This window comes from Ursus arctos, unplaced genomic scaffold (assembly GCF_023065955.2).
Source record: "Ursus arctos isolate Adak ecotype North America unplaced genomic scaffold, UrsArc2.0 scaffold_17, whole genome shotgun sequence".
Taxonomy (NCBI): domain Eukaryota; kingdom Metazoa; phylum Chordata; class Mammalia; order Carnivora; family Ursidae; genus Ursus; species Ursus arctos.
In genome coordinates, this window is record NW_026622841.1 from 19,978,156 (window position 1) to 20,032,893 (window position 54,738).

Genomic DNA, 54,738 nt, shown 5'->3' on the forward strand with positions numbered 1-54,738 from the left:
TACTCTGGTCTAGGCAAACCAGGAAACTCTGCCATCCAGTGGGCTGCAGCTACCCCTTCTTCAGGGAGGTCTGAACCCAAATCTTAGGCCCCCTACTTCCAAGAGGTACCCAAGTGCCTCTTCCTTCAGTACTCTCTCTCAGTTCTGGGTTACCATATAGAATTCACATATCTCTTTTCTTAGGCCACAGTTTAAAACTTTTTTATGTTAAACTTCCCTTGTTATAATCACTACATGTTTTCTGTTTCTAGATTGGATCCAGACTAGTTTCCCATCAAGCCAGGCTCAAAGAAGTGATACAATGAAAGCCAGTCACTGAAAGTTTTCCTAGACGTAGTCCTAAATCTGTAAAATAATTTGTATATCTGATGAAATGCAAAATATATGAAAACTAAAAAATCTTAGCTTCAAGGGCTCAAAAGGTTAGAAGGTTTATAGGTGTCATCCAAAATACGTACACATGTTGATCCTATCTGATAAATAGTGGCAGCAATGTCAAAAAACAAATAGGTTTAATTTACTTCATTTTAAGGATTTGCAGAACATCACATAAATAAAAATATGGTTTCTCCTTTCTTGAGCCTACAATCTTAGAGAGAACTAGGCTTACAATCATCAGTCATTTTAAGTTTACATGTTGTTCCTGGTTATACAATGTAATGTAAGAGGTGTTATACAATGTAATGTAAGAGATGCTATCATAAAGGAGATAAAAATCAATCCTGTAACTTTTGAAACATTTTCTCCCCTGGAGATACAATGTGGTAAAGAGACACTATTCAATATAAGAACAAGAAATATAATAGCTAAATGAGTGATGGGTAGGGAAAAAGGAAAGCCAACCGATCAAGTCTGGAAAAATGTTAGAATATGTGGAAAAGAAAGTACAACATTCGGTCAGAACTTTAAAAAAATGGTAGAGTAAGCTTTACATAACCAGTATGAAAGAAAACTGTTTCAAGTATAGGAAATAATATGCACAAAGGTGAGAATATACATAGAAAGTCTGGGAGAATGAGTAAAGCAATTTAAACACAGTAAATTTCTGAAATAAATTAGTAATGCTATAATGGTGGTGTTACAACAGGGTCTTACAAAGACCAGTCAGCCTGTCTTCAATGCAAGGGCTGAAAGTCAGGGGAAGGAATTTTTAAGGTTGAAATAGGTATTAGAAGGCCAGGCTCCTCTTAGTTAAGGTAAGGTAAAAGTTGTTATATTTGTTACATTGTTAGAAAAGTTGCTATATTGTGAGAAAAGCTGTTATATAAGTCTGGTCTAGAGTAAGGACAATGCAGAACTGGGAGGGTAAAAAGCAGATATTTTTGTTCAAAAAAGGAAAATGATCTTAGTCACAGCTGAAAATAAAGAAGAAAGAAAACAGAGAAATAGGAAAGGAATCATTTCAAATGTTGTGGGGAAAAAATGTAACAATATAACCTGAATTGTTATAACCCGAATATACGTTCGGGTTTAGGCCTAGGTTGTCCCAACCATTATGTGATAGGCACTACAACACAACAGGACACATAACCATGTATAAAACATCCAATCAATACATGGAATAGAATGATACAGTCTTTCACATTTGAAGAAACTTCAGTTGCTCAGAAATTATCAACTTTATTAGCCTTTTGCTTCTTTTCACGATACTTGCCTTTTGGCAAGTTCAAGTCTCCGTAGCACTTCCACCAAACAGGTTTTGAAACACAGTTAACATTGGAAAAGGAAAGATGAAACAAAAATTCAAATCCATGAGTGATTCTATGTATTCAAAACATAGGGGGGGGGATCTTGTCATGATTTATCTTTAAAAAATATTTTGGTAGAACTCTATGTAATTTAATAAGATGTTATCCTAAACATTAAATGTAACACCAAAAAAAAAAAAAATCCACATTTATAAACTTCAAGAAATAACAAAACTAGAAAGACATATAACCCAAACAAACCCAAGACAGTGTTCCTCGATTTGGTCAGAAATCTCTATGAAGCTGAAATGTGCTAACACAGAAATACTGAAAGTAAAATTCCTACTAGTAATGAAGAACATACAGTTTTGAGTCTTCATATACTCATCACACCTTTATCCTTTGATCTCAAAAAAAAATTTGGAAGTAGGTTTGTTAAATTTTTTTCATACTCAACTAAAAATCTGAAATGCCTTTTCAAAATTCCTTTTCTACCTATACTTTTAAATATACCTAAAAGAAAGGGGTTGATAAACATGTATATTCTCACTGCAATTTTTAAAACCTATAATTGTTCCCATTGTCTTCTTTTAATTTCCAACTCAGCAATCTCAATACTGTTGTCACCCTTTTCCCCCTGGAAAACTCACAATAAAAAATCCTGAAATATTTAACATGTAATTATATCAATTCTTTAGAGAATTTCATGAACATTTATAGTTGACTCTCCTATACTTTTTTTTAAAGTTGGAATTATTTTAATAAAGCTAATTCCCTTTTTAGGTAAATGATTAAGCTTCCATATTTGACACAAGAGGAAAAATACTTCTTTAGTAAGTATAATCAAGTTTCTTAAAATATTAGTTATAATATAAAAATTTAGAAGGTTTATCTTACTTAGCATTGGAGATATTTTCTTGCAAATGACAGCACTAACCAAATCAGTGCTGTTCAGCCATTATAGTACAATCCCTTTTAGAAATGCTTTTTAGGCATACTAAATACTAAGTCTGATCAATGTATATGCAATTAGAAGTTTATTATCTGATGTATTCATCTTCTCCGCTTCCTTCCAAAGAATTTAACGGTGGATTTGGCTAAGCCTGGACATGATCAACCCAGATCCACCTCATGTACACCCACTTAAAATCTGCATTTTTAACAGCCAGCCATAACTTTCATCATCAAAGTAATGCCTTGTTTGACTATATGCAAACTATATGTTTTGAAGAAGACAATAATCAGAAAATAGAATGTCCGTAGTAGAAATACCTCCACAGAGTAAACAAAACACACTTAATGGCAAGTCACTCTCAAACTGGGCAAAAACAACTGTATGGTGGTAACTCTGACTCACTGGCCAAGAAAAAAATGACAGGGTTCACACTATAGTTTTTGACACGTAAGATCTACAACAAAGGTCTTATGTAGTGCTTTAAACTTGAGGGGAAAAAATTCTTCGACACAATGTACTTAGAAATTTTTTTTGACAGTAAAGCTACCTAATGAAGATGCTGCAATTTGTACTGTTTGTATACATACACTCATATTCTTTCATTTCATCAGGCTTTTAAAATATGCTTTATGATTTAATTCCTAGTTTTGTTGGTAAAGATGCTTTCTTGCTTATTAGAAGTTTACTTGGTAGAAAATGCAAAATCACAGAGCTCTGCCGAGTTCCAGCTAGAGACAAACTTTACAGATTGCTTTAAAGAAAGTTCAGCTCTTACAAAATAGCTTTATAATACACAGTTGCTTCTGGATTTTCCACATTCATTTTAAGTTTACTTAACAAATTGCATAAAGCAATTGGTCACTGATCTCATAATTTTTTCTGGTTTGAGTTAACCTCAAAACTAAAATCTGGGAAATAATATCAAAATATTAAATTCTCAAATATACTCCCAAAAAATGTTTTGTAAACTGTCAAGAGATATCAAGATTATCTTACACAGATTCAAAATCAAAGCATTAATTAAATGAGTTTTTCTCTCGGATTTCACAACATAAAACATTCCTTTTAGCACTGTATCATCCCATTATTAAATTAATGCTATTTGCAAATACAACATATCTTAAATATTTAAAAAATTAAAAGTAACATACTTATATATGGATAAGATATACCATAACCATTTTGATATTCCTTTAGCCTATTTAAAAGTAGATGATACTTGTATCAAAAAGTCTAAAGAGATTTTGGATAGAAACCAGGAAGAGTTTCTTAATAATCCAGAACCAGATGATAAAATGATGAGGACGCTCAAGAAGATTAAGTCCATGTAATAAGCTTCAATAACAGACATCATCCATCTTTGAATATTGGACATTTGCTGGCCTGAAGACCAAAGTCAGATTGTAGGACACAATGTGGGTCCTTCCAGTTCACATTCTGGTATTTTGGCATAAAATGAGGATAGGTCACAAAACCTATGCACATTTTCAAGTTTGTTTTTTAAAAAAATATATAAAACTTGAACGAATCACAGAATAATGTATGGCTTATAATTTCTTTGTCAGTTTAAGCAATAGGAAAAAAAATACATCTTTGTTCTGTGATGACTATTTATTGGTTGGACTGTTTTATTTTCCTCTTCACATTTTCGGTGACTGTTTCCCACTGGTATCATCAACCAGGTCTCTCAGGCGAGATAAATGGTGCAAAGCCCTTCATTAAAAAGTATAAAACACATTATAAACCAATATTAAGGACTGAACAGACAATGCAGAAAAAAATGGTGATTACATTGTTTATTAACTTCAAAATTAGTATGAGAAATGAATTTATAGAATAAGTATCAAACATTAAGAATTTTTCTTTATAAAACCTTGAGATCTGAATAACTGAGGGCTAAAATCATTCATTTAAATTTTACAAACATTTACTTTAAAAAATATATTTTTGACATTCAAGGTTTTTTTTTTCAAGTTTGCCAAGTTTAATAATAATAGGTTTTATTTGTATCACACTTAACAAACATTTTGTTCATGTCATTTTCACAATAGTTCTGTGAAATTATACCTTTTCTTTCGGAATACTGTTTATATCATTTAAGAAAGAAAGTACATTCATTAAGATGTATATTCAGGATAACTAAAACTTTAAAAATTGCACTGAAGGATCTGTTACAGTTGAGGAAAACTCATTTTTATTAAGCTAAGGGGAAATAAATGACAATTATGTGGTATTACACCAACAAACCTGGTTTTTTTTTTCTCTAAAATAAAGCTAAGATTATAGGTCAGGTCTCAGTGAAGAAAACTTAAATCATCCCTCAAACAAACCAAGAAAACAGAGGCCCTTAACTTCCCAGTCTTCCTCTAAAAATATTCTTCCTTTTTCCTTTTCTCTATTATTCATTCAGATCCTTAAAGACCACCCAGAAATTGTCAGTTAATCAACCATTTTTCAGATCTCTGATAAATAAGAGACCAACAAAAACAAATGTAACAATTATGATGTGCTGTAATCTGTTAGTAATTTCTAAGTTGAGTTGAAAGGTGGTGACTATAAAACCCTATTTTTACGGTCTCTAACACAGGCTTGGTAAATGTATATTAAATAAAATACATCTTCCACTTGATCCAGGATATGGAAATGGAAGAAACTAGCACTGTTAATTACTGCATTATATCTATTTCCCTATACTCTACTTCTTGGACACTTTTACTCAAACGTAATAAGAATCTGGATTTTGCCATCCTTTTGGCAACTTCAGTTAATTTTTGAGATTCTCATCTTTATTAACTGACAATAAATCACCTAAAGTTATTATGCAATCAGAGGTAAAATTAATTAGACACTATCATTTCTACATCCCATAGTAATATCTCTTTACCTAAAAAAATTATTTTCTTCCTAGAGACACACATTTATGAGATAGAAGATAATCTGTGAATATACTTCAGACTTAGATCTACCTTTTTCTTTTCAGGCTTATTATTTAGCAACCTACGATTCAAAAGAAAGAGGGGCACTTGGCTGGCTCAGTCAGTGGAGCCTGAGACTCTTGATCTTGGGGTTGTGAGTTCAAGCCCCACTCTGGGTGTAGAGATTGCTTAAAAATAAAATCTTAAGGGGCGCCTGGGTGGCTCAGTTGTTAAGCATCTGCCTTTGGCTCAGGGCGTGATCCCAGGGTCCTGAGATCAAGCCCCACATCGGGCTCCCCGCTCCACTGGGAGCCTGCTTCTTCCTCTCCCACTCCCCCTGCTTATGTTCCCTCTCTTGCTGGCTCTCTCTCTGTCAGATAAATAAATAAAATCTTTAAAAATAAATAAATAAAATCTTAAAAAAAGGAAGGGCAGGGGGGAGGAGGGGAAGAAAGGAGGGGGTTGGGGCGGAGGAAGGTGGGAGGGAGGAAGGAGGAGAGGGACGGAGGAAAGGGGAAGAAGGGAGGAAGGAAGGGGTAAGCAGCTAGAGTCTTCTCTCACTGTTTACAACTCTGAGGGCCACAGATCCCCTGGATTTAGAGAGTGTATGAAACTGGATGGGGGAAAAAATCCTCATCTTTATTTTTTCACTAAATGCTCTCTGTAAATTAGCATTTCCTTCCATTATGAATTTAAGCAACAGACCAAAATCTGTGACCTCATATGCCACAGAAATCAGAGATATTTTCTATCACATTGTAGTCATTGCAGGTATCTCAAAATAGCTTTTATATTTACCACTACTTAAAAATTACAATTTATATATAATAGTTACAAAATTACATTAATTATTAACCCCATTGCTAAAACATATATATTCTAAATCTTTCCGCCTACAGTCCAAAAGTTATGACATAACTGGCCAACTGTTAGACAACTCTGAGCCTTGTTGTTCATCCACCGAACAGTGAAGTCTCACTGGTGCCCCAGGCATTGATGCTTTCAATATTCCCTTTCTCTGTTTGCTGATCAACATGTGAAAGGTAAATAAAAGACCACAGCATGGTTTAACACTTTTACTCAAGTTATGTAAAACGTCTTCATACTAATATGTTTTTACAAAATGAATTTTAACTTACCTGTATTTTAAATGTCTTATTCAAATGCATTAACAAAAAAGCACATATTACTAATTAGAAATTCATTCTAGTATTTTCATAATTATAACTCAATATAACTGGCTTCCTTTCTAGTCATATTTTATGTCTTTAAAAAACAATGTTAGGGAGAAAGGAGAACGATGGGAAGGAAAGGGAGGGGTGTAGTATGACGGGAATGAAAAAAAAAAAGCTATGCAGAAATGTGAAATCAGCTACACAATCAGCTAGCAGTTCCTTTCATTCAACCTGTATCTGCCCTGCTAAGAATAAGACAATCTACTTAGAGAAGAGGCTATCAAAAGTGATTTGCTATTATGTGTAGGGACAAGCACTGAATAAAATTATAGAAGGAAATTATTCTTGAGTTTCTTCTCTAAAAAAGTGAAAAAGCAAGCTAATAGGGAATATATCAATTTAAGAGTTACGTTACATACAACACTGAATAGTCACTCACCTTAAAAATTAAAATAAAAAAAAACTCATGTCTTATTGTGAGAAAGTATCTATCAATGAGCATTGAATAGAAATCAACCCAAAGAAACTCATTAACGGACTGTATATAAAGGCAATTTAATTATACTTTATCTTACTGATATCTTGTATCTGGTTTCCTATTAGTACTGCTATACTGGTTGCTCGTAAATACTGTTTGCTGGCCTATATTCAGCCTAGTGTCCAGCAACAACTGAACAAACTGCCAACCACTCCGTAGGTCTTAGTAGAGTACATTAGAATAAAAGAAAATCTTTGCTCTAGGATCATGTTTTGCAAATCTGAGAGATAATTCTATTTCTAGTATAGAATGAAGACCAGAAAATTGAGCAAGAAAAGAGAACTGAGAAAAAGGATTTCTAGCTATCATTAAGTATTCACGGCATGGCCTTTAGTACTGAGAACTATAAAATCTTACACATTCATTTCCAAATTATATATAAAACAACATATTCCAGAGCCAATAAAATAATTTTTGGATGACTGATGATTTTGCAATCATCTCCTACTGCTCACCTTTATAGCATATGTGCAATATACTATTGCTCATTCTTCACAGCCAACCTGGGCAGAGGAGCTGGTGGCTTACATCACATGTAAGATTCTAGAAAAGGCCCCTGCTCAAAAACTACAATTTTTTCATTTGCTAAGATGACAAATTTCTCTTATGACAAGCCTAAAAATAGGTTTTTATTGAGTTCTTAATATGTACATGCATAAGACAAAGCTAAGAATTGCAGGGATACAAAACAATTACAATTTAGATTCCTCCTAAAAGTAAAATCCCTCTGAAAAAAATAACATTTTAAGCTACTCAATCATTTATACTTCAGGTCCAATGGGTCTTCCTAGAGAGCAGTTATTTCTAATGGAAGAACATAATAAAACTGAGTGTCCAACAGAGTAAACAGAACCCATACTAAGAGCTTGACATTTCCTAAGGCTAATGAAAAATATTTTAAAACTGGTTAGCAATCAAACTGTTAAAAGCAAAAACTGTTATTTGAGGGGTGGGGAGAGACATAATAGGACTTTTCATCCTAGGAAAGGTCATTAAAGCACCAAAGGTACAATCTGCAACTTTTGTCGAAGCTGAGTCTGTTCATTTTGAATTATGAAAAGATGACTATAAACCTAACCTGAACAATTTGAATTTCAAATTGTCCTTAAAATAATCTACAGATTAAAAATAACGAAAACATGTACTAACATACTTCTAAAAGTTTAAACTTGCTTCATAACAGTACAAATGCCTTACTGATAATACCTTTGAAATGTTAAGTAAAAGCCAAATTAAGACTGCCCCAGTTAATCTACCAGAATCAACAGCTAAAAGCTATTTAACAAAACATGAATCTTACTCTCTGAAAATGGCATTCTATATGTAGGCAAGATTATTGATTGTCTAAGCTAGAAAAAAGTTACTAGTATTAAAATTCTTTTAGCTAATAGTAAAAGTACCTACAATTAATATCAATTTTTGTGGTCATTTAATTACTTATGGCCCACTGTTCATCTTCACCAAGAAAAACATCTTCCAGGCTATGTACTTTAACTCAGAAAACACATATAAGTCTGTGACACAAGCTCAATATAAATATTTTTGAGAAGGGCGCCTGGGTGACTCAGTCGGTTAAACGTCTGCCTTTGGCTTAGATCATGATCCCAGGGTCCTGGGATCGAGGCCCAAGTTGGGCTTCCTGTTCAGCAGGGCGTCTGCTTCTCCCTCTCCCTCTGACCCTCCCCCCCTGCTTGTGCTCGCTCGTGTTTTCTCCTGCTCTCTTTCTCAAATAAATAAATAAAATCTTTTTTAAAAAACTGTTTAAATAAAAAAATTAATGTTTTTAAGAGACACGGAGAGCTTGAGGTCATCTACTAAATATAAATTTTAAAGCAGAATGAGGGCTTTATCCTAGATAATCAATTGAGGCCCTGCACTAGCATAAATGGATAATGTACCACTATCATTAATAAGGGGAGTGTTAGGAACACGTGCTATAGAATCAGACTATCTGGTTTGAATCCCATGCTACCTCTTACTAGCTATGTGACCTTGGACAAGTTACTTTATTACTTGACCTTTATTACCTGATCTGAATTGTGAAAATAATGATAGTACTTAACCTCATAGGGTTGTAAAGATCACACGAATTACATTCAAAAGCACTAAGAACACTGACACTTGCTAAGTGTTATTCACTGACTCCTACTAGATAGGAACACTATACCCAAGTTCTATGGCAAGCTATAAAGAAAGAGGCATTATTTCTACCCAGAAATAATGGGTAAAAAACCATATATATATGTATTTTTAAACTATGGAAACAAAAAATTATGTGTGTGTGTATACACACACATACACATACATATCATGGCATTAGAGTCCTAAGTTTACATGTCTAGTGTTTCACTTTTCCACCACTTCCTTAGAAAACCAAATCCTCAGCAAATTCTGAAAGGACAAAAGGTAGACAATATTTGTTTAGCCCCACTTATAGCCAAGTGAGATGATATTACTAAAGTAAAAAATTTCAATCTTAGCACGTCCTAAAGTTCAGTATTCCATCTTCTGAGGGTACTTCATATTCACACAATCAAACCCATAAATAAAGACCATTCCCTTTGCCAACAGCATGACCATGGGAAACATTTGTATTCATCTCCACATTTTACTTAAAATAATGTAACTAAGGAAAAAGTAGATTAACATCTTTATGTCATTTAGAGCTACTTTTATATCTAGGACATTACGTCCACTTTAGGTTTCTGTGGAGATATGTCAAATAATGATACATTTATGATTATTATATTTATTCTAGAAGGAATCATAAAAACACATTTCATGAACAAGTTGTTCTTTCATGATATCCATACCAATACTATCTCAAATTGTTGCTATTAGTTGGAAATGAAAAGAGAATCTCTTTAAGGCACTCAAATCCATTATACTTAGGTGTCTAAGGTTATCTCATTAGGTCCTAAGAACATTTTAATAGAAAATAGTACAAGTTTAAGAGAAAACTTCAGCATTAAACAATGTTCCATAAAGCTTAAATATACCAAGTATATCTATTCTTAGAACTACTTAATTCCTCCTACAATCTTCTGATTTCCAAGGAATGGCTAAAACGGATTTGTATCCATAATATATTCAGAAATTAGTAGAGAATACTTACTTTTGAAGTGACCTAGTAATAGGAACCATACTCTCTTTCAACTGTAATTTAGAGAAACTGTCTTCTGAAACCTATTAAAATACCAAATATAACAAGATATTGAAAATATTATGTAACTATAAACATAAATACTATATAATACGTGAATAATACGAACAAAAAACATTGTCTGCATTTCCAAGGAAATAATTCTAGCAAATAATTTTCAGTGAAACATTACATACTTTCTCTTTATTCTAGGGGTGCCTGGGTGGCTCAGTCGGTTAAGTATCCACCTTCGGCTCAGGTCATGATCCGAGGGTCCTGGGATCAAGCCCCATGTCTGGCTCCCTGTCAGTGGGGAGCCTGCTTCTCCCTCTCCCACTGCCCCCCTCCCTGCTTGTGCTCTCTCTGTCAAATAAATAAATAAAATCTTTTTAAAAAATAAATATTTTCTCTTTATTCTAAAAATATAACTACTATTTAGATTCATCTTTCAAGTATGCTTCTAAATGTATGTCCAATGAAAATAAAACCTTGACTTGAAATTATAACCATAAGAACAAGGTTATGTCTCAATGATGTTTAAAAAAGAATGGAATATACTCTATATGTTAATGTAATAATCATTAAAATGTACAGACAAAAATTAAGTAATACAATTCAGGGTGTGACAGTTCCCAAGAGCTGATCCATTCATTTGTAATTAAAACTGAATTTCATAAAGTTCTACTGAATAAGAATAACAAAACAATGACAACAAAAATATTTATTAAGTATTTACCAGCTATTTTTTATCAGGTGCCAAGTACTATATAATAAGTACTTCACATAGTTTGTCTCAATTTATCTTCTCAACCTCATTTTACAGAACAGGAAGCTGAAACTAAAGAGGTTAAGTGATTTGTACAAATATTGCACTTGCTAGTTAAGTGGCAGAATTAGAATTCACAATCAGATTTGGGAGAATATAAATCTCTGTAAACATTATACTACTGTGAAGAAAAGTCAATCCCTACAGAACAGCAGCCCAAAGCACAAAGAGATTTCCAAGTTCCTAGGAAATAACACAAAAACACAATGGTTTTAAAATAAAATTTTACATCAACTGTAAGAAGAGCCAAACTCATGGTAACAAAACAAAATTCCAGAAGACAAAGGTTATGTGGAGAAGTCTAAGGTTGAAAAGGGTTTCCAAGCCTCCCCAAATATAAATACAAAAAGTTGGATTATACAGATAATTTTGTAGGGCGTTAAAAAACAAGTCTTAAAATCCTTCCATACTACAATTGTAATGTTGTTAAATCTAAATAAGATGTTGTATTTACAGCCAACCATGAACTAAAAAGAACAATCCATTCAGGGGTACACACAACTACAGAAATTTAATAGTATTAAATTTGAGTAAGTTAATCTCTGAAAAAAAATAGCACAACTTTACAGCATGTGCTATGTGGCATGCTTATTAACATAAAATTATAGTGGTTAAGCTAAAAAAGATCTAGGAAGAAATCAAATCTTCACAGATCTCAATTCACATTCGCAGATCTCAATTGATAGATTAAGTCTGCTTACTTGCTTAATGTCCTCTTTCAGTTCTTCTGTTTTATTCTGATTAAAACTTTCTTGTACTGCTTGAAGATTAAATAACATTTGTTTCAGGGCTTCAACAGGACCATGATGTTTCCCTCCAGAAAGGGTACAGCTCTGAGATTAAAACAGATGAATGATTAACCAAGCAATTCAGGAAGGAAAAAGTTATATTTTGCATTATTTTCCCCCAATATAAAATTAGTGCAAAAATTCAAACAAGACAATAATATGTTTTGAAAAAATCAAAATTATAACTCAACACCTCCCCTTCCCCAGTCCCTAGATGAAGTTACTTACAGACAACCATTTTTAAAGTTTGGCAATATTCTTTCTAGTCTCTGCTCTTTTCAAATGAACAGTACACCTTCACATTTGCAATGCATTCATTTATACATTTAAAATCATAGATTTTTAGAACTGAAAGATCTTCAGAGATCAGGTAGGCCAACATGCTCTTTTTGGGTATGTAAATGAAGCTGTTTATCAGCGGAACAAGGACTAGAATTTCAAATATAGAATTCTCCAAACACTTTTAAGTATTTTTTCTCACAGAGAATGCTAGCTTTTCACCTATTCATTGGCCACACATTCCTTGCTACCTAAAGAACACTCTTACCTCAATTATCACTGATCTTACCTGTGTCCAAGGAGGGCAACAATACTATATAATGTGGTCAGGATTCTTTTAAGAGACTCTAGAAGGGATATTTTTAAACTTCTTTTTAAAAGTCTTCTTACCAAACTATTATTTTTACATCTTCCATATTACATAATCTTCAATATTATGTTATACATATTTCACCAAAATTTTAAAAATAAAGAAAAATAAACAGGGCTTAAGGATCCAATTAGCCTTGGGGAATCTGGGTGGCCCAGTTGGTTGAGCGTCCAACTCTTGGTTTTGGCTCAGGTCATGATCTCTGGGTCATGGGATCGAGCCCTGTGTTGGGGAGTCTGCTTGGGATTCTCTTCCTTCCCTCTCTCTCTGCCCCTCCATCCCTCCCTCTCTCTCTCAAATAAAAATAAATAAATATTTTTTTTTTAAAAAAAAAGGATCCAATTAGCTTTATACTCCTCATTCTGACTTGTGGACAGCACCTGAAGCATTATCTCTAAATTACCTCCATCCAGCACTGACTTAGAAGAATTTCTGGCTGCCTGATGCCAACCATAAAGGCTACAAAAGCCTGCCTCTAGAGTGAATTTTTCATGCAAACTAGTGATCAGAGTTCAAAAAAAAAAAAAAACAACAACGAAACAGGTTATATGAACTGTTTGTGCCATTCGCTAATAAATATTTAATAAATTTTGGTATGTTTGATAGAATTTGTCCTGAGACTCATCATTAACACCTGGTAGTGAATGTCTTGGAGTATATCTTTTTGTATAGCTTTCTCAGAACTATAGTAATGTTTCACATATTCAATAAACAAATAATTTAAACCAAATGGAATGTGCTTTAAACTCAATATGTACAATAAAAGTGAACCACCTAACAGTATTACAATTGAACAACATGACCACAATGAAAGCGGTTGGGAAGAAAATAATTAACCAAGGTAACTTTGGAAAGCAGTGCTTTGACTGGATATTGTGAGGCTAAGATAAAAAGAACTATACATAAATAATGTGATCTAGTTAGTAAATTTGTTTCTTACAAGTATGTGGATTAACAATTGTCAAAGTATGTGTATGCTAAGAATACATGAATAGTTAAGGGATTATGGATAATAGATGGGATTCTCACCAGTGGAAAGAAGTTACAAATAAGGAACACGAAAGGCCAAAACAAATCCTATAGAACTACAGTCAGAGATATCAGTACAAACTCATGATTTTATACATACATATAAAATATACAGATAAAGAAATAAAGACGTGCATGTGTGGATTTGTAAACATACATGTTTCCTAGATCTGCCTGCTGAGGAAGTCTAGAATGAATAACATTCTAGTAGCAACAAGCACGACTAGTGCCCAGATCTTAGTTTCTAAATGCCATTTTTCCAAAAAAACAAAACAAAACAAAACAAAAAAACAAAACAAAACAAAACCATGGACCCACAGAGAAGTGCTCAAAAAAAGGATGAGGGGGCGCCTGGGTGGCACAGCGGTTAATTTGGCTCAGGGCGTGATCCCAGAGTTACAGGATCGAGCCCCACATCAGGCTCTTCGTGTATGAGCGTGCTTCTTCCTCTCCCACTCCCCCGGCTTGTGTTCCCTCTCTCGCTGGCTGTCTCTATCTCTGTCAAATAAATAAATAAAATCTTAAAAAAAAAAAAAAAAAAAAAGGATGAGAACATGTCAAAAGGACACAGGGGCCAACCTGAAGGAACTCATTATGGCCAAAACTGGAACAATTTGAGCAACAAAATAACAATATTGTGTTAAAAACATAGAATAAATATCTATTTATGAGTACCTATCGCTATAAATAATTTAATTAATATATGGGGAGGAGAAGGAACAGTTCTTCATTCTACAAGAATTTAAAAGAAAATCCACCAATGGATGCTAAAATTAGTGAGTGACATTTTGAGACTATTTGCACAGTGTCAAAGTATATCCCCATATTTATTAATTACAAGGGGAAACTGTAATTTTACTAAAGAGAGAGCCAGTAAACTCCAAGTGTTCAAGGTTAACATCACAAGTATTAACATATTATAATTTCACATATTATTAACATATTGCTTAACATATTGCTATGGACTGAATGTTTGTGTCCCCCTAAAATTCTTATGTTGAAGCCTAATCCCAATGTAATGGTATCTGGAGAAAGGACTTTTGTGAGGTAATTAAGTCACAAGGGTAGAGCCCTCATCAATGGGATTAGTGCCCTTATAAGAGACACAAGAGAGCTTTCTTCCTCCCTGTTATCTGCCATGAGAGATCACAGGTAGAAGATGGCCACCTGCAAACTAGGAAGCAGGACCTCACCAGACATCTTGATCTTGGACTTCTCAGCCTCCAGAACTGTGAGAAATAAATGTTTGTTGCTTAAGCCACCAGGTCTATGGCATACTTATTACAGGAGCCCAACTAAGACACATATCAGTAAATCAATGTTATTAATATATCGTGAACCCTCTGGTATGATGCACTAAGAAGGGCATAGTATGATTTCTGCTGCATTCTTGCCAAAAGCATAACCTCATTCTAATCATGAGAAAACTTTAGACAAACCCAAATTGAGGAACTATCTACAAACTAATCAACCAACCAGTACTCTTTAAAAGTATCAAGGTCATGACAGACAAGGACAGACGAGGAATTTCGCAGACTGAAGTAGATTAAAGAGACATGAAACTAACTACAACGTTGGACCCTGGAACAGGACATTGGTAGAAAACTAGTGAAATCAGAGTAAGGTCTGTAGTTTAGGTAAAGGAATTGTACCTATCTTAATTCCTTGTTTGTGATCATTATAGTATGATATGTGAGATGATAACATTAGGGAAGCTGAAAGAAGGGTGTTAAGAACTTTCTGTACATCTAAAATTATTAAAAACAAAACAAAAACAACCTGGTAGTGAGATTATGTGTGTATTGGCAGGGGAAAAGGGACCAGCTGGTTAGTATTTAACATTCACCCATCTCAAACTTAAAAGAACTTCTGCAAATTTTTTCCTCTACCAGTGCTCTTTACCTAAGTAAATGCCACCACCCAATCTTTTAGCTGCTTGACTCCAACATCTTGGATTCATTATTCGAATTCTGTCTCCATCCTACTAGGTCTACCTTCAAAATACATGCCAAGTCTACCCAATTCTGACTACCTCCTAATGTACCCACCCCAAGCCAATCTTATCCAGAAAGACTACAAAAGTTTCCTAACTGGGTTCCCTGCTCCTTCACCAGCCCCTTCTAAGTCTGTGCTCCATACAGCTGCCATTTTATATTTTAAAATGTAGATCTGATCATTTCATTCCTCCACTCAAAACCCTCCAGTGATTTCTCATCTCATCTAAATAAACCATAAAATCTTCACTCCATCACTTATAAGACCCTACATGATCTGGTTCATGGTTACCACTCCCATGTTACCTCTTACCATCCCTTCCCTTGTTCATTCTGATCTTGCTATCTTACTGGACTCTAATATTCCTTGAACATGCCAAATACAATTCTGCCTTGGGGTTTCTGCACTTACTATTACCTCTACATGTAAAATTATTTCCCCATGTGTATTTGGCTTATTCACTCATTTTAGATTTTTGCTCAAATATCACCTCATTAGAGAGATCATTCCTGACTACCCTAGCTAAAATTGTACCGTTTTTCTATCCCAAATAATTTTTCTTCATAACACTTACAGCGCTCCCTTATATAAAATCACACATTATATTTTTCTTTAGTTTGTCTAATTGGAATAAAAAATCCAGGGGCGCCTGGGTGGCACAGCGGTTAAGCGTCTGCCTTCGGCTCAGGGCGTGATCCCGGCGTGATGGGATCGAGCCCCACATCAGGCTCCTCCACTATGAGCCTGCTTCTTCCTCTCCCACTCCCCCTGCTTGTGTTCCCTCTCTTGCTGGCTGTCTCTATCTCTGTCCAATAAATAAATAAAATCTTTAAAAAAAAAAAAAATCCAAGACACAAGGATTTCCTCCTTCTTATTCACTACTAGGGATACAGTTTCTAAAAAAAGTGCTTAGTACTCAAATATTTGCCAAATAAATATTTGATAATAATGCTTCACTTATACAGTATCTGCAATAGTATCTTACACAAAGTTCTAAGGTCAAACATATTCTGACAGCCTCTGGTAAATTTCACAGAAGGAGTTCATTTTATTACATTTTTCAGCTAATTTTTGAGTGTTTAACCTCTCAAATCTTTCATATTTTTAGACCCCAAAAGTATGATTTCAATATTTAACAGCCATGGCTACATTTCTACTATGTCAAATGATACATAATTTCTTATGTGCACATATACACATTTATACTTTATTTTAGGGTTACTTGCAAGATGCACATATGTTGATTTTGCAAAATTGGATAATTTTCCTATTTTAAATTATAGAGATTTATCATATTCTCTTAGAAACACAACTCCCAATAATCAAAAATATAACCTACTCTATAATGATACGGTTTATATATTGCCCCAAAAAAACAAAACAAAAAACCATGATAATTTAAGTTCTCTGTAGAGTTTAATCCCAGGTCCCTCTACTTTAGAATACTAAAACAAAATTATTAATAATTCTAGGAGCGATGGTTTTATGCACTTGTGTTGAAAAAGAGGCAATTTGGGCGCCTGGGTGGCTCAGATGGTTAAGTGTCTGCCTTCAGCTCAGGTCATCATCTCCAAGTCCTGGGATCAACCCCCACATGGGGCTCCCAGCTCAGCAGGGAGTCTGCTTCTCCCTCTCCCTCTGCCTCTCCCCCTGCCTGTACTCTCTCTGTCTCTCAAATAAATAAATCTTCAAAAAAAAAAAAAAAAAAGAAGTAAAAAAAAGAAAAAGAAGGAATTTGAATCATTTCGTTTTTTAACATCTTAGAAATTAAAATCTGTATATTAGTCATAAATCCTCCTTTAATAAGATAAAAAGATTTAACTTCACCCACCTGATTATCATTATTTAAAAAATCTTCAAGGAACCCTTTAGCACACTTTGCTTTTGAAGTTTGTTGAGGACTATCATCAGAGTTAACAGGAACAGGAGATTTGCTAAATAGGATTTAAGGATAGAAGATAGTAAGTAAGTTCCCAATTTAAAAAATTAGACAGTGTATAACTGAGTAGTTATCATTTAAACAGAAATAGTCACCAAGAAACAACCATTACAGATATGATTCATATTGATTTTGCTTGGTAATTCCCTCATCTTCTCTCTAAACTGACACCAGAATCTAACCCTCCCTATCTCCTTATTTCTCCTTTAAAGCTTTAAGGAAAAACTATGAAGAAGGTAAAAACACTAGTCTTTAACTAAATAAATAAGCCTTCAACTATAGGCTATACTCCAAAATCTTGTTTGTTTGAAATAAGCAGTACATTTTTCCAAATAAACACAGTTACCCAATGATAGTAAAAAATATATGAGTTTCTACTGGAATGGCAGTAACATGCTCTTCCATGTCAAAGCAATAGGACTTGCCCTCCAGAACTAACATTAACAAAGAAGACAGATTACAGTGGGAAAAAGATCAATTTTGAAATTAAAATTCCAGAGTTCAAATCCCAATCCCACTCACTATGTGATTCTATGTAAATTATTTATCTAAACTTTAGTTTTACACTTGTAGTCCTACTTATCTCACAAAAGTATTGCATAAATTAACTATATGTACCTGGAACATGTAATAGATGCTCAATAAATATTAGTTTATTTCTTGATGTTTCAAGGGATAGTAGACCAAAGGGCAACCCCAGCAAAAGTCAGAATTTTCCCAACACAAATTCTATCAGCCACAGAGAATAAATAAACTCATTCTCTCTCTTATTCATATATCAATATAAAATACGTTTCTGGGGAGACTGGGTGGCTCAGGCAGTTAAACGTCTGCCTTTGGCTCAGGTCATGATCCCAGGGTCCTGAGATGGAGTGGGCTCCTTGCTCAGCAGGGAGCCTGCTTCTCTCTCTGCTTCCCGCTCCCTCTGCTTGTGTATGTGTGTTCTCTCTCTCTCTCTCTGACAAATAAATAAATAAATAACCTTTAATAAAAAATAAAAAATAAAAAAATAAAATGTGTTTCCAACTCAAGTGCTTAGATACCTAAGAATCTTTCTCTAACATTTAAACGTCACAATTCTAATTTTTTCTTAATAATTAACAGTACTTCATTATTGACTCATTTGATTTGTAGCTTACTATGAGCCTTTCTTGCTCCCAAGTAGTCTTTTTGCCTATTCTTTATGAAAGGAGTTTGCACATCCTTTCACTACCATCAAAAAGCATTTACCAGATCACTGAAGATGAGTGTGGGGTACATAGGGATTCATTATACTATTCTTCTACTTTTGTATTTCTTTGAAATTTTCCATTATAAAAATGTTAAATAAACAAACAAAAAAAGTAATTATCTGATTGTGGTTCTGTTCTACCTTCTAGTATACTACCCTTGGCACTTCTTAATTTTTGTTTTGATGATATATTGACAGTAAGTTGTCAACATCACACTAAGGTCAGGTCTATTCCTTCTCCTCACAATCCATCATTCATTTTATGTACAAACATACCCATCACAATATGAATTCAATCTTCCAGAAGTCAAATTCTATACACAAGGTACTGGACCAAACCAATGATCGTAATAATAATCATACAAGCGTAAATTATATTATCTAATTACATAACACACCCATTTTGGTTCAAAGTGAAAGCAAAGTTATGGTACTTTACAAAGACCAACTGACAAGAAAATAATAAATTAGAAAATAAGTTTAAGAATTAAGTGAGCTAGTTATTAACCCAAGTTTTAAAAAAATAAAGATACTATTGAACCAACAATTGAGAAATGAAGCTAAATATAGAAAAACAAAATATCCTGGATAATCATCACCACTATTAACAATTACAAGAGAGCTCATCCTAAGTCAGAAATTGTCCTAAGTACCTTTTATATATTTTCTAATCAAACGAATTCTCACAGCAACACCAAGTAGAAAAACAACTTATATAAGGTCTTATACAAGGTAGAAGTAACTTGTACAATGTAGAATTTATACAAAGCTGTAGTAACTTGTAAAAAGCAGAAGTATAACTCATACAAGGTGTCAGCAAAGAAGTCAGAGAGCTGGGATTCCAAACCAGAATTATACTCAAGCGTCCACATTCAAAAAACTAAGATGTTCAACTGAGAAGTGATAAAAAATGGATACAGGAATTAACCGACTCGGTCTATAACAGACCACAACAGAATGAAAGTTTAGACAACAGGATATAAATTATCAGAGCCTACGGCAGGATACAGGGTTACCAAGAATGCATTTCTGATGAGTTCAGATGTAATAATATCACTAAGGAAAAAAGCTTTCCTACCTAAGCTCAATTCTTACTTCACACTCACATTCGTAGGAATTAGGTAAGCAGTTTAAATCATTCTGAGAAGCTATGTCACAGGAAGATTAAGCACACAAATGAAAATAATCTTAGAAACCACAAAAATTTATACCACAGACCATACCAAAAAGTGCACCACTGTTTAAGGAAAATAACTAAGAAAAAGTAAGATATAAATGAAAAGAAATGGATAATTGCATAGTTCCATATATAGAGAGAATATAGGAGAAAAAACTTAAAAAGAAAATAACAAGAATTTCATATCCTCAAACTGCAAAATAGTTGCTTTTGGCTTGAATCTTCATATTAAACATAAATCAGTATTTTATAGTGCAACACAAGAGACATGTAGCAAAGACAAAAGTTATATAATGTGCTTAAGGTTATGAAACATTACACCATCTTGTGGTAACAACTGAAAAATGCAATTTAAAGAAACAACACAAAGCAACGTTCTATACAATTAACATGTTATTATTAATTATCACTGAGTTACTTAAAAAATAAATCAGCTGTTCACATGACATTTTTCATTTGGAAAACTAAGAAGTTTTTCCATTGTAACTTACGTACAAAGTAACAGGAATATTTTCCCATGATCTTTCTGCTTCAAGTTTATCTAATGAACAAGGACTATCATCCTTTTTTGTAGACTTCGGTAACTCTTTAGAACAATGCTCTAGATTTCTCTTGGCCTTCAGAATAAGCAATTCGATTTTGTCACCTAATTTAAAAGATTAAATTAATTCAAGAGAAAAAAACAAAGCACAGCAAAATCTCAAAGGCAACAAATAAGAATTCAGATAATTTGGAATATACACGTAACTGTAACAATAAACTTTTTTAATATGACATTTCAAAGAAAAGGGTAGAAAAGACATTTCCTAGGCACAAAATGCTACATAAATGAAGACCATAAGTGTTCAAAAATCTATCATCTGATCATTACATCAAGAATATAGCATAAAAGCTCCTAGACATTAGGTCAAATTTACAGCACTTCCTTTGGTTCTTAAAAACAAAACAAAACAATTACCACTGAATGGCTTTTTGGTTTGTCCTGGGAGAACTGGATTCTCACATTGACACTGGCTATGTTCAGAATCACATTTATATTCATTAACTAATCCTTTATCATCACTCAAGGAGTCTGAAATGTTTGAGGGCTCAAAACAATATTCAAAACTATCTAATTTATTCATAAGTCGAGAAGTTCTTTGTGCCTGGTAACTATGTCTAGGGGAACACTGATCTTCTTTAAATATTTTAGAAATCCCTTGACTATTTGTATCAGGTAGCAAGTCTTGATGGTGGAGCCAGACTGGGTATGTGAAATCAGGTAGACTAGTTATTCCTGAAACATTAAGGTCAGATTTCTGGCTAGTGAGCCATCTTGGGTAATTCTTTTCAAGACTGTGTTCTGAACTGTCTTTGAAAGACAACTTCTTGGAAAATGATAGAGATGGTTCAGAAACGCACTTATTAGTCTTATTCACAAGTTTTGGGTTTTTTAGCCTACCACGTTGCTTTCCATTTATATTTGTGTATACAACAGGAGTGACTAAGTTATCTTTGCACATGGGAGTGGAAGGTTGTTGAAAATTTTTATTCTTTTCAGTATCAGATGAACTCAGTCTTCGAATGCATTTCTTGTTTTTCTTGCTAATTCGGTGACTTGATCCAATGCAAGTTAAAGAAAATGATCCATCTGCTGGAAGTTTTAACAGATCATCAGTTGTTAGACTAATGGAGTCTATGTCATTAACAGTCTTTCTTCTACAGGATAAGGAGGAAGAGCTTTTTTTGGGATCAAGATTTTCAAAAGCTGAAAAACAAAGCACAGTTCTGTTTATTTTCCTATATTACATATAACAATACTTCACCATACTCAACAGTAAATAGAATTAAGAATTTAAGAACCATTTTTGCTGCTTCTCTTTATCTTCACTAAAGCTTTGATTAAAGTATAAAAGGTATAGGTTGATGAAATACAGTGTGCTTTTTCCTCACATCTCTCCAATTTACTTTAACTAAGTTCTACACTTTTCTCTCCAACTCCTAAATTTTCCCTTGTTCTTTAATCTGTTTCTTCAACTTTTTTCATCTAGACATACCTGATGCACTAATACACTCACATTAATATTGGTCACTCAACACTGGCTGCAACACAGAAGAAATTATGCTATTAAATTAGGTGGAAAAATAGTTTGCTTTCTGCCTACTAAACCTGCAATATCATTAACACAAAGAGAACAGCTGTTCTAATACTCTTCTGGAATATAGTGCCCACATACTTCTAAGAGTTGAATGTAAAGTTTTTCCATACTAGGGCCATTCCATAAGTACTTAGTGAAGTGTTACCTGGGTTATCAACAGATGCATTTTCCAAACTTTACTTTGTGGAAGCCTTATCAAGGAAAAACTCTTTAACATTTTATATTATTGCCCCACAGCATACAGATCAGGAAGACTAATAGAACCTTATTCTCTCAATTGGGATTAATCAAGTATAAATTCAGAAAGACAGGTTTGTTTAAAGTCATTAAGCTAGTTAACGAAACCTAGAACCACCAAGTCAATGCTGTTTCCATTATGCTATAATAAAATGGCTTAAGGGTTTAGGATCAACCACCTGCTCTTATAAGTTACATTCATCACCTTCCCTCCATGGTCACAAGAAGATTTTAGCTGAAAATTCCTGAGAAGCAGAGAATTAGAAAATCATTTAAGAAAAATATCCAGACCTCAATATTATAAAAGTCACTTTTACCCCAAAGAAATAAAAAAAAAAAAAGTGTCTAGTTTTTCAAGGCTACAATACATCTCTCAAATGTTTTAAATCAGTGGACAAAAAAATAAAAAATAAAAAAATAAAAGCATACCATTGTTTGGTTTATAAATATAGTTGGAGAATTCTGGCATATTAGCAGAACATCTATCAATGTTAATCTTTCCAGTGCTTGCACCAGGATACATTTGGCTTAAATCAAAATCATCAATATAGGCCTGTAGAGCCTGAGATGCAGAACTATACAGTTTATCCTTATACTGAAAAGAGCCATCAGAGTTAGAGGAATTACTACCACTCAGGTTGCAGCTTGCTAACAGAGAAGATACTGAAGATTGCCGAGAACAAACTCTGTGTTTTGTAACTGATTTTGCCATTGCTTCCTCAAAATGGGTTATTTCTATTCATTTCTCTTAAAAACTGTAATACAAAAACAATAGGTTAAGCTTTCATTAAAACGAATAACAGCCATACAAAGAGAAATTACTAAATATGTAAACTTTTTATAATCTTCTTTAAACAATAAAATCCATTTCTATCATCCTTTTAAGGCATTGCACATTATAGATTTTCTATTATTGTAATTATTGTGAATTCCTTCATTAATTTAGAAACATTTATTGAGTACCTACTATATTCCTAGAATTTTGTATACATGATTATCTAAGAATAGTACCAAGGAAAGAGTACTCACTATTTTTAAGCCCTAAAAACTTCTGAGGTACAGTCTTTTCTTAAAGGGAAAGATTCTATGACATCACAATACCTAACATTCCTCTATACAAAATATTTTTCAATTCATAAGCCTACTATCACGCATTACAGATAGTAGGTGCTCAATAAATCTTTAAAGGCATCAAAAGAGGTATTAGAAACAAGTAGAAACAACAGAGATGAATATACACTTTCAGTGTTGTAAATGCCAATATGTAACTTTAGCCAACACTTTCCCCCAGGAAAACGCAAGAACAAAATAATTTACAATATTTATTATAAAGAAATAAACTACCAAGTTTATTGAGCTAGCAAAATGCTCTTTTCCTAAAACAACATTGCTAATCATTTTCTCACCATTTATGGCAGTACCGTTACCATTTCCACTTACGTTAAACAGATTTACCCACTATTTTAAAAGAGACTTAGATAATTTGGAAATGGACAACATATTCATCTTACTGTTTTTCATTACTAAAATTGAGAGAATTCCTGTATACCTTAAGATAGTAATAGGATCTGCATTTGAAAAACTAAAAAATAACACTTCAGTATATGATGCGACATTCTTTTAAAAAATTAAATCAGTGGAAATGGATCTTCTGTATTAAAAATGAAAAATTAATGTCCAGGACTTAACAAACCCTATTATGTTATAAAGTTAATACATTTAGCTTTGCGGTATAATTTTGGGAATGTTTAAGTTATAACAACTTTTAATGTAACTTTTAATGTAATCTTAATATCTGTCAAATTTGACTTTAAAATACTGAAAATTTTCCATTTAAAGACAGAGTAAAACATCATCCTGCCTCAGCTCTAAAGTATGCATCTACCTTTGCAAGAGAGCTGACAGCGATCAGTGGAAGCAGCAGCAGAACATAAGATTACGGTTATTTAGCCTCTTTGATTTCCCTGAATGCTGAGATGTTGGTATCTCTCTAAAGAATGGCTAGACTAAATCAGCTTTACTCTTTCTTTACCCCTTTCACTAATGATGTTTAAATTTTCTCAAGTAAATATTGCTTGGCCAAACATTTTCTCCCTTATTCCAACACAGTACAGGTCACCAATTTTATTTTAAAAACAAACCTCTGAAAGATAAGGCTGTTGGATTACAGTTCTCAGTAAGTGGGTAATAACATTTATTTTAATTCACAGGAGGCAGAAAAAAAAATCCACAATGAATCTTTATTGTGGAAAGCTTCCAAAAGTATACAAAAGTAGAACGAAGAGTTTAATAAAACCCTATGCACCCATCATTCTTCTTCAAACAATTACCAACATACCCCAACTTTTATCCACCCACTTCTCCCCACTTCCGCCGCAGGATTGTTTGGAAGCAAATTCAATGTATCTTACCATTTCTTCCGTAAACACTTCCGTTCCTATCACCAAAAGGAAATCCATCATTTCGAAGAATAAAATGTTAAACGAATGGCAAAAAATTTCAACCACCTTTGATTCAAAAACAGAATGTTCAGTGTTAAATAAACAATGGGTACAGCTCACAGGAAATGAACAACTTCCTAGAAACAACAGCTCTGTGATTTATGTTTTGAAACCTAACATTTGTTTATTCTACAGCAAAAAAAAAACAAGAATTCGTGAACCCGGAAAGCGAAAATCGCTGGCGCCCCCGCACGAGAGCATCTCTTTCCCACCCGATGCGTTGGGGTTCAACCCTTCCGCCCTTACCTAGGAAACACCCACCCTTCGGGATTCCAGCACCCCCGGCAGTCACAGACACAGGCTTCACGTAAGTACTTCCATCCAGAAACCACTTATTAGGCAGCAAGCGTGAGCTCCCCCGTGGGCGGACGAGTTTTTCCGAGGGGACAGCCCCTAAACCCAATCCCCTTTCCGCCCCGCCCTCTTCAATTGACGCCTCGAACCTCAAGAGGCCCACATCAAGTCCCCTTGGTCTCGTTCAGGGGCCTTCCCCACTCGGGAGCCTCCCGATAAAGGTGTTCTATTCCTAGGGGAATGTCCACTCGCGCCTTCCCTCAGGAGACATCTTCCTCTTCCCTCCGCGCCACTCTTTTTCTAGCCTTTCCCAAGGGCTGTCAAAAGATGGGACGCCTCCTGAAAATACACCCGCTTTTCGAGCCGAACTCACCGACCAAGTCGCCAAAAGGGATAGAAACGCACACGTCCCACAACTCTCCACCAAAGTCCACGCCTGTTACCTGACGGAAGACGCGACAAAGCATCCCCGACCCAGACACCGCCCCGCCTCAGGCTCGCTTGCTCGATGCCTGCTCCGCCGTCACAGCGGAGCGCAACGCCCGCGCTCGCTTTCAAACTGATCCAACATGGCGCTGGCTTGCGGTGCGCATGCGTGGCGCTCGGCGCCTAGGGCGGCTGGGCGAGGGGCGGGGGCCGCCGGGGAAAGGGGGTGCTGCGGAGCGTTTGGTAGCACTCGGTGCTGGGAAATGTAGTTTCTCCCTCCTCATCTTTCGGGGCGGGGGGTGTCTTAGGACTGCATCCCCCTCGCTGCCCTGCACGCTCTCCCCACCTCCGTCACCGCTCTTGAGGGCCCCTCAGCGTTGGCGACAGGCTGAGCTTCTCTCCGCGGGCTCCCCGGGATTGTGTGAGGGGATGAGGTGGGGAAGGAGACTCGGGGGGCGCTGGCGGCTGCCGTTTGACTTCGGGCTCCCGGCTTTCACAGCACAGCCTTCTAGGATAAGACACCACCTCCACGGGGGTTGGAGGGGCAGCTCCCCAAACCACTTCTTCCCTGTCTCCTCAGTGCCTTCCACATCCCATCTCTGAGTCCGGCCTCCTGGGCTTGCAGCCAGCCCCTCACACTCAGAGCAGATGCGGGATTGGAGGAGGGAGTTTGGCCAGGGACGGGATTTAACAAATTCCTTGGGGACCTTGATTCCCAGGGAAGAATGGCAGTGACCCAGCACGGATTTGGGGACCCTGTCAGGCAGCCCAGAGAAAGGGAGATTATACAAACAGATGTAAAGACCCACTAACAACAGGTGTGAATCTGTCTACGAGGCTGGGACAGGATATGAGGTGCGAAGAATCCAGTTTCAACCAAGTGGAGTATCAAAAAAAGATGCCATCTCAATATTGGTTTATGTTTATTTTCCACTGACCCTATGGGTGAAGATATCCTTGACCATTACTCCACCTGAATATGTGCCAGTTCATCCGATGTTGCATCACCAGGTAATGCGGCTATAGTCTTGCTGTTTGTTCTCTTTTCACCCTCTCTAGCCCACTAAACTTAATATTTCCTTTTCTCTTAGCAAATGGAAAAGTCCACAAGCTATAAAATTCAGTTAAGTGGTTCGATTAAACACATTATTGTGGCAGTAAGTGTTAGTGATTTGAAAATGAGTAGAAGTCCCTGCAAGAGTTTATTCTCTACTGCTATCTTCCAATAAATGGAAGATTCTAGATCACTCAATATCAAATATGTTGCTGATTGGAAATAAAAAACTGTGTTATATATGCTGGGACAAGCACAGGTCAGTGACTAGCCAAGGACTGTTAATGGCATGAGCTTAAAAAGTTAGACATCTTTATTTACATTCCACCCAAGTATCTTTTTAACCTGTCCTTCTTTAAGATAATTTCTTAAAGGTTCTTTTCATAAACACGATCATTAACATTTCTCTTACTGCCTTTTTCTTTCATCATGGGCATATATAGCAAATGTTTCCTAATGAGGACATAAGTAAAAATAAAGGACACTGAGAAAATGTAAAGGAAGATATCAAATATATTGACCTAATTCATGGATCAAAATAATTCTACTTTGTTACTTCACAGGTTAAGAGATATGGAGATCTCCACAAGGTTTTGGAGAAGAGTCCCAATAATTATTAAAATTCTGGACTAGATCTATTAGGAAAGGTAATGAAACCAAAAGTCTACTAGGAAAAAGGAGTTGTAATGGTTTACTAAAGCTTCTCAAATATAGATGTCAACTAGGTGTTATGCCTTGCTGGAGAACTAAACAAGAGAAAGTGGATTTATGATCCAACCTAGAGCTTTAAGTGAAAGCTAATTAAGACATGGCTCTGATAACTAAACTTTAAGAAGGTTTATTGAGGCAGCTCTTTGGAGAGTTTTTTAAAAGGTAGATTTAAATATGTCATTTCAAGAAAAGAAACTAATGTTTCTGATCATCAAGAAGGGGTCCCACACTGTTTCGATCACTTTCGCATATATTAACTCACTTAATCCTTCTAATGACCCCATGAGATAGGTATTACTGTCCCCAATCTATACATGTAAACATTGAAGTTCAAAGGTTAAGCAATTTATTCAAAATAATATAGTTGGTGGTAAGTGGCAAAGTTAGGATTTGAATCCAGCTGTGTGTCGTCACATTCTTTCCACCATACAAGCCAGCTTCCCCTAACTGAAAACTAGATAATGAACCAAAGGACCAATGAGACTCCAGTTTCCTGAACTCATTCAGAACAGAAATAGCATCTTACTCAACTGTTTTTGCCACACCTACCACAGTACTTAATCACTAGTATAGGGTTCTGTAAATATGTTCATATTGAATTGATTTGAACTTGATCCTGTCTGAAGAGGAGGCATTTACACAAAGACACCAATGAAGAGGAATCTGTCATTCATATTTGGGAAGAATGTTATAAGCAGAGGGAAGAGCAAGTACAAAGATTCTGAGGTAGGAAGATGGTTGGTTGTATTTGAGGAACAGCCAGGTCAATATGATTGGAGCTGTGGTGGAAGAGAAGACAGGTAGGAGTTGCCTTTGGAGAGGAAACCAAATGTCAGATCATTTAGTGCCATTGCCCTTACTTTAAAAAGACTAATTCCCAAGAACACATGATCAACAGATTATGCTTTACAAGAGAAAGGAAGCATGATTAAGCTGTTGGAAATATTAATGATTTATTGAATAACTATTATGTGCCAGGCACTGGGCTAGGGCATTTAAATGCATTATCTCATTTAATCCTCACATTAATTCTACAGTTTGTTATTATCCCAGAAAATTGAAACATTAAATAATGTGGTTCACAACCAGTGGCAGAGACAGAATTTGACCCAGGTCTCTCTGAGTCAAAAGCCTGCTCTTTGTACTATACCACATTTTCTCATTTGAAAGATTATGAATAAGGAAAAAGGAATTCATGCATTCACGCACTTAGCAATTATTAAGTAAAAACTTAATAAAAAAATAAGTATTGTTCATTACTATGTAACAGACACTGTAGAAATAGTATTAAAATGTAATACAGCATTTTAAAATTGTTTCATATGGTTATATTCTTACCAGTTGTCTGTTTTTACAACTTTGCAGGTAGATGGACTATAAGGCACTTGCCCAAGAAACTGCTCAAGAAGTTTTAGAATACAATCAAGACACATCAGGCTGGAAAGTGGTTAAGACTTCAGTAAGATAAGTTAAATATGTTTCAAGAGTTATTTTTTTTATGAGAAGCGATTCAAAAAGACTTCTAAAAATATTTTCTTTTAGGAACCAAAAAATACATATTTTTACTTTTTGTTTGTTTGTTTGTTTTTCTGTATTTGACAGCTAATTTATTTCTGGATTTTTATTCCCCTTTGAGAAAAAGGTAACTGTTTCCAGCAAGGCTTCTAAAAAATTCCATGGAAATCTGTGAGTACAATTTCCTTTTTATAGTTGTTTTGAATTCAGTGGCATTGATGTATCTGGAATTCAGTGCTGCTTCATTAGCTATAACATTGCTGGATAGTGATCAGGAAATAGAAATTAATTATAAAGTCACTGGATTGAAATGTGATATTAATAGGGGCGCCTGGGTGGCACAGCGGTTGGGCGTCTGCCTTTGGCTCAGGGCGTGATCCCGGCGTTCTGGGATCGAGTCCCACATCGGGCTCCTCCGCTATGAGCCTGCTTCTTCCTCTCCTGCTCCCCCTGCTTGTGTTCCCTCTCTCGCTGGCTGTCTCTATCTCTGTAGAATAAATAAATAAAATCTTAAAAAAAAAATGTGATATTAATAAATTAGAGCAATTATGTGCCACCTAATCATTTTCAGACTTGAAGACAATCAGGAAAAAAAGTCTTTCAAGTGAATAATTCATTAAGATAGGAAATTTCTACCTCAAGAAATAATTACTATAAAAGCAGATTGGTATTTTCTTGATCACAGTAGTATTTTGCGGCCTTTCAAACATTTCACCTTTCCATTAAATGAACCACTAAAAAATAAAGTTTATTTCCCCAATTTACTTTTCTTGCTGATATATGTAATGTTTTCTGGAAGCTGCTTTTAAGGATATTTTTGAGGATCCTGTTATTTCAAATATAACTACACTGGGACAAATTGTGCTGACATTTTTAATCTTGTTCTTAAGAGTTGTTCATTCACTGCTCATGATATCACATTAATGCAAATAGATCATCATATGTTATCGAAATCACTTTTTGTTTTTATCTTTTAGCCTATAGAAGGGGTCAGCATAAGCTCTTTATTGATCACAAGTTGTGCTTAAGACCCCCAAACTAGTCAAATTTTTACCCTTTACAGTTGGCTCTTTGTGTGACTTACAGACTGTTTTCACAATTCAGCAGTTTTATGATTTTGTCCTGCACTTAGCCAGGGAAAGCTAGCTTGGAAGTTCTGTAACCAGTCACTCCTCAGAGGGAACAGTTGTGGGCATACAGACATCCTTCCAGAACAGCAGCAAAAAGTATGATTTTATTTTAAAGTGGTCAGAATGTATTATGTGTCAGAAATTACATTTCACGGGGTGCCTGGGTAGTGCAGTCGTTAAGCGTCTGCCTTCGGCTCAGGGCGTGATCCCGGCGTTCCGGGATCGAGTCCCACATTGGGCTCCTCCGCTGGGAGCCTGCTTCTTCCTCTCCCACTCCCCTGCTGTGTTCCCTCTCTCACTGGCTATCTCTCTGTCAAATAAATAAATAAAATCTTTAAAAAAAAAAAAGAATAAAAAAAAAAGAAATTACATTTCAGTCTCTTAAGCCAGTAAGACTTCAGCTCTTTGTTGATTAATCTATAGTCAGCTTAGAAAATGCTTGTAAGTCACCAACCCAATTCTTTCATTGAATGCTTCTGTGATAGACAGCCTAGTACCTCCACTCTGATTGTTTCTGAGCAGAGGCAGCCTAGCACATCATCCAGTATGATTGTTCTGAGCAGGGGCAGCCTAGTACATCTAGTATGATTATTCCTGAATAGGAGCAGTCTGGTACGTCCAGTATAATTATTCTGAGTGGGCAGTCTTTCACACCCACTCTGATTACTCCATAGTAGTGGCAGCCTGGTATATTCAATCAGAATGCTCTGAGTAGGGACATCCTAGTGCATACACTCTGATTGTTCTGCACAGAGGCAGCCTAGGACATCTAATCTGATTGCTCAGAGTAGGGGCAACCTAGTATAACACCCTTCTGACTGATTTAATTAGAGGCAGCCCAGTACATCCTCCTGATTGCTCTGTATGGGGCAGCCTAGGACATACAATCTGATAACTCCTAAGAGGGGCATCCTCGTACCTCCATTCTGATTGCTCTGAGTATGTAGCAGCCCCACACATCCCTCCTTACTGCTCCTGAGAAGGGGCAGCCTTGTACATAAACTCTTATTGCTCTGAGTCTTTTTGCTCTGAGCAGCCTAGGACATACAATCTGATTACTTCTGATGGGAGCAGCCTAGTACATGCATTCTGATTTCTTTGGGTAGGGGCAGCCTAGTATACCCCCTCTGTTTTCTCTGAGTAGGGGCAGCCAAATACACCCCCTCTTCTCTAGGTAGGAGCAGCCTAGTACATGCACTCTGTTTGCTCTGAATAGGGGCAGCCTCTACGTCCACTCTGATTGCTCTGAATAGGGGTACCCTACTACATCTATTCTAATTACTCTAATAGGGGCAGCCTAATGTGTCTTCTCTAATGGCTCTGAGTAGAAGTATCCTCATACCTCCATTCTCATATCTTGAATAGGTGCAACATAAGATATCCACTCCACTTGTTCTGAGTCGGGGCAGTCTACTGTGTATACACAGCCTTCCACACCCCAGCCCCTGCCAGAGATGAGTGTGATCCTATGTTTTTCATCTAACTGTATCTCTCCCTACTTCTGGCTGGTCTTCTTGTGCTTTTGCATTCATTCCACGTAATTCTTCTAATCGTTCACTAACAAAAAAAATTTTTTTTTTCAAAAATTTCTCCACATTTTGTTCCAAATGAAATCCATTTTCTCCGGCACAGCTGAGATGCTGCCCGCTCATTTTGTCTTGCCTTTGCCCCTGAGCAGAACCTATGCACTACTACTGGAGTGACACCTCCATCCATGAGCAGGAAGGGGATGTGAGGGTGGCACTGGGGAGAAACGGTACCATGACTTCAGCTTGCCCCTCTTGGAGGGGGGGAAATAAACCCCAGTATTTACTGCCTCGGATACAGCCTCACCCTATCAGTAAACTCTGGGTGGGGATAAGGAAGCCTCAGTCTTCTCAGCAGTGTCTGCTTAGCATAGCGTATAACAGCATGAGCTGAGGGGTGCCAAGAATGAGACATGTCAGTATCCTGCCCCTCCTAGGATGAAACCATAGCCCTTGGGGTGCCTGGGTGGCTCAGTCGTTAAGTGTCTGCCTTCAGCTCAGGTCACGATCCCAGGGTCCTGAGATCGAGCCCCGCATCAGGCTCCCCACTTAGCAGGAAGCCTGCTTCTCCCTCTCCCACTCCCCCTGCTTGTGTTCCCCCTCTCGCTGTCTCTCTGTCTAATAAATAAACAAAAAATCTTAAAAAGAAAGAAAGAAAGAAAGAAAGAAAGAAAGAAAGAAGAAAGAAAGAAAGAGAAAGAAAGAAAGAAAGGAAGGAAGGAAGGAAGGAAGAAAGGAACCATAGCCTTAGACTGGGAGTTAGTGGGGAGAGGGAGGTCCTCCTTGGCTTCCAAAGGCGTGGAAGTGCTGGCTAGAAGCCAACTGTGGCTCAAATGCTATAGATTCTTACTTTTCCTACCTAGATTTAGTAGATTTTCTTGAAAAAATGTTTTCCCATTTCCTAAATGCCCTTAGGTCATTTTCTAGAGAATTTACATAGTTATTTCTTAAAGTAATTTTCATCAGCTGTTTCACTATGGAGGAGGGTTTACTAAAAGTCTCACCCAGCTACTCTGGAAGTCCCATCCCCAACTCTAATATCACATAGGATAGCCAAAAATATGATCACTAAAAGCCCGTGACTATTTTATCATCTTACAGATGCTTCCCCAAGTTTACAATTCTAGTGTGCCAAAATAGACACTTTACATTATTTTTCTCCTCCCTCATCCTCCTAGTTACTCTTTTGGCATTCATTCACAAAAATCATAAAAGGCTATAAAGTGATTTGGAGACATTAAAATTAGTATGCTGATACAAATCCACACATACTCAAAGGTTTCCATCTCAGCCTGAAAGTGTCATGAAATGTATGGTCTGTAAAAAGTGTACCTTAATGTATACCCATCTATCAGTTAGTCCATATACCAGCTAAAGTTTGTCAGAAACTGTAAAAGACAGGAGAAAATAGTTAAAATATTTTTAATTTGACCTGAGGTCACTTCACATATAATGAAAAAAAGCTTTATTATAGATCATAGTAAAATATCTAATGAACTATTTGTCTTAACGATCAATAGATACAAGAATATAGTTCTTAGATTTAAGTATGACAAAATTGGTATCTCTGAAGACCCTTGAATGTAGTAGATACTGAATTGCTCATTGAGTGATAGACTCAAGTACTCAAGACACATAAACGTTTTGTGTTTTCAAAGAGGCTTGATATTTACATATTTTTAAAACCCACTAGCTCTAATATACCTCCAGTTAGTGAATTAAGATAATTTTTGACTAGTAGCCTACCCTCTGCCCAAGACACAACTTTAACTATGTTTTATAAGTTTCCAAAGAGCAAAATAAATAATTTCTGCCTTGTAGTCATATAATACCTGTAACTTATACTTTTCTCACCTTTACAAATGTTTGGAAAATAAACAATCAGCCATTGAGTAGACAGCCTAAACTGGGGGTAGAGAGTAAGTAAATATTTTAGGCTTTGCAGCTGCTGTGGTCTCTGTTGCAACTACTTAGCTCTGCCATTATAACATAGAAGCACGACACATAAATAGACAATACATTTTTGTGCCATTATAGCACAAGGGCACTAACATTAGTAGACAGACAATACATTAATGTATTGGCTGTGTTTCAGTTAAACTAACTACAAAAACAGGAAGTAGGCTAGACTTGACCTATAGACCATAGGTTGCCAAGCCCTGTCCTGAACAGTAGATATGAAAAATCACAAATCCTCAAATGTTGATAAACTTACATGTATGTTAGGAACCCTTCCCTAAATCACATGAGATAGTCAACACTTTCTTATAGGCTTTGTGTTAGATTACCACAGGTGAGGCTAAGCTATGATGTTGGTCACAGGTGTATTAAATGCATTTTCAACTTGAGATACTCTCAACTTACGAGGGTTTATCTCAGTGTAACCTCATCGTAAATTAAGGAAGATCTTAGTTTTCTAGTTAGAAATACAAAGAAGTTCAAAATTCTTTATCTTCAAAGTTTACAGTATAATTAAAGAGAAAGAGCAGATTAATAAAAAAAAAAAAATCCATGGTAGTATATACAAATCCCTTCAGAGTTTTGTACTTAAATTTTAACTGTATCTTATCTGACTTCTTTTTCACAGGACCTGATAATTTTTCAGGTTGTTTTCTCACTATCTTATTCAGAGTTTAATATTAAACTTTTAAAAACTTTGTAGATCTGAAGGAAGGAAACATTACATAGTAAGGAAATTTGAGGATATCTCATAAAGAAAATTAAGGACTAACTGAGCTTTTAAAGAGAAATTAACATACAAAGAAATAGTCTAATGAACTCCTTATTTGCTTGCCAAATCATTAAAAGGAAGAACCATTCATAAATATGACAATTATTACACTAATAATAGTATTTGGTTTTATCTCACTTCCCCCAGGACTTTTAACTTTTTAGAGGTTTAAAAATTTTGATTTTACTTAAACCTATCCCCTCAGTTTGGAAAGAATCATCAACAGGGAGAAGAGTACAGCCAATATTATTCAGACTTCATTTTTATTCAACAGCCTTCTGCTAAATAGTGAGTTTTAACCCAGTTTTCTCAAATTGTCTTAATTCCATTGATGGGTAACTACATCTAATTTCAGTGACAGACAAACACAAAGGTTAGTTATTTGCCCAAATCCTGACATGTTAAAAATATATGAAATTTAAAAGTCACTGTCTATGAATAAGGTTCAGTTGTAACACAGACATGGCCGTTCATTATATATAGTCTATGGCTACTTTACTGCTACCCTAGCAAAGTTGAATAGTTGCAACATAGATCATATGGCCTGCAAAGCCTGAATTACTTACCATCTGGCCTGAAAATTTTGCTGACACATTACATCCTTAAATTAAGAATTGGGGCTACAAGATAATGAATGTATAACCACACAAACTATCAATTACATTTGGCTTATGATAAATACGGCTGGTAAATATTTATGAAAAAGATTTAAGAAAAATCCTAAAAGAAAGTAGCCCCCTCTAAAAAGACAGCTATAAAACAGTATAAACAAGATTTGCCGAAAAATACATTTTGAAATAATTTATATTAATTATTGCAATGCTTATTTAAATAACCTGGCTATTTCCAATTGAATATTACTGTTTTGAATGGCTAATATTACTTTCAAGTGTTCTTTTCTGTTATTTGCTAAATTAGCCTACTTTATACTATGATAGCATTATATTTTGAGCTTAGATGAAACTTGTTAAATTTTGATTTTCTCTGTTTTGTTAACTGCAGATATCGTGTTGAAGGAATAATTCCAGAATCAACAACTAAACTGTCTGATTTCCTCTACAAACCTGAAAACAGAGTTACATGGGATAAATCATTGAAAGTGTACAATATGGTACACAAGATTGATTCGGTAATTTGTTGTCTGATATTAGACTTTTACTGTACCAATATATTTTTAGTTTTATTAGTGATTTGAGTATATTAAACCTGTATGATGTAGGCAGTATGATATAGATACTTCATATTTTATAAACTTGAATTGAAATCTTCATAAAAGTTTTAAAACTGCCCTCTTTATTAGTCAAAAGTTTAATTCTGATTAGCTTGATTCTGTTGTAAAGGCTTTGCGCATTCAGAATCTAGCTAGCTCATGCAGATGTATGTCTTCGGTGTTGAGGGGTTTGAACTTCATGTATTCTCTTCCATTAGGTGGGAAAAAAAGATTAAGCATGCCTTGTTGGTAGGAAGTCAGTAGATTTATCTTAGTTATAATACATTAGATAACAGGAACAATGCAGACATATACTGTAGGGGCTTAAGAGCAAATAGCATGTAACTTTTTTTAAGAGTAAGGATACAGCATGGAATAACGTTATATAGATGGTTGTGGTTTTTGAAATGCTTTCAAATACATTATCTCAAATAGATGAAGAGGGAGACTAAAAACAAAGAGAAAAGAAAAATACATGTAATTAGAGTAGAAAGTTTAAGAAGTCAAAGAGGTGAGAGAAAAGAAGACCGAATTTAAAAGAGAATTAGGACAGCACACTATAGACCTCTTATTTATTAAGACTGCTATATTGGGGCGCCTGGGTGGCACAGCGGTTAAGCGTCTGCCTTCGGCTCAGGGCGTGATCCTGGCGTTATGGGATCGAGCCCCACATCAGGCTCCTCCGCTATGAGCCTGCTTCTTCCTCTCCCACTCCCCCTGCTTGTGTTCCCTCTCTCGCTGGCTGTCTCTATCTCTGTCAAATAAACAAATAAAATCTTTAAAAAAAAAAAAAAGACTGCTATACTTTGTGGTATGTATATTATACCTCAATAAGCTGGGTTTTTTTTTTTTAAGATTTTACTTTTTTATTTGAGACAGAGAGAGAGGGAGAGAGCCCGAGCGGTGGGAAGGGGTAGAGGGAGAGGGAGAAGCAGACTCCCCGCCGAGCAAGGAGCCCAACATGGGGCTTGATCCCAGGAACCTGAGATCATGACCCAAGACAAAGGCAGATGCTTAACCAACTGAGCCACCCAGGCACCCCTCAATAAGCTGTTTTGAAAAATTTAGTCATAAAGCAAACTTTTATGATTTTCACAAACAATTGCATTTGTAAAATTCCAGATAAGTGGGTCTTTTGTCCTTTGTATCTCCAAGCCACATTCCACACATCAAAACAAATGTCTCACATACCTACCATCACCTTATCATTTACCTGGAATTCCATAGGTTACCTTTGCCTCCTTTTATTAAATTGATTTTAAAGCTTGGGAGTGGGGAGAGGTTGTAGAAAAGCCCCGGAAAGTAAATGTTCCATTTTGTAGAAAGGTCCTGAAGTTCCTTATCCACAAAAAAACCTTTCGATTACCCTCTTGGGATTTAAACATTCAGACTGGGAAACATAGTCCGTCAGAAATGAAAACTGAAACATTGGACTGTTACTTTCATGATTGATTACACAGTTCCATTCATACTTCATATATTTCTGCTATTGCTACAAGTCAGCTGTAATAATGGAAAGAATACTAGATTTGGCATCAAAAAAAACCTGGCAACAGATTCAGAGAAATTATGTGATTTGCCCATGGTCATCGCAGCCAATATGTGGTAGAACCATGACTTAACACTTGATCTCCTGCTTCCAAATTCTATGCCCTTTCCAATGTACTATGTATCTCTTAGTAGCATTACACTGTAAGAATTATTTTACCTTCCTATGAATGTTTATAGTATGCATCTCCAGAGATGTGTTTTCACTGACTCATTCACCCCCATTAATGAGGGAGGGATTCCTGCTCTAGGGTTATGGGGGTGATCAAACACATGACATCTGACACTAGACAAATGAGATCAACAGCAGATCATTAAACCTTAGTCACAGCCCAGGAGAGGAGGACTGTTCCAACTTTGTTAAATTGGCGTTTGTTAAATGGAGCAGAGGGTGCCAGATGGTGAGCCACGTTTCAACAAAAGACCGCAAGAGAAATTGAACTAGAGAAGTTTATTACTCACAAGTCCTGGAAGAAGTACATGGCAAGCCTCCAGGAGCCACATGGGGAGGTCAAGACAGGGCTCAGGCAGAGAGGCAGGACCTGAGGCACCGGCCTGCATTAGCTCTGTGGGTGGAGTGCTTTGGGATTCCTGGGCTAAGGCCAGATTGTTTGATTCAAACCAAAAAGAGCAGGTCACTCTATAAAATGCAAGTCGCAGAGGTCTTGTCTAAGTTGCTCACGAGGGGAAAGCCATGGGAGGTGGGGAAGACATGATCAGAATGGTGGCTGGGGAGGTTATATCAGGAACTGACACCCACTTGTGACTCTGTGGCGACTATCTAAGGCATTTGCTTGCATGGGGAGCTCTTGTCAGTTTCAGCCCCCCCCCACCCGCCCCCGCAGGCTGAGTGGCCAAACAAAACCGATGCTGAAGCAGCAATACCATGGAGTAGCTTAGCTAAACTCTCCAGGGCACACCACGTCATGCAGCGTGACATAGGAGTTGCACCCAGGACCAGAGTGAATAACCAGAGGTTGTGCAAGACAGGCTTTGTAGTATCAAGAGGTTGAGATGACCCCTGACTCCTACAGGAGGCTGTGATTGGTTGTTGGAATAATTCTGCAGCCCAGCAGGGAGCAAGTAGGAACTGTGCCTGATCCTACTGATAAGGAGCATTGTTTGGCTAAGGAGCAGAATGGGAGAATAACTTGAAGTTAGGCCATTTACGACTCTTCCCATTTCAGCAGATGTCAAGGCAACACACAATATAGGCTTTACACCACAAGGTGCTAAACTAATATATTTTTCAGAATGTATTACCTAGCGAGTGTGGACTGGTAGAAATAGTACTGTCCTGGGAATCAGGAACGTGGGTTCTAGTTCTGTACTTATCTCTAGTTTTGCATGTGATTTAATCTCTTAGGCTTTAATTTCTTCATCTAAAAATTTAAAGAGTAGATGACAACAAGATTCCGTTATGAATTTTCTGCACTTACATTAATTCCTTACCAGGTATATGATTTGCAAATTACTTTCTCCCATTCTGTACGTTGACTTTTCATTTTATGGTTTCCTTTGCAGTGCAGAGCTTTTTAGTTTGACGTAGTCCCACTTATTTATTTTTGCTTTTGTTACCTTGCAATTATAAATATAGATCTAATGTTCCTCTGACACTGAAAATGCAAACTGATTTGATGATAAGTTCTTATAACTTCAAAGCCCTGCTTTTTCCAAATGGTAGCTAACCTTATGCAGTGAAATTCTTTGGGAAGCGAAACGAAGAATAGATATCAAATAACTGTTGCAATCTTTATGGTTTGATTTGTTCCAGGACACATTCATATGTCATACCATTACACAAAGTTTTGCCATGGGCTCAATTTCCCCCCGAGACTTTATCGACTTAGTGTACTTCAAGCGCTACGAAGGGAATATGGATATTATCAGTTGTAAGTTGAAACATTTTGCCCACATTTTGGAAATAGTATGAGACATTAATAAATGTATTTTCCTTTAACGCACAGTTTGGAAGATATTGTGTTTTCAATTAATTTTTATTTTTTTATTTACTTAGTGAGACCAATAAACATATGTATAATACAGACAAAGAAGCCTGACATTTTACCCAACACTGGAGGTACCATTTACATTAGTCAATCATGATGGCATCTCTTGCTTGGCCTTTTTGCAGCTTACGCCATGCAGCACTGAGTATAGACAGATAAGTTGTAGGCAAAAACCTCACAGCATATATTTTAAAACTACTAAGACATAAAGTTAATCTTTGGACATATAATGTTATATTTGAATTGTGTAGAATGGGCATATCCAGTAACTGATAAAATTCCTGAAGAAATTTAGATGATCATTAGATGAATCTTTACATAAATGTGCTTACATTTCTTTTAGAAATTGGAGATTTTGATATATCCTTAGCCCTCCCAAAAATGTGTCACTATGTAAAATGCAAATGTGTAATCACTTCCTAACTTGCTTTATTCGTTTAAAACCTACCAGTTCATACCACAAAGATCTTTGGACTCAGATAAATGCAGTAACTCCCGGTGAAGGGACTTCGGTAGGACAGTGGCCTAGAGCCCTGTTTTTTCTCCAGATTTCAATTTAATCTCACCATTCCTATCTGAATAGCCTTCTCTGTTGTAAACTTCTTGGGGAATAGGACAGTTAAGTGCTGTTAATTATTATTTTCCAACAAGGCTTCAGTTGCTCTGCTGTATCTATAGGACTCTAAGTTTCAGAGTCCAGACTGCGTCATCGTTCTGCTAACAGCACTCACTCGAACACAGTTCTGTTGTAGCATGCCACTGAGGCCTGAGAAGGCCTGAGATTCAGCACTTCTCTACAGGGGTCTCTTGTAGATTCATAGAATGTCACTGAGTTGTCTCCTTAAATGAGAGCACATAAAATTTTATTCACCGTCTACGGCACAAAATACTGTATGTCTAAATTATAGATCTGTTATTTTCTGAATTTTGAAGCAGACCATTTCAATCTCATTTTTAGTGGTCAGAGGAAAGGTAAAAAAGAATTATGGAAGTTAAAATCAACAAATAGTCGTAGTACTCAGTCACCCAGTGATCAATACTAAATCTGTTTTAAGCAATTTTCTTCAAATGAATTTTTGATGAATACTGAGTTTTCTTCTTACTGCTCCATTTGCTGTTGTTTAACTTACTATGCAGCTTGCTTTGAGCTGAATATTTTGTGTGCATTATTTCACCAATGAGGAAACTCATTGGTTCACAGAAATTAAGTTACATAGCTAGTAAGCACCTGAACCAAGAGTTAAAACTCACGTCTTCTGACTTTCCAAAATCTGTGCTGTCATACCATATGCCTCACAAAAGACCCATGCTTGTTTGTGGAATATAACAACAACAACAACAAAAAGTTTTAAAGAAAGACAAGGATAATCTCCATATTTTAAGCAGAGAAAAAATATGTTAATATCACCTCTGACAGTATCCCTATGCCAACATAATAGGCTCTGTTAAGATGATAAACAGGTCATGAATGTGGAAAATGCATTCAGCCACATTTGTCTCTTAAGCTGTTCTTAAGCTAGTGTTTAATATTGCATTTCCCTTAGAATTGATTATGTTAAAATCATGTAGGAAAATCCATCTTCTCTGACAAGAGCAGGATTCAGTTGCACAGAAAAAAACAAATATATCTTTAAAAATATTTTTAGAAAGAATATATATAATTATCATAATCATAATCAAACTACCTCCTTTTTACATTCATATACAATATTGTTATGCTGCATAATTCCTAAAACAAACTCTACTGATTTTTAATTATACTTTGAATTAGCTCCAGGGAATTGGCAGAAAAGAGCATTTTTTAAAAAAGATGTATTTGTTTACTTAAGAGAGAGAGTGCAGGGTGGAGGGGAGAGAAAATCCCAAGGAGACTCCACGCTGGACGTGGAGCCCAACCCAGGGCCCAATCCCAGGATCCTGAGATCATGACCTGAGCTGAAACCAAAAGTCGGATGCTTGACTGACTAGGCCACCAGGTGCTCTAGCAGAAAAGAGCATTTATTTTTTTATTTTTTATTTTTTTAAAGATTTTATTTATTTATTTGAGAGAGAGAGACAGCCAGCGAGAGAGGGAACACAGGCAGGGGGAAAAGGAGAGGGAGAAGCAGGCTCCCAGCAGAGAGCCTGATGTGGGGCTCAATCCCAGGACTCCGGGATCACGCCCTGAGCCGAAGGCAGACGGTTAACGACTGAGCCACCCAGGCGCCCCAGAAAAGATCATTTAAACTATTTTTATTAATAGACAAAATAACCCCATCAAATATTTTATTTAGAAAATGATTAACATGTTGTACATAAATGTTGAATCACATATATTGCACACCTGAAACTAATATTCCACTGTACGTTAACTGGAATTCAAATAAAACCTTAAAAAATAAGTAGATTAAGAAGGATCTAACTTTAAAAAAATAATAAATAAATAATGATTAACAAAAAAAAAATCTATAAACCCACTATCCTAATGGAATAGTCTTTTCCTTTGTGATTTCTTCTTTTGCTTCAAATCTCAGAAAGTAATTAAATGATACATTTAATACTTTTTGTTGTATGTAAAATGTAACAGCATCTTTAGAAATAATAACATGAGAAAATTTGAGAGCACAGTAGTGCTCATCTGGCATTTTCTCAATTTTGGTCTGTGTACACATGCATATGTATAAATATGTATATATACATGTATAAAACTAGTATCAGTGCTGATAATAACTAAATTAAATTAAATGCTATATCATACATTTTTTAAAATATGCTACTTGAAATAGAATTTTTCATCTTTGTGGAATAGGCTTCATTTTAATTTTTTTTTTTATCACTTAGCTAACAGTGTGGATTTTCCATCATATCCTCCGTCTTCAAATTATATCCGTGGTTATAACCATGCTTGTGGCTATATATGTTCTCCTCTGCAAGAGTAAGTGTTACTTGCATTTATTTATTTTATTTTAACAAGTTTTTTAGTTCAATTTGTTATTTTTACTAAAGGATTCCTAACTCGTTGGTAGAAGTGTGTGCCAGCATATTCTGTTAGGAAAAAAAATTGCCCCTAAATGCAATTTAAAAAAATAATTTTTATAAGTATTTTCATCATCAGAATGGATAATTCCCTATAAAGTATGATTTGAGGTCTCTGGGACTAGTCACAAATACACATTCCCCTCTATCCCCTCACCCCCAGTTAACCTTAACCTGATGATTTATTTATATTTCTCCATTAGAGTTACTTCTGTGAATTATTAAGGAATTTTTGTAAATTAAAAATACATTTACCTAGAATTATAATACACTCACATTTATCAGCAATTAACGCTTTATGTTAAATGAATTCTTTCCAGTGGACTACCTACGAATACCTGCAGAATGAGACAAACAATAGGTAAATTTGGAAAGAGCTAGAGAAATCAGAAGAGTCACTGCCTATAGGTAACCAGCCTAGGGATAAATGGTAACAAAAAATACACATATTTTATAAATGTATGTACATTAATTCAATGTATATCATTTCATAAACCCTTAAGTTTTAGTTTTTGCTAAATGATTTTATACAAGTAAAAGATATTGGCACATAAAAACATGTAAAATTTTATGTTGGCCAGATATAAACCTCTCAATCAGAGGAGAAAAAAAAAAAACATGTGAAGAAAGTTAAAATAAAATTACATTTTAGACTGTATTCCTTAATATTTTCTCTACTGAATTAAAGAACTGAAAGCAATTGACAATTACATACATTAACGGACAGGATCATAGTGCAAATGGTGACAATGGTGGTCTTTCCATCCACCTGTCAATTTTGAATCTATGGTCAAGACTTCATTTTCCACAGCAGGAAAAAACAAAACAAGGGAAGGATTACTGCTTCAGATCAGTTGGATAAAGCAATGGTTGGCAGGGACTGTAGTTGGGAAGCTATATATTCTGATGTGTGTTTCACAGGCTGTCTCCTTCTTGCATCTTGTCAACCTTCCCTTTCCACTGCAAAACACATGGGACAAAAGCTCTGATCTAGATGTCCCATCTAGGGTGGGAGCTCTGCCTAGCATCCTGATAGAGGAAAAGATACAGTCTCATTCATAGTCTCAGAGAAAGGTATTGACAAAAAAGTGATTCTTTTGTACCTTCTCTTTCCATGCAGCACAGCATTTGGGGCAGCCAACATTTGTAAACAAGTCATGTAGTAAACTTATAAAACTTATTACCAGTAGTAAAGGTACTGTCTAGTAAATACTGGAAAAGGTTTTCTGAAGCATGTAAAGTCCTAGCAAAGTCAAATAGAGATTTAAGACCTTTTCAACAGCTAGTGAATATTCTCAATCTAACCACCTGAGGCACTGTGAAAATAGTCTAAACTCTCCATACACAAGAGTAGAAGAAAATGGACACACGCTTTGTTGGAGGAGTGGTCTTCATACCCCCCAAAAAGAATTTTTTAAAACTACTCTGCCTTGTACATTTTTAAGTTGATATTAAAATTTTTCATAGGATTAAATTAAGAAGGTGCAATTTTCAGCACTCTAAATATTGACAATCTAAAAAAAGTGTTATGTCACTCTTGTAAGCATATCCAATAAACTCTAAATACCATAATAACTGGAAACCTACCATAACTATCAATTTCAAAATACACACAACCTCTATCAGAAATTTACATCATTAGTTTTCTCCTTGTTCCCACATTCTTACTTTTTTCCCCTCATACAATTTAATCCTAATAGAATATATTTTACAGTTTGAATTCTTTTATTCTTGTATTAATCACCCTGTCACTCTTCTTTGCAAAAATAAGTGTTTAACTTTAAAAATCCATTTTATTTCCTGTGACCTTCAGTATCTAAATGTTATAAAATATATGTGTGTACTAGATTAAATTATTACATGATCAAAATAAAATATGTTACTAAATGTTTTATAACTATTAAGTATAAAAGCAAACATTGAAAACACGCCTTTTATTATTAGCAAAACTTAGATAGCACTTACTTTGTGCCAGGCACTTTATAAACAATTTACATATATTGATTCATTTGGTCCTCCCAATAACCTCATGAGGTAGGTAGTACTACTATTTCAATTTTGCAGAAATAAAATGGAAGTCCAGAGAGATTAAGTAATTTTCTCAAGGTTAATCACAGGTAATAGCAAAGCTCAGCTTCAAACCAATGCAAACTGGTTCCAGAGTCCATGCTTCTAACAATTACAACTCATTTAACTGTGTATTTATAATACTAATAAAATGAGACAGCACTTACTATTGTCTGCCCCTACTTCACATTTTTATGAATGTAAGCACTGAGAAAATTTTTTTGCATAAATAAGTGGTTTAAAATGAAAAGAGTATAATTCCAGGACTTTCATTAAATGCCTTGAATTCTTTTGTGTTATGTACCATAAATTAAATAGTGACCTATAAACAAAAACTATCTTTAATGACCTATCAGCTCACAACGAAGTTAGATCCTTAAATTTTATTGAAAGCAAAGAATTGACGACATGACTTGGTAAGGATTTATTACCCAATCATTAGTCGTTCACTTTCTGTCATTCACTTTTTTATATGCCAGAGTAAAGCACCATAGTATCATTCGGTACTATTCAGGGAAGATGACAGCACCTTTGTTCTGTAAAGCAACAGAAGGATGATGTGAACAGGCTAATGGGAAAGGAGAAGCCTACATCTCCATCAGAGATGGTCTCAGATAAGTTTAGGGAAAAGGTACATATGGAAGTTAAGAGATTTGAAAATTTATTCCTTTAAATGTTATTCATCCTCTCATACCCTTTGGAAAGTCTTCACGTACTCCAGTTTGAAGATTGCTGGGTTAGAATATAAAATACTACAGTCTTCCTACTGTCATTTGGAAAGAATATTTCAAAATGTTAAACGCACAAACCTTTGACCTAGAAATTCCAAGTATTTGTAGAAGTGCAAATGGATACATCACAAAGATGTTTTATTGCAGCATAGTAGCAAAAAGTGAGGAAAAAACCCAAATGATAATTAATAAAGGATTGATTATGTAGAGAATGAAATACTATATGCAGTCATGAAAAACAATTAAGCAGATATGTATGTATCAACAGAAAGAAGTGCATGATATCCTACCAAGAGGGAAAATAAAACTAGTTGCAGAAAGTATTATCTCATTTTTGTAAAAACAAAAATGTGTGGGGTAAGTATACATATATGTATGCTATCTTTGTATATACATAGACAATAGTCTGAAAAGATACAGTCAGAAGTATAAATAGTGATTAGCTCTGGGAAACAGAATAATTTTGAAAATTCTGTATTGTTTACATTTTTATAAGCATACATTAATCTTATAATTTAAAAAAGTTAGCAAAATGACAAAAAGGAAAAGCTGACTGAAGACCGTAATGTATAGTCTGACTACTGAATATTTTTATGTAAAATGTTTATGAGCGCAAATCACTCGCCCTTTTTTTGTACCCTTCCTTCCTCCCTTCCTTCAGTAACTCTCCTATCATAAGCACTTTGGAGGGAATCCATGGTGATTGAGACAAGAATCCTGCTTTCTATAAACTTATAAATTCAATACATAAATCTAAAAATCTTTATATTTTTTTAATTCTTCCTTTGTTTACAGGAACCCAGCACATTCCAAACTAGTGATGTTTATCCAGACAGAAATGCGAGGAAAATTGTCCCCATCAATAATTGAAGCAACCATGCCTTCCAACTTAGTAAGCTTCATCCTCAATGCAAAGGATGGAATAAAGGCACTCAGAACTCCAGGAGGACGTGGATACCATCATAGTGGTCACCCATCATTCCTAAAGAAGAAGTGAGGCCATAGAAAAGCATGTGTGGCAGTTACTACAGTTTACTTCCAAATCAGTATGCATAAATACTGTTAAACTATTCTAGACAGTATCCTTGTAAAAATTATTGAAGGCACTCTGTGGAAATAAGAACTCCTAGTTGTACAAGAGAACAGCATTAAATATAGTTTTTAATCTAAGAATGATGTTAATAACAAGTGTTCTTAATGCACTTTTATCTGTTGCTTTTTTCCCCCCTGGCAAATGCTCTGCAAAGGGATCAGTAAGAAAACATACAGTCGGAGGTCAGCACTAATTAAAAATTAAAATATATTTTAAATTGTTTTTTCTTTGATTACTGCTTAATTTGATCATTGTAGGAGACATGAACATAAAAACTGAAAAGAATTCCTATAGAATGTATGAAGAATGATATCTAAAATTTAAAATTAAATGAATCATCAATCAATTTCTGGTTCTGGCCAAGGTGTACCAACCCATCCCTCCCAAATCCTTCCTCTTAAAACTAAAAGACTCTGCATATAAGCACACGAATATTCAAGCGTATGTAAAAAGAAGAAGACAAACTGCCTAGGAACCTTAGGCCTTGAGGAATGACATAGCCATCATTGTCAGGGTCTCCTTATTGCCTTCCGTGTATTCCAGGCAGGCACCTGGAACCACCACCAGGCAGGAACAACAAAAGCTTCAAGAAGAAGCCTGTCCCTCATAGCTGTAGGAGTAGCTATGAGCAAAAGGGTGGCCTAATGGAACAAAATCTACAGCAGCCAAACATCAACCTAAAAACTGCACCCACTCCCTCTTTGGTTTCAGTGGGGCAAAGCAGACAGATGATCTTATATCCACCTTGTTTCCACCGCACAGAAGCAGGTGGTAGTGCTCTGACAGAGTTGAGCATAAGCAGCACTATGACAACCCTGCCAGTTGGTATAGGCTGACCAAGCAGGGAGCTGATTTTCCATCTTCCACCCAGCAAAAGCAGGTAGTGGTCCTTTGATATCCCGCCTGGGGTAGCGTCAGTTGGGGTCCTGAGTCCCCCACTTGGCGGCAACAAGACTTAGCTAGCTAGTGCAAAGAAGTGTGGGTCACGATTCACTTCACTGCCCGTCCTTGATCCCCAGTGTCACCAAGGCCTGGAAGGATGCTGCACCGCCATGCCCACCCAATGTATTCCAGTGGTTTCCCCTCTGTAGTGTGCTGAATGATGGCCTCCAAAATATATGTCCTTGTCAAATCCCTGGAACCTTGAATGTGACCTTACTTGGAAAAAGGATCTTTGCAGGTATAATTAAGGACCTCAGAATGAGATCATCCTGGATTATCTGAGTGAATCCTAAATCAAATCTAATCATTAAGTGTCTTTATAAAAGATGTACAGAAGAGAGACACAGTGGAGGAGGCAGAAGAGAGTCAGAGATTAGAGCTTTGCAGCCACAAGCCAATGAACACTTAGAGCTACCAGAAGCTGGACGAGGTAAGGAAGATTCTCCCCTAGAGCCTTTGGAGTAGGGTGCTGACACTTTGATTTTAGACTTCTGGTCTCCAGACTATGAGAGAATAAATTTCTGGGTTTTTTAAGCCACTAAATTTGTGGTAATTTGTTACAGTAGCCCATGACTTTAGTCAAAATTAAAAATGTATGCTCTAGGAAGGAGTATAGGACCCTGTGAGGAAAATGAAAAGACAGGCCACGGTCTGGAACAAAATATTTGCAAGACGTTTCTGTCAAGGACTTGTATATAGAATATGTAAAGAACTTACAAAACTCAAACTCAACAGTATTAAAAAATCCTATTAGAGGGGCGCCTGGGTGGGTCAGTTGGTTAAGTGTCTGCCTTTGGCTCAGGTCGTGATCCCACGGTCCTGGGATGGAGCCCTGCATTGGGCTCCCTGCTCCTCGGGGAGCCTGCTTCTCCCTCTGCCTGCCACTCGCCCTGCTTGCGCTCTGTCAAATAAATAAAATCTTAAAAAAAAAAATCCTATTAGAGGGGCACCTGGGTGGCTTAGTCAGTTAAGTGCTTGACTCTTGATTTCAGCTTAGGTTATGATCTCAGGGTCATGAGATCAAGCCCCCCATTGGGCTCCATGCTTAGCAGGGAGTCTGCTTGAGATTCTCTCTTTCTCCCTTTGTGGCCCCTCCCCCATCTCTAACATAAATACATCTTTAGGGGCGCCTGTGTGGCTCAGTCATTAAGCATCTGCCTTCGGCTCAGGGCGTGATCCCGGAATCCTGGGATCAAGCCCCACATCAGGCTCCTCTGCTGGAAGCCTGCTTCTTCCTCTCCCACTCCCCCTGCTTGTGTTCCCTCTCCCGCTGGCTGTCTGTCAAATAAATAAACAAAATCTTAAAAAATGAATAAATAAAATAAAATAAATACATCTTTAAAAAAATCCTATTAGAAAATAGACAAAAGACATTTCAGAGAAGAGTATATGTAGACAGCAAATAAGTTCACAAAAACATTCAACATCATTGGCCATTAGGTAAATGAAATAACCACACTGAGTTATCAGTACACACTTGTCAGAATGGCTAAAATTTAAAAAATGCAGGGATTATATCAAGTGTTATTAGTGAGGATGTAGAGAAACTGGATCACTAATACATTGCAGGTGGAAATGTAAAATGGTACAGCTACACTGAAAGAGACTATGGCGGTGTCTTACAAAATTAAACACTGCATTTACAATGCAACCCAACAACTGCACGCTTTATCCCAAGAAATGCAAATATTCACATAAAAACCTATACACAGGGGCACCTGGTGGCTCAGTTGGTTAAGTGTCTGACTCTTACCTTTGGCTCAGGTCATGGTCTCAGGGCTGTGAGATTGAGCCCCGTGTTGGGCTCTGTGCTGGGTGTGGCCATGCTTGAGATTCTCTCTCCCTCTCCCGCCGCCCCTCCCCACTTCTCGGTTCTCGCTCTCTCTCTAAAAACAAAACAAAACAAACCTGTACACAAATATTCATAGCAGTTTTATTATAAACAGCCCCAAACAGGCAACAACTCACATATCCTTTAACGGGTGAACTGTAGTAATCCATACATGGAATACTCCTGAGCAATACAAAGGAACAACCTATTGATACAATTTAGATGGTCTCAAGGGAATACTGCTGAGTGAAAAAAGGCCAACCTCAAAAGGTTAAATAGTATATTATTCCACTTGTGACATTCTTAAACTGACAAAATGATGGATATGGACAACAAAACTAGAGGTTTGCTGAGATCAAGGAGGTGGGGGCAACGGGGAGGTCTGTGGCTTTGAAAGGGTAGCAGGAGGGATCCTTGTGATAAACTTGTTCTGTGTGTTGACTGTGACGATGGTGGTATGAATCTACATGATAAAACTGCACAGAACTGAACACACGCATGCACGCACATGCATGCACATACACATAAATGAGTGCACGTAAAACTGGAGGTATCTGATTAAAATCAGTGGATTGTACCAATGTGGATTCCCTGATTGCGGTATTATACTATAGTTATACACGATATTACCATTGGGGGAAACTGGGTGAAGGAAATACAGCCTCTCTGCGTTATTTTTTTTACAACTACATGCAAATATACAATTATCTCAAAATTTAACAATAGGAAAAAAAAACCTATCCAACCTCCCCAAATTGAATGAGTCATATAACTATAAGGCTATCTCACAATGAATATCATTTGTTTTTAAAAATTTAATTTTTAAGCTATCATGAATCTGATTTTTTACCAATATATAGTTGATATGTTTACATTAGAAGTATTTGTTTAACACTCTTTACAAGCAATTCCTCTAGTCAAGAGTTTCTAATCTCGTTGTATGGAATGATTGTTAGGGAGATAGCCCCATGAAAAAGTCTGCTTTTGTTTATAAATATTATATACCAAATCTCAAATATATAGAGAGGTACACACCTTTTTGGGAGTTGTGGCTTGAATAGGTTCTGATGTTTCACAGAAAATTATGTCAAAATTCAAGTGTAAGAGGATGCAGAAATACCATTCTCATGAAGAATGATTAATTTTTTCATAGCAAAGTAACTAACTCCTCTAATAATCACCTTCTAGCTTCAGAAATTCCTCTTCTAGTCCCCTTTGTGTGAGAAAGGATGCACAGAAACCTGGCAGGGAGGGGGACAGGAGGGCATAGTGGGAAAGATGCCGGGAAGAATGGAGAAAACCACTGTGATTCTGAAGAGCAGCTTAGCTAAGGAAATCTCTGACTTCTGTCCCCAACTCCTTTAATGCTGGTCTCCCTAAAACTCTGCAGATTCTGAGTATTTTTCCTTCTCTAATAAAATTTTCAAAAGACATAATGAAAGATGCAATTTATACCATGATTTAGGATGTGCCTTATTTTGTAAATATGCCACTTTTACTATTTTCCAATTCAGACTGTACTTTCAGAAGAATGTGAGTCTTTTAGCCATAAACATACAAATCCCAAAATTACACATTTTAATACAGTACATTTTCCCAAGAAAGACAAATGATTTTTGAAACTGTTTTCCTCATTACACAAACAGGAAAATAATATATTTAATGAACTTGTATCCTATTTAAGGAAAATGTAAATAATACCAAAGAAATAATACTAAGTACTGTATCTTTGATTCCTTCTCCTTGTCCTGTCATTATCCCTATATCCCTATATATCCCTATATATATCCCTATATATCCCTATATATATCCCTATATATCCCTATATATATCCCTATATATCCCTATATATATCCCTATATATCAAGAGGTAACCATCTTGATTACCTCTAAATAGCTAGGAATTTTAGAAGGTACCATCTATAGTAACAAAAATTCCATATAAAAGTTTGATGATAACACTGTCATCCAAATAATATGAAAAATAAAAATAGTTCAGCAATTATGCCCTAGTAAGTGTTGGTGAGGATGTGGAGAAAAGGGAAACCTCATGCACTGTTGGTGGGAATGCCCACTGCTACAGCCACTATGGAAAACAGTATGGAGCATCCTCAAAAAATTAAAAATAAAACTATCATACAATCCATCAACTCCACTTCTAGGTATTTTTCCCAAAGAAAATGAAAACACTAATTTGAAAAGACATATGCACCCCTATGTCTGATTGCAGCATTATTTACAATAGCCAAGATATGGAAGCAACCTAAATGTCCTTTGAGAGACAAATGGATAAAGAACATGTGGTACAGACATACACAATGGAATATTACTCAGCCAAAAACAGGCATGAAATCCTGCCTTTTGTAACAACATGTATGGACCTAGAGGGTATTATGCTAAGTGAAATAAGTCAGACAGAGACAAATGCCATATGATTTCACTTACATGTGGAATCCAAAAAACAAAACAAATGAATGAACAAACAAAAGAGAAACAGACGCATGGATACAGGGAACAAACTGATGGTTGCCAGAGCAGAGGGGGTGGAGGAATGGACAAAATAGGTGATGGGAATTAAGTTACCTGCCCCTCTGCCCCCCCCCACACACATACTCCTCCAGTACATAATAATTAAAAGAGAATTGAATAACCACAATAAATAGTTCCACTGGAAAGGGGGAAGAAAGGGAAGCATATAGTCACTGGTTCCTAACAATTCTGATACCCTATTGGGCCTACCTCTCTGGCAACGGGAAAATGTTTCCTGATTGCAGCCCAAACTCTAGTTGCACTCTGGGAGTTGCTCCCTGACTCACTGCTCCCCACAGCTTTTGGTTATACTATCTGAGATGTCCTTCTTTTTCCATCACCCTCCTCTATTCTTTGAAGAAATGATCCTTATTAGTAGCTGAGTAACTTTCTCAAGCTGCCTCCTGCCAAAGAAAGTCAAGGGCCAAGAGACATTTTTATAGCGTGATCATCTTTTAGTTTTGCCCAAGCAGTTTTTGTTTTTGCTAGTAACACTTTCTTTAAAATTTTTGAGCTTTCTTGTTTGGTTATGGTCCATTACACACCCAAAAGCCATACCTATAAATTGGGATCAACATATGCGTCTTTGGATTTTCTTATTGCTACTTTTGCATCAGGCTTCTGTGGGACCACACCGTTGGGCTTTTGTCCACCTGAGAAGATCCACTCAGTACCACCTTAACTCAGAAATCCTACCAAAATATCTGATAGTCACAATCTTGATTTGATGTTTGTGCCCGTGTCTTAATTTGAGACTTTGCTAGCTGAGCTGGCTGGACATAAGACAACAGTTTCATTTTCCAATTTAGTAACTCTGGCTCTCTATGTAATATAACCTTTAACTTCTCCTTGCAACCTAACCAGCCCCTTCCTCCCTTCCTCCCTTTCTTCTTCCTTCTTAGCTCAACTCCTTTCTCATAGTAGTACTTTAGCCTATGCGGCTAAAAACCACCAGGTGGCACTTTCTTCATTTTGCCTGGAGACATCGTGGCCAAAGCCAAAGAAGTTCATTAGGTTTCTGTTTTCTAAGATAGCACAAACAGCTGTTTTATCAACTGCGTCATAACAGCTTCTTAATAAAGCAGTTTCCTCACCATTATTCCAGGCTCAATGACCAGTTTTCTCACCTTGCTACCGTCCAAAAGCCAATAGCATCTACTTCAGGCTTTTGTTGTACAGCTCCCCACCTTCAGTACCAACTTGGGTAGCTGTAGTCTATTACCCAAATAATGCCACAACACAAATAACTACACATTTTTTTGTTGACTCAAAAAGAATATATGTTCATCATAAAGTTATTGAGTAATTGCACCCTCTCAATATCCATATTAACTCAATCTTTTAAAATATTTATTATTGAAGTACAGTTGACATATGAGGTCATACAAGTTTCAGGTGTGCAATATAGTGATTTGGCAATTCTATATATTACTCAAGGCACACCATAAGTGTAGTCACCATCTGTCACCATACATTATTACAATATTATTGACTATATTCCTCATGCTGTACTTTTCTTCTCTGCGACTTATTTCATAACTGGAAGTTTGTACCTCTTAATCTCCTTCACTCATTCCCCAACTCCCTTCCCTCTGGCAACCACCAGATTGTTCTCTATAAGTCTGTTTTCTTCATTCATTTTGTTTTATAGGTTCCACTCTACAAATGAAAGCTTATGGTACTAGTCTGTCTCTGCGTGACTTATTTCACTTAGCATACCCTCTAGGTCTATGTTTTCACTAATGGCAAGATTTAGTGCTTTTTTATGGCTGAGTAATAATCCAGTGTGTATACTGTATACACACACACACATCTTCTATTATCAATCTCTTCCCCTATTCAATAATTTGAAAATTGTTTTCTAAGTAAAATTAATAGTTTTCATACTCATCATTTACTGCAACATTTTACTTTGCAATAACAATTACACATTTATACTCTGATGGAATTACAAGAGGAAGCTCTTGTAAAATGAGATTTTATTTGGTTATACCTGGAAAGCTTACTTATATTTGAAATTGAATACTCAGATGCTAAATATAAATCTAAATATGATGACTTATTTTTATGACTAGAATCATTAACAATGATTAGATATGATGGCAACCTATACAATCATATGGTAATTTCATGCACAATTTCAGTAAAGCCACAATTGATGCTAAAGTATTGATTATTCAACTGCCCCAAAACCGAATAACTGAATTTGGCCGAATACCAAGACTAAAGCTAAACTTCGGTATCCCTAGCTAAATAATACAGATACTGGGAGTGTATGGCTCCCCATTCTTTTTACTGCTAGGGTGTTATATCAAAAAAGTTGATGACAGTTAACTAGAATACTATAATCCGGCTAAGTCTAAAGATTAAATATTCTACCAACTCCTCAGGTTTTTCTACTTTAATATTTCTGTACCCACATAAGTTTGGTTTAGATAAATCAACTGCAGGCTGAATTTTATCACAGTACAGGTTTGTAATATGATATTTAAAAATTGCCACTATGACACAAACTTATCGTAGTAGCCACATTTAAAAAATTCAATAGTAATTTATATAATATGTATAATTATTATATTATATACATATATTAATTATACATACATATATACATACAATATGTATGTATATGTATTTTATATAATTATATAATTTATTATATATATATTCAATAGTAATTATATAATATATATAATTTATATATAACTATTATGTATACATATATTTTACATATATATGTATGCGTATATATATATATATATATATATATATGCACATGAACACACACACACATAACTGACAGATTCTGTGTATTGGCTTGCTCACCTTCATTCTACCTTGCTTCTAATTAAAGAGGATGGAAAGCTAAAAAAAAACCATGCATCCCAGGAGTTGACTGTACCTAGTCTTTGGTTGCATATTAGGTTACACCCATTGGATGACGTCTTGAGAGAGCTGAGTGAAGCAGAGGCCATTTTTCCTATTTTGTTGTTGTTGTTTCTGCTGGCCAGCAAGGACAAGGACAAGTGAGGCTTTTCTCCTGTGTTCCAGTGTCCACCTGCCAGATTCTTCTGTGCCAAAAGGTGGGTGTGTCAATGACAGAGGCAGCAGCATCTGCTTGATTTCTTGTTCCTGATCACTGGGACACAATTGTAGGTAACAATTCTCCAGCCTTCCAGATGTCAAGCAGTGGCAATGGTGACAGCCTATTAATTTCGGCTCCTTCAATTCATAGTTTCACCCATAGCTTCAAATGAGACAGCTTACCTGGTGGACTAGTTCTGTCTAGTTCTCAGATGTGTTTCTGGAGGCCAAACCCAGAACCCACTCCCTTCAGCAATGCAATGATTTTGTAAGCGTCTAATTTACTATATTAAATCTTCCTGCCTAAAATATCTACAGAAGTTCCATCTTCCTGACCAAAACAACATTTGAAAGAAGTTTTACAGTTTT

The 54,738-nt window shown here is 35.9% G+C and overlaps 2 protein-coding genes across 9 annotated transcripts; one reads left to right on the forward strand and one right to left on the reverse strand.

Annotated features, from left to right (window-relative positions):
- Positions 1–1,600: 1,600 nt before the first annotated feature.
- On the reverse strand, positions 1,601–26,240 carry CUNH18orf54 (chromosome unknown C18orf54 homolog). 8 transcript variants are annotated; one of them, XM_048218607.2, is made up of 9 exons: positions 25,661–26,240; positions 24,834–24,929; positions 22,852–23,177; positions 21,489–21,794; positions 20,543–20,693; positions 17,532–17,634; positions 11,941–12,072; positions 10,387–10,457; positions 1,601–4,356 (listed from the first exon to the last, which is right to left on the reverse strand). In XM_048218607.2, the coding sequence occupies exons 3-9, from the start codon at positions 23,132–23,134 to the stop codon at positions 4,284–4,286; spliced, it is 1,119 nt and encodes a 372-aa protein (XP_048074564.1). In that variant the 5' UTR covers positions 23,135–23,177; positions 24,834–24,929; positions 25,661–26,240; the 3' UTR covers positions 1,601–4,283. The 8 variants fall into 8 exon arrangements, 7 of the variants coding, with proteins under 7 accessions (XP_048074564.1, XP_048074560.1, XP_048074563.1 ...); XM_048218603.2 differs by having other exon boundaries at positions 21,006–21,794; XM_048218606.2 differs by having other exon boundaries at positions 25,591–26,240.
- STARD6 (StAR related lipid transfer domain containing 6) lies at positions 25,866–46,060 on the forward strand. The gene is made up of 9 exons (XM_057313076.1): positions 25,866–26,077; positions 26,595–26,654; positions 27,261–27,344; positions 28,774–28,867; positions 29,045–29,094; positions 35,313–35,439; positions 38,843–38,960; positions 41,898–41,991; positions 45,686–46,060. The coding sequence occupies exons 4-9, from the start codon at positions 28,778–28,780 to the stop codon at positions 45,885–45,887; spliced, it is 681 nt and encodes a 226-aa protein (XP_057169059.1). The 5' UTR covers positions 25,866–26,077; positions 26,595–26,654; positions 27,261–27,344; positions 28,774–28,777; the 3' UTR covers positions 45,888–46,060.
- Positions 46,061–54,738: the final 8,678 nt, after the last annotated feature.

Bases quoted from the DNA above. Each gene is read 5' to 3' on its own strand.
- CUNH18orf54 (XM_057313075.1), bottom strand. From the start codon at position 23,134: ATGGCAAAATCAGTTACAAAACACAGAGTTTGTTCTCGGCAATCTTCA. The intron at 21,795-22,851 runs GTATGCTTTTAT...TTTGTTTTTCAG, and splicing joins TATTTATAAACCAAACAATG to CTTTTGAAAATCTTGATCCC. The intron at 10,458-11,940 runs GTAAGCAGACTT...GTATTTTAATAG, and splicing joins TGAAAGAGGACATTAAGCAA to GTTTCAGAAGACAGTTTCTC.
- STARD6 (XM_057313076.1), top strand. From the start codon at position 28,778: ATGGACTATAAGGCACTTGCCCAAGAAACTGCTCAAGAAGTTTTAGAA. The intron at 28,868-29,044 runs GTAAGATAAGTT...TTCCCCTTTGAG, and splicing joins GGAAAGTGGTTAAGACTTCA to AAAAAGGTAACTGTTTCCAG. The intron at 29,095-35,312 runs GTGAGTACAATT...TGTTAACTGCAG, and splicing joins AAAAAATTCCATGGAAATCT to ATATCGTGTTGAAGGAATAA.